This window comes from Brassica napus, chromosome C6 (genome assembly GCF_020379485.1).
Source record: "Brassica napus cultivar Da-Ae chromosome C6, Da-Ae, whole genome shotgun sequence".
Classification (NCBI taxonomy): Eukaryota; Viridiplantae; Streptophyta; class Magnoliopsida; order Brassicales; family Brassicaceae; genus Brassica; species Brassica napus.
Window position 1 is genome coordinate 5,199,013 of NC_063449.1, and position 65,514 is coordinate 5,264,526.

The following is a 65,514-nucleotide window of genomic DNA, read 5'->3' on the forward strand; positions in this document are numbered from 1 at the left end:
AAAAAAAAAAAAAAAACAGAGTAGATGCACCCTATGGTCACTTCTACTCGACCGAGTAAATGCGCCACTCACGGCCACTTTTACTCGGGAAAAACGAACTACGAATGGCTTGATCCTCAACCGAGGTACGTAGGCAGCCTTAAACAGGTTCAGCTGTAACAAAAACAAAGTCAAAATCTTGTTCTTTGTCTCAACTTCCACTGAGAGGATGCCTGTCATCGAACCCAACGGCTCCCGTGTCTCCAGCAGGAGACACGCGGACACTATCGTTCCATTTCCCGGCTATGTCCTGATCAGACATTTAGCCTGAGAACCCAACAGTCGCTGGTCACCTATGCCTAAGGAGCATTGACCGACTAAACGGAGTGAATCTTCAACCTTTCCTCGACTAAACGCGTAATGGACTAGCTACCCAATTACTCGACTGTCAATAGTGAAACGGACAAAAGAACCTTCCACTTTTAGACCCAGCCCCTTGTTCTCGATACAGAACGACGCGTCTAAACGTCGTCTCAATCGAAACGCAACAAGAGCTGAATAAACCTCCCGCGGATCATTTCCTTGTCTATTTGCAAAGACCAAAGTTGCAAGTACAGACGAGAAACACAATTCGCAAAATCAAAAGATCGCTTATATATATATATATATAAATATGTCTAAACATACAACAACAGGGCCTATCGAGACCACAACGGACAAAGACATAAGTCATACATCAAAGAACAGAGTCTTGGTCGCCACGATCCTCGGCAACGGCGACAGTCTGGTCCTCCGCCCGAGTAGGAATGGAAACGGTAGAGTCAATAACGGGACGTGAAGAAACGTCTATATCCCCAGCTTCATAGGTCGTCTCCTCCTCAGCGGGACGCGGCAGCGACGCTTCCTCTATCCCATCGTTCTCTCCTTCTCCGAGACGAGCACAGGATCCTCGACATCCACCTTCTCGGTCTCTCTCTCTTCCTCTGGGCGCTCGTCAAAACCGCTTCCCATCGGGGACTTGACAGGCTTGGTAGGGACAGACGTGACATCAACAAGTGGCTCCTCTGACGGCTCCCCAATAACTTCAAGCGAGGTCACCAGCTGAGAAGCCGTCTCTGGCCCGATCGAATTCACGTTCGATCCATAGGGATCGAATGATGTTCTGAACATGTCCTCGACAAAACGGGAAGAGAGGACCAACGGAGAAAGAGTAAGGTCGCTATCTGACAGCGGCTCTACTCGGAGTTTCATAACCTCCGCCTCATAAAGTTTCTCCTGCTCGGCGAAGACATCGATCATTTCTTGGGGAATCTCCGTTCCACTCGCCTTTATGACCTCGAGGCACCTCTTCGTTCCCAAAGCTTGACCATACAGGTTCTTCGCCTTCTCATAAGTCTCTAGACGAGTAAAATGGTCGCGCACGCGATCAAAACGGCGACTTGCCTTCTCAGCCATGACAGCCTCGACTCTTTCCCTCTCTCGAGTAACCTCCAAACGCCGGGAGTCCCTCAAGCGCTGCCCCTCTCTGACAATTTTGTCCACCGCAGCATCTCTCTCTTCGATTATCTCTGCCTTCTCCTTCTCCAGACTCGCAGCCGTTTGCTCCAGGTGACTGTTTTCTCGAACGAGCTCTTTCCTCGCCGCGCTAGAAGACTTAAGCTTGCCCTCCAGTTCTTCGAATTTTACTCGAAGAATCTCTTTCTCCTCTACGGCCTTCTCGTTGGCCTTCTTATGCTCCGCCCTTACTCTCTCGATCACCTTCAACCGCGTCTGGGCAAGCTTCTCTGAAGATCCCAACTGGATCATCGTCTGTTTCAGAGCGCTGTCGTATTTCTCAACGAGAAAGTTCATACTCCCATCACTCTGCAAAACGACAAACATGAGCCACGTAAGACGAGTAAAACCCGATGGATCGAATGATGAGGTAAAGCATGAAGGATAGCGCAGTTACCCGAGCTCTCGAAGAAGCAGCGTCTATGTATTCGTTCCTGAAGTACAGGTCGTCCAGCTGTGGCATCTCCTTCGTCCCGCCACAAATCTGGCGCGTCAGCTCCGCGCACCTAAGAGGGTTAAGGATTAGGGGGGTCGTCTCATTGTAGGAAAACTCGACCCGATCAGGGAACTCTATCTTCTTCCCCCTCACAGTAGAACCCTCCGAACGAGACCTTGCTCTTGCGGATGGATCGGGAATGGGTCTATCATCCGCAACAGGATCACCGCCCCGCGCTGAGACCTCTCTCTCCGCGGAAGGGGTCTCAAGGGAAACGTCTCCTCCCGCGACAACTTCGACGAGGCCCACCTCCGCATCGGAAGGACGCGGCTCAGTCTCAACGGACTTCTTCTTCTTTTTCTTTCTGGGACGATCTTCAGGCGCAACCTCGGAACGGTCAGCCTCGACAGAACCCGCTTCGAAAGGCCTCTTCCTCCCTCTCTCTCTCTTCCTCTCCTCCAAACCTTCGGAGGTTTCGTCAAGAGAAGCCATCTCTTCAAGAGGAAGCTCTTCGGCTGCTTTCCTCCTGGCTTTCTTGCTCCTCTTCCTCTTTTTAGGACTTGAAGCAGGAGGCTCCGCCTCAACGTCTTTGTCGACTAAACCAAGGGTCCCTTCCAAGGAAGCTCGACCTGCGTTAGAACTAGTCGCCCCTTGCATATCCGTAGTAGTCGCTTTCTTCTTAAGACTTGAAGCAGGAGGCTCCGCCCCAACGTCTTTGTCAACTGAACCCAGGTCTTTGTCGACCCAACCAAGGGTCCCTTCCGAGGAAGCCCGACCTGCGTCGGAACTAGTCGCCCCTCGCATATCGGTAGTAGTCGATTTCTTTGAAAGCAGTTGCAGCTTCCCCCTCAGCAAAGCACTCAAATCCGGTACTCCGTCCATCTTCCTAGCTTCGTCTAAAATTTTATGCTGCTTCCGAGTGAAAAGAGACAGACGCGACTTGCGGGGTCCGAGTACGACAGGGAGCTTCGATTCCCAATCAGCTGTAAATAAAAAGAGGAGAAGAGAGACTAAGTGTTGCTACAACTTCTCGGAGAAAGACCGATGAACTCACCTCTAGCAATCCGAGCTTCTTGATGTCTTATCCACTCTCTACTAAGGTCAGGCTAACGGAGATGACTGTGAGCCGCAATCGCCTGGGAACTCTCGAAGAAGTTCTCCGGGTACGCGATCGTATTCGGGTCACGAACTGCAATAACAAAAAAAACACACGCCGTTAGGATACTCGAATAGAGCGTGGCGACAACAAACACTATCTACCAAGTGCTTTGTTCCACAGAACGCGGTAGTCGTCCCCAGGAGGCTCTGCGAAGGCGTGCTCGTCAGATTTAACGTAAAAGTACGAGCGTTGCCAGTCCTTCGTCTTGTTCGGGTGTCCTGACAATACATTGTAGACCGAGCGCATCTTCACCGAGAATATCCCATGTGGCTCCGCCTTCGTGAAAGTCAACTCTTCGAATACTCTCACACTCATCGAAACGTCTATCTCCGCCGCCATCACCATTAGCATTACCGCGGTGCGCAATGACCCGTTGAGCAACTGACAAATGGCAATGTCCCGACGAAATGCGTACGACGTGATCAGTCGGGGAATTGGAAACCAGAGTTTTGTATGGTCCCCAAAATACGACTCATAGACGCACTGATAGCCAATCGGAGGTGACCAAGGACGCTGTCCCCTAGAAGGAATGATGTATGTGACGCCGGCACCTCCACTTCGCCTCAATAAGTCCTTCACCGTCTTGTGGGAGGAGCAAGAATCGAAGACATTCTCCCATGACTGAGCCTGCGGGTCACGAAGCAATTCGGACGGGAGAGGTCCGATTTCTTCGAAGATCCCACCAGGATGATAGATCGTCGGCCGGCAGTCTATCCGATCGAATGGAATCTTCCGACTAGATCGTCCCGACAACCCTGAGGCTTGGCTAGATGCTTCAGAGCCGCTACCACCCCCTTCACTGTTCCCGACTTCAATGCGACCTGCCCTTTCTTCACGAATCATCTTATGAGCGTCAGCGACCAAAAGGCGTTGAGATAGGGTCATGTTGTCTGAATCCCGAAGAGCGTCGCGATGAATCAAGTCGAAATTATCCAGCGGGCTGTCGGCCACCTGCTCGTCTCTGGTTGGACTCGGAGAATCCGCGACCCCTTTTCCTTTTTCTTCTCGCGACAAACGACTTCTCAGGAACATGATTCGGATTTAGGGGACGACTACAGACGCCAGACGATACCGACGGAGTCTATGCGGAGAAAGACGTACCTAGAGAGAGAAAGTAAAAGTAGAGAGAAGGGAGAGAAAGCGGAATACCTGAGTTTGCAGAGATGAATGACGAAAGTGAAGGAAAGAAGCCTATTTATAGCAAAAACGAGGCGCATTCTTCGAAGCGCCATCATTAGGTCTACAAAGGCCTAAATGGGCCTCAAAGGCCGCCTAAATGCCCAGAAACCTACTCGCGACGGTCCAGTTTCTCGCTCAAACCGGTTTTCAATTCAGAAAATCGGACTGAAGTTAATCTCCGGTTCTGGTCTAAACCGACTCAACAGAGTTAATCATCCGAAGACCGCCCGGGCTCTAAACCAGAGAACTTTACCTCCCGAGTAAAAATACAATGCTTCATGAAAAGACGCAGCTCGGAGCGACTAGACGCGACAGGCGACTAAAATCACACGCTGGCAAAACAAGTTTTCACTGGCATTAGTTCCCGCCCGGGCTCTAAAACCAGAGAATTCTACCTCCCGAGTAAAACACAACGCATCATGAAAAGACGCAGCTCGGTGCGACTAGATATAATAGGCGACTAAAATCACACACTGGCAAAGCAAGTTGTCGCTGGCATTACGTCCTGTTATATGAACGAACCTGACCCACAAATTCACTGAGACCGACAAGCCGCTCACAAGTGAACTGGGGGGGACTTATTGTAGGAGATGGATTACATCCCTCCACAAGGCCCATCAAATAACAGGCCGCATCCCGACAATTTCGACTGAGTTTAGTCGGCTTAGCGGCTAAAGACGTCGGCTCGACTCTAGAGTACTTTAAGCCAGTCGGCTAAGATGATCAGTTGTACTCGGCTTGGACGAAATAACACCAAGGCCCGCATACTCGGCCTTTGGTGACAGGGCCCAAAGGATAAGTGCGATTAGGGCATCACGAACAGAGGCACTATAAGAGGGGAGGAGGAGGCAACGAGCCAGAGGACTTTTGGACAACCTACACACTCAGCGGCTAGATCTAGGGTTTCTAAACGATCATTCTGATCTTGTTGCTTAGACCTCAAACCTTGTCTCCTTATTTCCCATCAATCTTGTAACCCTTTGTCGGATTCTAATAAAAACGTCTTTAGTCACCCATCTTGAAGTTCATCATTCCGATCAACTGAATCCCGTACGAACAGTCCTCACTGGCTCCCCCCTTTAATCTCTGCAGAAGATGTATCACTGCATACATGATCTGGAAAAGGTACACCACCGGATTCCACCTATTCGGAGTGTGAACGGTTTGTCTTCGTGTACTATTGTTTGGCTAAATAGCTACTGGTTATTTTCTTATCATGTCAAAAAAAAAAGAGAAGTGTGCAGCTTTAATGTTTACTAGACCTTGATCCCGCGCGGATGTTGGATTTAACTTGAGTTTAACATAAATTTATAAATCATTGGTTTTATAAAATGCTTATATATATTTTTATGTTTTGTCAATTACATTGAAAGTAAAATATATTACTTTATAATATAGATGTTTGATAATATTTTTTATCTATACATATTATTATATTTATAATTTTATAATTTGATGCAACTTGATGTAATTGTAATATTCATATTTGGGAAGTTATGATTTCAAATTAATTAAGCTTGATTGTAAGAAAGATAACTAGTGATGTACCAATTAACTTAACCAATTTCTCATCTTGTGATGTACCAATTAACTTAACCAATTTCGTAGAGATTCATAGAATAACTAGTAGGCAACCCGCCCTACGGGCGGTTAAGCAAATGAACAAAAAAATATAAATATATCTTAAGTTATGATTATTTTTTTAAAAATAAACTTAGCCTATTCTCGATTTAAAATAAAATAAATTGTACTATCTTTTCAAATAAAATTAAATTTTAATATTTTTAAAATATTCATTCATTTTTAAAATAAAAATTTAAAAATTTCTTAAAATGCATAAATTATAATATGTTCAATAATAGTAATTTGTAGAATTTTCAACGTACAGTAGAACCTCTATAAATTAATACTCTAGAAATTAATAATCTCTATAAATTAATAAATTTTGTCGGTCCCAACTTGGACCGGTTCAAAATATGACACAAATCGATAAAATAATAAGATAATAATTTTTTAGAAAATTTTATGTAAATATATGGTCCCATTAAAATTATAAATTAATAATTTATATGTATAAATATTTTATATAAGTAAGAACATATTATTATATTGTTTGTTTTATATTCACAATGGAATTATCTTTATATTTTCTTAACACTTAATATATTTTTGATGAGGTTTAGTAATATTATATTTAAAATCACATTTAAGTTCTATGCGATATATATTATATACACCAAATAATATCAGAAAATTAATATAAATGTCAAATTTCAAAAAAATAACAATTAATGTGTATACAAAAAAATCAAATATTTTTCTTATCTTGGAATAAATATATCTTAAAATAATAAATCTAAATATGGAAACTTTTATAAATTAATATCTCTATAAATTAATATAATTTCAAAGTCCCAACATTATTAATTTATAGAGATTCTACTGTATATGTAGATGATATGTCATACCAAAAAAGAAATATAATGAAAATTTGATTTGAATGGAAACAACGGTTAATATATTTGAGTAAAACAATAAGAAGGTGAGGTGTGAACAAAATGATTACAATAGAGATAATTTTATTTTATTCATATAGATATTCTAGCATGTAAAATAATTCAGTTTCACAAAATAATTATAATGTACTATAATATATTCAAATGTGTATTGTGCAAAAAAATGTGGATTTAAACATTTGTCAAAAGATACCAAAAAGTATATTTACATGTGTCGATGTTAAGTTTCTTAATTGTTATTTATTTGATATAAAATAAAACTATATGTCAAAGAAATTGGAATACTTGTATCCTTAATTGAATAATAACCCCTTATATTGTCCTTCGGAGATTTGGATTATGCTGATTTTCTTAAAAGTTATACATTGTCATGTACTCCATAAATTTTTTGTTTGTTGGGGTTTTTAAAAAGAAACGGATCAACTTTGCAAATACAGTGAAACCTTTATAAATTAATAATGTTGGGAGTATACCAAAACTATGTATTTTTTATTAATTTATAGAGATATTAATTTATCGATATACTAATTGAATCAAAAACTCAATTTGAGACTATAAAATTATATTATTTATAGAGATTTTTAGTGTATATTAATTTATAGAGTATTAATTTAAAGAGGTTATACTGTATGTATTGATTTGAAGTTTCATTTAGAAATTGAACATATGCGTCGTATTGTTGCTGAATTGAGTGGTGTTACTAAAAAAGTTCCTATGAAAGATCAACACATGACTTTTTTACTGTATTATTAAAAAATTGACGCATAATAGTAAAAAACTTTTTTATGGTTGCAGCAAGTTCATAAATGAAACATTTTATGTGAGGTTGCTTACAAATTCATCTAGGAAAAGAAAATGATAAAACACACTAAAAGCAAATTAGAAACTCTTCGTATGAAGTTGCTTTAGTGAAAATCTCCAACTGGAACAGCTTCTTCCTGTTCGTTGTAAGCGTTTCTGTTTTGTCCATTCCATGATATTTTCAGTAACTTTGCTAATTGCTACCACACCGTCAGCCTAACAGAAACAAACTGATCTGTGATTGTTACCTGTCGGCCATAGTAAATTAGTAATCAGAGCTATGCTCTGGCCAAGAACACTGCTAATAGTTCTGATGACATCAATATTCTAGAACTGCAACATGATGTAATCCAACCCCTTTTCTGAAAGCAAACATGGGAAGCATATACATACAAAACTACCTCAATGATTTAATGGCTGAAATCTTCTGCGGACTCTTTGCTTTTAATGAGGATAACCTTTTGGCGGTGGAGGCAACCAATCCTCATCCCTCGCCATTTTAATCACTTGGACATCTTAATCTTTCTTAACAACCTAATATATAAGAAATTCTTTCATGTTTCAATAATATAAAATAAAGGTGTGGCTTTTAATCTCATATAAAAAGATTCAAGTGCCAAGGTTCAGATTCCAGACTATGAAGTGTGAAGAACATAATTGAATTGTTTCTTCAATTACAATGGACCAAAACCAAGGATGAACATGAACAAAACTAAGAACAAAATCAACTCTTCCAAAGCCATAAGCTAAGTGAGCACGCAAATCATAGAGATCAAATCTTACTGTTTGGGGAGTTTTTGATTCTTCTTAACCGGAACCTCCGAGATTTTCACCCAGAACAGCTTCTTAATCTGCAGACAAACTTAACGGTGGAGTCACAACACCCGGATTTCAAATCGGGGAGAAGAAGAGAGGAGTTTTCCATTCTAATCTCTGAAAGTTTAAGAGTGATGATTGGGAGGAACGAATTATGAATTTCACAGAAAGAAACATATTTATAGTTGTCGATTTGCATTGAATGAGACATCATGGAAGGAGTGGGGGAATCGGTGTTAATGGGAGCCTTAATAACATATGACTGAATGCAGTAGAGTTTCATAACGGTCCAGGCGATTCGACCCAAACGGCGGCTACCACCATAGATTGGCCAGAAATACTCATCCCCGTAACTCAGCTGGAGCTTCTTTGTCGGTTTCAAACAACAATTGCTTCTTAAACCCTCGCCTTGGAATCCTTTAACTGGCAACCCTGGAATCGCATTTCCGTCAAAGCGTAGGAGATGAAGACATGAGTTGTGGGCTCATCATATGTATTGGTAACCCACACGACCAGTTTCTGTGAGCTCAAATAATCTTTATAAAGCCCACCTAAAGAGTCAATCAATGAAATATAAAGATTTCTTGTGAACAGCCGGACACGTGTCAACTCGAAGTTATTGGACTTTGTGACATGGATGCTGATGTGGCTTCACCAGGATACAGAGAACTTATCTTTATATATAAAGATGAAAGATGAAAGTGGATAACACGTTTTATAGATTATTAATGAAGTCCATCTTTAATGAACCCATCTTGTGATGTACCCAATTAACCGATTTTGAAGCTATCATCTCGTGATTTAATAACGGTTTAATTTAAAAAATAACATTGAAGAGATAAATCTTGATTTGGTTAGATGATGTTTGGACATGCTATTTTTTTAAGGTTATCCATGTTGCCAAACAATTTTTTTTTAATTGTTATCCTTGTTACCAAACAGTACCAAAAGTTACTTCAGTTTTAATAATATAGATTCATTCAGAAATTAATAATTACAAGACAAAGTGACATTATTTAATTTACTTACCGGAGTTATTAGCATCCAAGTTATTAAGATCAAAGCTCATCCAAACAAGAATTTCCACCTTCGACCACAAGAGAATTTTTACCATTAAAGTCACGTCCAGACTGTACCGGTGGAATGAACAATCTCACCGATGAAAATATAAAGCCTTTCCCCGCCAGAAGATACCGATCTATCTTCTCTTCAGTCGCAACCACCAGAAACTCTGACCAGTGCCACAAACTATGGAAGTTGAACTGGTCGAAGTTCTGGTCGGAGTTTGTGGTGGTTGCACTGGAGAGAACGGAGAATGGTACACTCCGGCGGTGAAAGGACTTGATAGTTTCACCGGTCAGATTGTGCATTCAATTCAGTACAAGTCTGGAAACTCTGGTATGAGCTTTTTATACAAGAAAATATGGCATATTCTGACGGAATTCTCGAGGAAATAGATAGTAGAATTCCTTAAGTAAATTAATTAATGTTGCTTTTGTCTGACTTAATTCTCGAGGGAATAGATAGTAGAACTCCTTAAGTAACTTAATTAATGTTGCTTTTGTCTTTTAATTATTAATTTACGAATGCTTGAACGTTAAAGCTACTCACTTCTCTTGCATGTAAAATTGTGGTTTAAATTGTTTTTTCTCTCAGTGTGAAATAATTACTAATATGCCTCTTACCAATAATTGATATTTATCTATTCACGGTTAAAAAATCGTTTGGATTATTGAGTTTTGATCTATATAGACAAATATTATCATATGATAATGCTAATCACTACCCCCTCTGTTTTATTTTAGTTGGTTTTTAAGGTTTTTGCACAAATATTAAGAAAATACAAGTTGTTATATAATTTATCTTGGTTACATAAAAGTAACGTTTTATTAAAATATTTCAACCAATAAAAAAAAATATAGTTTTTTGCACTCGATCACACATTTCAAATGATATTTAATTTTATCTAGAATATATATTGAGAACATCACTTATTATGAAACAAAATAAAAATACTTAAATACCAATTAAAGTAATACATAGGGAGTATGATATTTGGCTAGCTTAGTACAATATGAGTTTTATCAATTTCTTTGGTTCCTTCAACTTTAACAAAGAAAAAAATCTATTAATGTCTCAATTTTTTTAATCATTGCTTTACCAATAAACTTTTTAATATTCTTAATTTTTTGTTTCTTTATCATATGTCGTTTTATTCAATCCATTCTCTAAATTGTTTCATAAATGCTTAACCAATCCATTGCTTATGTATTCTTGACGCAGTGGTGATGTTGATGGCTAAGGCAATGTTATTTATATATGGAGATCCCTTCAAGTATGGACTCATCCGACCAAAACAAGGTTTTTTCACTACCAAATTATTTACCAAGGAAATCATCGATGTGGGAACTGTCCAAAAGATTTGCGAGGACAATATTCAGGTACCTTCGATTGTCCGTCAACTTTTTAACACATTGTCCATCTAATTTCATATTCATATTTATTAATTTGATTGCTTATGTAATGACTAGTGTTAAATATATTCAGTAAAAAATAGTGTATATACTCCATCCATTGTTTTTTAAATGACGTTTTAGAATTTATATATTGTTTTTGTTTTACTTGTCGTTTACAGAAATCTAAGCAAAAAATAATAAAGAATGACTTCTTTTACCCTTTGACTTAGATCTACCGTAATGATGAAATAGAGCAAAATAATAAATACGCAAGGTCAGAACAGGTTTTGTGTTTGTCTCCTAAATATGTCTGAAAACTTCTAAAGCGTCATTTAAAGTAGAACAGAGGGAGAGGGAGTATATATAAGTGAAAAAAAGAAAAATATTTTAATAAAACAAAATAATTAAATGAAATATATGAAAATGTAATGTAAATTTATTTTTAAGTTTAAAAAACAAATCTGACAACTAAAAAAGTGAAAAATTTGTTTCTAAAAATAGAAAAAAAAATAATTTAGTATATCATTAACAAAATATAATAAAAATTATTTTTTATATGTTTTATTTCTTCATTTTCCATAGATCAAAGCTGCACAAAAACTTGATTTAGTTTTAACTAACTATTGATGCACTATAAGTTATCAATGATGGCATATAAAGCATCAATGGCAAGACTTTGACATTTGAAAATGGTATGACACAGATTTCGTTGCGATTTTGTTTGCGATTGGTTAAGAAATCTCCGACTGCGCGCAATTGGTTGAAGTATCCCGAAAACCCACTACACAAAACAAATTAAAACCGCTTTAACATAACCGACTTAATATATATAATAATGGTTATGTACGTTGTGTGAAACTATAAATACAGGACTATGAGTATGTGATGAAGGATGCTGGATTCCCCAAAAAACAAATGCCAAAGTATTGGAAAGGAGAGAAGAATATTTACTGTGCTGGATTTTCCTGGAAAGGGATCGCCGGAGCTGCCCAAGATGTTATGTCCATCACCGAAGACATCAAATCTATATTGACAACCAAATATTAAAGTCTTTTTGAAATAAAGTAGGAACCATTGTCTCAGTTTTGGTTGAGTATGGTGTTTCATCTCAGTGTTCATGTCTTTAAGTGTCTTTTGTCTGTGGATGAGTCAGTATAATGGTCGCATATATTCATATATTGTAGATGCAGAATATATGCCGTTCATCCTACTAAAAACTATGTTTGATTCAGATATGTAAATTACTGTTCTTATCATAGTTGTTCTTATGTTAATGTCGACCAAGATAAATCCCGAACCAAACCACTACTGCCAATGTGCAATAGTGCAATGTATAATTTAATCTAGAGATAGTTCTAAACTTTTAAAAATATAAAAAAGAAACAAGATATGTTTTATAAATTTGTTTTTTGTACTTTATAACAAAAACTAATTATCTATCTAATGTTCTTAGAAAATATGGATCTAATCAAGACGAACATAACAACATATTGCAAGACTCATCACCTAAGGATCTTCACCAAATCTTATACAGCAAAAGCAACCACCAAATGGATCGGATTACATCATACACTTACAGAGAGTTGAACCATTTGGTTGTTCATTGAATTTTCCTTCTTCTTATTATACAAACAAAATAGTATTATTTTGATATATTGACCCGACTATAAAAATGCCGACCAGTAAATGAAACAAAATATTTAGTTCACTACATTAGGATAGCTAATATCTTATTGGACAATCAATTAATTAATTAATAAAAATTACAAAATATATTTGAGGTATTTTCTTTGAAACATATCTGGAGCTACTATTCTACTAGAAAAACAAGCACCAATGGTCGAGCATATAAATCTTCATAACTTCCATGAAAGGGGATCCTAGCCTTGGTGGCATTCTGTTTCAGCTGATAGAAAGCACCAGCCCTGAAAGTATCGGCACACTCTCGAGCTTGTCTGTACCCTTTCTTCTAATGATAATAAACATACTTCATACAAGTTGTGGTTTTACGAGCACCTAAACATTAATAGTCAGTAGTAAAATCACGCATACAATATTATATCTCAATCAACCACGAATCACAATTTTACAAAAACCTCACCTTGTAACCCAACAAATATATCTACACTAGGTTTAGCTTTTTGGGTGGAAATGCAGGCTTTCCTAGATCTAATATCCTACATTGTTCCCTCAAGATAGCCTGAAAGAGAAACAACAATACGAGCAATGCAATAAATAATCAATCCAATTTAATCAAATTCAAAAATAATAAATGCTTAACATCAAAAAAATTATATACTTATTTTTTTGGTTACCATATGTCGTTATATTTAATTCATTCTCTGAATTTGTGTAAGGCATGTATTGACGAAAGAGAGGTTACTTGGAGATGTTGATAGCTAAGGTAGGGTTATTTATGTACGGGAATTCCTCCAAGTATTGTTTGTTCGCCACCAAATTCTTTACTCGGAGAACTCCAGTCATCAACGTTGAAATTGTCCAAATATATTTTTTCTTTGTTCAATACATGCCCGTGCACAAATTCAGAGAATGAATAAATATAATGACATATGGTAACGAAAAAAAAGAATATTAAGAAGTTAGATGTTAAGCGTTCTTTTCTGAGAAATAATATATTTGTTTTCTTTGTTAAAGTTGGTGAAACCAAGGACATTAATAAGATTCATATATTGAACTAAACTATACAAAGATCGTAGGATTTAGCATATTATCATATGATACTATGGTCAATGGAGCTCAAAACTCAATAATCCAAACGATTTTTTAACAATGAATAGATAAAATGTCAATTATTGTTGAGAGGCATATCAGTAATTATTTCACACTGAAAAAAATAAAATCTAAACTACAATTAGACATGAAAGAGAAGTGTACAGCTTTAACGTTCATTCATTCAAAAATTATTAAATAAAAGACAAAACAGACATTAATTAACTTACATACTGAAGTTCTAATCAGAACTACCGTATTAGCATCCAAGTTATTAAGATCAAAGTTAATCTCCAATCCATAATTTTTACCATTCTCTAAATTGTTTCATAAATGCTTAACCAATCCATTGCTTATGTATTCTTGACGCAGTGGAAAATAATGCGTGATTCAGATTGACGAAGCTTCTGATTTCCGGAGGAAAATAATGCGTGATTCAGACGATCTCAATTGGAGATGGAAGCCTGATGGTTGCGACCTTCCATGGCATGTTGCTTCTCCAGTTTTATCTCCTCCATTGTCACGCCTGATTCAAGTTATTGTCAATTCTGATTCAAATTATTGTCAATCATTTGATCAGCATTTCACTTTCTAAGTAATATAGCTGTGTTATTGTGTTGGCTGTGATCATTGGTCACATTTTTTTATCCTCTGATTGTGTTGGCTGTGATCATTAGTTATATCCATCGGAGACTTTGGAGTAATCAAAATAAAAGCATTGTTCTTCAGGCTGTTGAAAGGGTTCCAAAATAAAAGCAATGTGGATGCTTGACGTCACTACTCCTTCAATGGAGTCACAAGTGAGTGTAGACTTTGCTCAGCTATTCACCAAATCCTCTCTTTATCGGTATGTCAAAGAAAAACATTACTATTAGTATTAGACAAGAGTGTTACTTTCAAACATCGATGTCTGCTTCAGGAGTAACCAAGATTTCATCAAAAAGCTCAGTATTCCACCACCAGGATTGAAATATCTCTACTTCCGAACTAAGTACTCGCAGCCGTTTTTGACTCAAACCAAAGCTTGCTTCTTGAAACAGTATTGGTCTAACTGGAGACATCCTCAGTACAATGCCATCCGGTTTCTCATGACAATATTAGCGTCATGTTGGGTTTGGTTTTCTGCCAAACATGAACGGAAATGTAAGCTTGCTTCCATATTCATTTTATTAAACTATCATCTTAAACCGTGATTGATTCATCCCAAAACCACAACAGATAGAAGGAGCAAGACATGAATAATTCCTTTGGAGCCATGTACGCTGCGATACTGTTTCTCGGTGCCACAAACGGTGCAACAGTTCAACCGCTATCGCCATTGAGCGTACTTTTTTCTACCGTGAAAAAGTTGCTGGAATGTACTTAGCCATCCCTTATGCAATCTCTCAGGTTAACCATTCTGAATAATCTTCTTATTTCATATTTTAAATACAAAAAATGTTTAGACCATAATGAGAACATGTCCTTGAAATGGCGCAGGTGGCCGTGGAAATTATGTACAACACGGTACAACGGAAGTTTACGCGCTGATCATTTACTCAATGATTGGATACGACTGGACTGTGGCTAAGTTCTTATGGTTCTACTACTCAATGCTAACAAGCTTCAAATTTCACGCTATACGGTATGATGATTGTGGCCTTGACACCAAACTATCAGATCAATGGGATCTGCATGTCCTTCTTCCTTAGTCTCTGGAATCTCTTCTCCGGTTTACTCAGACCAAGACCGGTAACATTCTTCATCAACTTACATAATCAATAATTAAAAAGTGTATTTAATCTAACTTATAAGCTTAGGTACGTCGCAAAAAACGATATGGTTGAGATGGTACTACTGGGCATACACCAGTGGCTTGGACGTTGTATTGTATCATCACATCTCAAGTAGGAGATAAAGATTCGATAGTGCAGATCGCTGGTGTTGGAGACATGAGCCTTAAAACTTTGCTGAAATATGGGTTCGGGTTTGAACATGACTTCTTACCAGTTGTAGCTGCTGTCCACATAGGTTAGATACTACTACTCTTTGTCTTTGACTATGTCTTTGCTTATGATATCAAGTTCCTCAACTTTCAAAAGAACGTGAAGGAGTAGTACCTTTGTAGCATAGTGTTTGGAAGTTGTTGGATTCCTGTAATTTTTCTTTCGCTATATATATTGTTTTTATTTGGTTAGAAACAACAACAATAATAACAGTTTATGTTATCAAATCATTCTTTTGATATAAAATAGAATTCTCTTTAAAAAATATGTACATATACGATTGGTATATATATGTAAAGTTATACATTCTCAGACGACAAAAGCACAACACATCAATTCAGGTAACATCTTTATTCATCTATTTATTAATTAATGTTTCTTCTTATTTTTACACCAAATCTTTTAAAACACGTTAAATACAGTATATATTATTAATACATAAATTATAAAAACAAAACAAAAACAATATAAGAAAAGAGGGAAATCTATTTACGATTTTGATTTTTAAGTTTCATCATTCTCAAGCAACTTAAAATGAAATGACTGAATCTAATTGAAGTATTCCCCTTTTTGATAACTAAATTCAAATTTATAGAAATTGAATATATGATAGTAGAACACAAAAAAATAATAATAATCAAAACAAAAAAAATTAATATATAAAAGAAAAATAAAAATAAAAAAATTTGAATTTAGTGAAATACATAATAATAAACTAGAATTTCTTACTACCTTTTGTTTTCGACCTTATCTTTATAATTTCATAATATAAGCTTTATACTTTATAATTTCAGACCAAACTTCAGCGCGGAGTTCTGGATATGAAAACAATGTTCAAGTGATTTAAGATTATAGGCTTATGTAAAAAAAATGTTCAAGTTTAAATCCCTTTTTCTGTTTCATTTCTTAAAAATTCCATAACCAGTACTTAATCTACCTTGCTTTGTCTACTCGCCATCTAATTTATTTCATATCATTATACATCTTTACTTTGTGTTTTGTTTGTCAATCTTCACTTTGTATATGCTCAGTTATATATTTTAATGACTGGTTACTCCATATTCTTATGTATATAATCGTAAACAATAAAGTTTCATCATATATAACTTGAATTATTAGTATTCATTTATCAGTCACTATGATTTATTTCTCTATAATTTTTAATACTTTTGATTGATCACTGGTGTGGTTTGAGAAATAGCCGCTTTAAACCGATCATCAATTCAAACAAAAATCATGTTCACCAAACTTATGTTTTCTTGATTCTGCAAAGATTTGATCATAACCATCTTCTTAACTACTGTATGCGCAACAATATAGCTTAAAATTTGATTTTTTTTTTTTGTTCAGACCAAGATTGCATAAATATAGTTAGATCAATGAATCTATTTTATCACTAAACTAAAAAGAACTGATTTTATATTGGTTTGTAAGATTATAGTTCAATTATTTTAAAGCTAATAAAAATAAAAATCAGTTGTAAATTAATTTTTTTAAATAAAAACTTGAATGAACAAGATAAAATACTATTTTGCTCATATCTAAAGTTTAATTAACTTTCTTACATATAATTTCCAGTTATCAAAATGCAAAAATATGAGTATAAATAATTTTAGTTCATTCATCATGAATAAATAAACATCACATTTTCATTTATCTACCATCATATATTTGTATAACCAATATCACTGTATATTTAAGATATATTTAAATACAAAATCAAACATAAAAATATAATTTAAAATTATATAAAATCAGCCTGGATCGTGTTATTAGATTGACGAAGCTTCTGATTTCCAGAGGAAAATAATGCGTGATTCAGACGATCTCAATTGGAGATGGAAGCCTGATGGTTGCGACCTTCCATGGTGTGTTGCTTCTCCAGTTTTATCTCCTCCATTGTCAGGCCTGATTCAATTTATTGACAATTCTGATTCAAATGATTGTCAATCATTTGATCAGCATTTCACTTTCTAAGTAATATAGCTGTGTTATTGTGTTGGCTGTGATCATTGGTCACATTTTTTTATCCTCTGATTGTGTTGGCTGTGATCATTAGTTATATCCATCGGAGACTTTGGAGTAATCAAAATAAAAGCATTGTTCTTCAGGCTCTTGAAAGGGTTCCAAAATAAAAGCAATGTGGATGCTTGACGTCACTACTCCTTCAATGGAGTCACAAGTTAGTGTAGACTTTGCTCAGCTATTCACCAACTCCTCTCTTTATCGGTATGTCAAAGAAAAACATTACTATTAGTATTAGACCAGAGTGTTACTTTCAAACATCGATGTCTGCTTCAGGAGTAACCAAGAATTCATCAAAAAGCTCAGTATTCCACCACCAGGATTGAAATATCTCTACTTCCGAACTAAGTACTCGCAGCCGTTTTTGACTCAAACCAAAGCTTGCTTCTTGAAACAGTATTGGTCTAACTGGAGACATCCTCAGTACAATGCCATCTGGTTTCTCATGACAATATTAGCGTCATGTTGGGTTTGGTTTTCTGCCAAACATGAACGTAAATGTAAGCTTGCTTCCATATTCATTTTATTAAACTATCATCTTAAACCGTGATTGATTCATCCCAAAACCACAACAGATAGAAGGAGCAAGACATGAATAATTCCTTTGGAGCCATGTACGCTGCGATGCTGTTTCTCGGTGCCACAAACGCTGCAACAGTTCAACCGCTATCGCCATTGAGCGTACTTTTTTCTACCGTGAAAAAGTTGCTGGAATGTACTTAGCCATCCCTTATGCAATCTCTCAGGTTAACCATTCTGAATAATCTTCTTATTTCATGTTTTAAAGACAAACAATGTTTAGACCATAATGAGAACATGTCCTTGAAATGGCGCAGGTGGCCGTGGAAATTATGTACAACACGGTACAACGGGAGTTTACGCGCTGATCATTTACTCAATGATTGGATACGACTGGACTGTGGCTAAGTTCTTATGGTTCTACTACTCAATGCTAACAAGCTTCACATTTCACGCTATATGGTATGATGATTGTGGCCTTGACACCAAACTATCAGATCAATGGGATCTGCATGTCCTTCTTCCTTAGTCTCTGGAATCTCTTTTCCGGTTTACTCAGACCAAGACCGGTAACATTCTTCATCCACTTACATAATCAATAATTAAAAAGTGTATTTAATCTAACTTATAAGCTTAGGTACGTCGCAAAAAACGATATGGTTGAGATGGTACTACTGGGCATACACCAGTGGCTTGGACGTTGTATTGTATCATCACATCTCAAGTAGGAGATAAAGATTCGATAGTGCAGATCGCTGGTGTTGGAGATATGAGCCTTAAAACTTTGCTGAAATATGGGTTCGGGTTTGAACATGACTTCTTACCAGTTGTAGCTGCTGTCCACATAGGTTAGATACTACTACTCTTTGTCTTTGACTATGTCTTTGCTTATGATATCAAGTTCCTCAACTTTCAAAAGAACGTGAAGGAGTAGTACCTTTGTAGCATAGTGTTTGGAAGTTGTTGGATTCCTGTAATTTTTCTTTCGCTATATATATTGTTTTTATTTGGTTAGAAATAACAACAATAATAACAGTTTATGTTATCAAATCATACTTTTGATATAAAATAGAATTCTCTTTAAAAAATACGTACATGTACGATTGGTATCTATATGTAAAGTTATACATTCTCAGACGACAAAAGCACAACACATCAATTCAGGTAACATCTTTTCTCATCTATTTATTAATTTATGTTTCTTCTTATTTTTACACCAAATCTTTTAAAACACGTTAAATACAGTATATCTTATTAATACATAAATTATAAAAATAAAACAAAAACAATATAAGAAAAGAGGGAAATCTATTTACGATTTTGATTTTTAAGTTTCATCATTCTCAAGCAACTTAAAATGAAATGACTGAATCTAATTGAAGTATTCCCCTTTTTGATAACTAAATTCAAATTTATAGAAATTGAAAATTTGATAGTAGAACACAAAAAAAAAAAAATAATCAAAACAAAAAAATTTAATATATAAAAGAAAAATAAAAAGAAAACAATTTGAATTTAGTGAAATACATAATAATAAACTAGAATTTCTTACTACCTTTTGTTTTCGGCCTTATCTTTATAATTTCATAATATAAGCTTTATACTTTATAATTTCAGACCAAACTTCAGCGCGGAGTTCTGGATATGAGAACAATGTTCAAATGATTTAAGATTATAGGCTTATGTAAAAAAAATGTTCAAGTTTAAATCCCTTTTTCTGTTTCAGTTCTTAAAAATTCCATAACCAGTACTTAATCTATCTTGCTTTGTCTACTCGCCATCTAATTTATTTCATATCATTATACATCTTTACTTTGTGTTTTGTTTGTCAATCTTCACTTTGTATATGCTCAGTTATATATTTTAATGACTGGTTACTCCATATTCTTATGTATATAATCGTAAACAATAAAGTTTCATCATATATAACTTGAATTATTAGTATTCATTTATTAGTCACTATGATTTATTTCTCTATAATTTTTAATACTTTTGATTGATCACTGGTGTGGCTTGAGAAATAGCCGCTTTAAACCGATCATCAATTCAAACAAAAATCATGTTCACCAAACTTATGTTTTCTTGATTCTGCAAAGATTTGATCATAACCATCTTGTTAACTACTGTATGCGCAACAATATAGCTTAAAATTTGATTTTTTTTTTTGTTCAGACCAAGATTGCATAAATATAGTTAGATCAATGAATCTATTTTATCACTAAACTAAAAAGAACTGATTTTATATTGGTTTGTAAGATTATAGTTCAATTATTTTAAAGCTAATAAAAATAAAAATCAGTTGTAAATTATTATTTTTAAATAAAAACATGAATGAACAAGATAAAATACTATTTTACTCTTATCTAAAGTTTAATTAACTTTCTTACATATAATTTCCAGTTATCAAAATGCAAAAATATGAGTATAAATAATTTTAGTTCGTTCATCATGAATAAATAAACATCACATTTTCATTTATCTACCATCATATATTTGTATAACCAATATCACTGTATATTTAAGATATATTTAAATACAAAATCAAACATAAAAATATAATTTAAAATTATATAAAATCCCGGGCGTTGCCCGGGCCAACCCCTAGTATATATATATGATCGATAAATCGATGATCTTTTCGATTTTTGAGTTTCCTGGAGTATTTAAAATGTTTGGGTGGTAACTGGACTAAGTAACAATTAAAGGGACATATTAGTACAATATCTAAATATATTAAAAATAAATCCTCAAGCAACCTAAAGTATTAATGTCGCCATTGTGGGAGTGGAAACAACAACTTTTTGCTGAAACCACATCTGCTGATACTTCAGCGGTCGTTGTTCCTCTGTCCACGCTTAAGGCAGTCGTCTATGGAGAAGTCGCCATAACCACTCAATCTTGTCATTTCTCTGAGCTATCTATATGTTGCTATCGTTACAACTTACAAGCAGGACCGGCTCAACAGTGTCATGGACCCTGGAGCAAAAAAAAATATATTTCAAACTATTATTTTTTTTAAAAAAATCTGATAGATAAATGTTTTTTTTCAAAATACCAGAAGTATTTTTAAAAATAAATCTATGGAAATAAAAAAATACTTTCATATAAAAAAAATTGAGCCCCTTTTCTTACTTTTAATATAAAAATACATGTATTTTTAAAAAAATCGGACATTTATCTATTAAGAAATAGGGGGACAACGGATTGGACTCGGGGCGGTCGCACCGCTCGCCCCCCTATTTAAGCCGGCCTTGCTTACAAGTTATATGTATGTTGGAATGTTTGGTTATTACGTATCTTTAAAAAAGTGGAGCCATTTTTGTCGACATGTCACCAATCGAAAGATAACTCTAGTTAACACTTTTCATTTCTCATACTTAAGACTTGCCATAGATATGACAAGTGACAACCCAAGCTAGCTTGGTTGTTTGAAAACTTTCGTCAGTCCTGTATAATTAGACATAATTGATTAATACAAACTAGGTAGCTTTGTGGGTTGATGAAAGGTTTAACATGGACCGATAAAGAAAACCTCTGCACTTACCAAAAAAAAAAAAAAAAAAATCAAACTGAAGACCCTAACAGGAAGGGATGCTATCTCTTACAGGTGATACAGTCAAGGAGAGTTTAAAGTGTCGACCCCCGTGATCATGGTTTGAGAGGTTCTCAAGTAAAGATTGATGATTGTTAAGGCTTTCGTTATTGGCGAAAGATTAAATGAAAAGAAAAAATCAATTATTTGATACATGATATTTTTTTTATGCTATAATACTCTAAAGTTTAACCAAAGGAGTAATGATCTTTATGAATTGTGAGAGCATATATGTCTTTGATAAACACACAACTCTTTAAAAGTGGAACTTGAATGAATAATCAGTGATAAAAGGTATATTATATATAGGAATAAGAACTTGATTTCCAAAGATTTACACAACTACAAAAACTAAATGACTAATACACAATTGATTAATAAGATGAATTAATCAGAAGCGATGCTTTGATCAGTAAGAGTTCCAATGTGGTGTCTGTGAGGATCTAAACGAGGTTGAAGTGTCTTCACCAATGTGCTAAGTCATGCACATAGATTGTTGTTGCACCCAAAGTTAAAGCCTTGTGTGTTGAGATTGTTGCTGCACCCAAAGTTGAACCCTTGTGCGTTCAGATTGTTGCCGTACCCAAAGTTATAATCTTGTGCCCCATGTGAAGCCGTAACGAGACTGTTGCTACACGGAGTCAACCCTTGGTCAAAGCTTGAAGAAACAGAGTTGGGAAGTTGAGTAACCGTAGCGGTTTCATGGTTAAACAGAAACATTGAGAATTGACTCCGATCATTGGAGGAACCGGCACGTGTTGACGCATCACCACTCATGAGAAGATTCGTTAATGATGATCCTATTTGTTGTTGATATCAGAAACAAGATTGTCAATTACCGGCGGACAAAATTTCATCAATGGATCCTCGTCTATTAGTGAAAAAGAGAAGTCATTGTGGAGGAAGAAGCCAGAAGAAGGCGCCGGAAAGTTGTGATTTTGTTCAGACATAGCAGCAAGACAACGGCTCTGATCTGGCTCGGTCTGATGATCCTGGGAGTAAAGAAGGTCACGAGCCCTGTCTTGTAATATAAGAAACTGATCTTGTAACGAACCCTTGAAGTCTCCAACTTTCTTAGTGAACTTTTTACGTTCCTCTGCGTCGGTAAGAGCTCTCCTCTTTTCGTCAACGAGTTTCTTGTTATAGAACTGTGAAAGATTTGTGTTTTTCTTGATTTTTTCTCTGTCGCTTAATCTGTTATACCTCTTGAGAATGTCTTTGACTTGGCACTGATCTTCAGGGTACGTGTTGACGAGATTTCCTTCGCGATCGCAATGTATCACACAAATTTAGAAAGCTCTAACAACAACAAGAATGATTTTGGCCCTGTTTTTCAGCATCTTTCATCTCCATCCAGATTATTCATCAGTATGATCTATCCAGATGATTCATTCAGATTTTTGTGACTGTTTGTTTGTCCATCCACATAGTTCATCTAAATGAATCATCTAAATGGATCATCTAAATGAATCATCTAAATGGATCAACTAAATGGATCATTTAAATGAATCATCTAAATGAATCTTATGTTTGTTTTTTTTATTTTCATTTTCATTTTCATCTAAATGGATCATCTAAATGGATCATCTAAATGAATCATCTAAATGAATCATCTAAATGGATCTTATGTTTGTTTTTTTATTTTCATTTTCATCCAAATAAGTTTAGTAAACAAATTACCAATATACCCTTGTGTTGATTTAATTATATGTTAAAATTTTACTACAATAATAACTTCTAATAAACAAAAAAAATTGATAAACATTTATTTGAAAAAATAATTTTTGGTATTGGCGAGAAAACGCGTTTTAACGCTTTTGGCGGAAAAATACATTTTTTGCGCATTTTTGCGGTTTTGGCGGAAAAACGAGATTTTTTTGTTTAAGCGGGGAAATAAGTTTTGGATTTTGGCGGAAAAACACATTTTACGGTTTTGGCGAGAAAACGAGATTTTTCAGTTTTGGTGGGAAAATAAGATTTTTCGGTTTTGGCGGAAAAATACAATTTTTGGTTTTTGCGAGAAAACACGTTTTGTGGTTTTGGTGGGAAAACGTGTTTTTGCGGTTTTGGCGGGAAAACAAAAATTTTTCTGTTTTGACAGGAAAACGACAATTTTCGGTTTTGGCGAGAAAACACGTTCTTGTAGTTTTGGCATGAAAACACGTTTTTCAGGTTTCACGGAAAATGCGTTTTGGCGGAAAAATACGTTTTTGCGGTATTCGCGGGAAAATGTGTTATGGCGGAAAAACACGTTTTTGCGGTTTTCGTGGGAAAATGTGTTTTGGCGGGAAAACACGTTTTGCGGTTTTCACGAGAAAACACGTTATGCAGTTTTGGCGGGAAATGCATTTTGGTGAGAAAACACATTTTTTGGTTTTGGCGGGAAAACACGTTTTGTGGTTTTGGCGGGAAAATATGTCTTTGTGTTTTGGCGGAAAAATGCGTTTTGAGGTTTTGGCGTGAAAACGCGTTATGTGATTTTGGCATGGAAACACGTTTTGCGATTTTTTACGGGAAAACATGTTTTTGCAATTTTGGTTGGAAACACGTTTTTGCAATTTTTTCTGGAAATGCGTTTTTTAGGGTTTTGGCGTAAAAAATTCGTTATTAGGTTTTCGCGGGAAAATGCGTTTTTGTGGTTTTGCCAGTTTTCGTATGTGACAAAATGATATTATGTTTAGGTTTGTAATTTGTGAATTACATCAGAGGCATAATAGACATTATATCATATTGAATGAACCATCTCCATCCAAATGGTACAAATTAATTATAAAATTAAGCTTAAATTTTCGAAAGTCATCCGGATGATCCATCTAGATGAATTGCACTTTTAGTGCCTATACGAATAAAACTCTCATCTCCATCTAGATGGTTTATCCGGATGGAGAAATAAACAGCCCTTCTTGAAACGGGTTTGGTTTCTGACAGAGAGCTTGTTGTTGTTCTTCATCTTTGTCGAAGAAAGTGAATCCATGTCAAAAACAAAATCTTCGAGGGTTTTACTGAGAGAAGAGAATTGTGAGTGATTATTAGTAACGTGACCAGAAGGTTTAGGGCTGTGTATATTTATAGATTTTGATTATTGTTGTTGATTTCCTTTTTTAACTACTAATCACGAAAAAATTATGTTGTGTCTTTCTAATTTCATTAAAAGACACTTCTTACCTGCCACATATTTTCTTGTTGTTGAATGATTTTATCACCCCTTAAACTAATCAAACTTTAACTAGTTAAAACAAACCAAGCAAAACATGTGCTATTTCTCCAAAAGTAAAGGTGAAAACCCTAATCCCTCCTAGTTTCCAAATCTCAATTTCTCTAGCTCATTCTGACTCCGCTAACCTAGATTTCAAAAAAAAAAAAAAACTGTTCGTCACTCTCGTTCTCTAAACCCACGGCAGAGCTTCTCTTAAATTAATCGATTTGGGATTCCTCATTTGAGTATGACCATCGGGGTCACTATTCTCCAGCTCGTCACCGGTTCCGTCGCATTTAACACCACCACCACGGGTCTCTTCCTTGTCATTTTTCTTTTGTTTTCCTCATATTTTAGCTCTGTTTTGTTCTAATTTATTCCAGATCAAGTATACTTCTTCTCTTGACCTACGCAGAGAGAACCTTTGAAACTCGCGTTGAATATGGTAAGAAGTGAATCTAAGTTTTCAACATCTGAATCTAAATCTTGGTTCTTTATTGGTTTTTAGTGGGTTTAGATAATCTGGGTACTTTTGCATTGTTTCTCACTTTTTGATAAAGGATAAGTTTAATCCTTACGTGTTGTAGTACTTAAGATGTCAATTCAATCTCTAGTGATTCTAAGCACTAAGAATGCAAGCCATTTATCTCAATCTAAGTGCAATCAAATGATGTTTGTTTGTAACAAGTAACAGTGCGAAATAACTTAAGTTTTAATTCAAATATAACAAAGAAGAACCAATGGGTATTTAGGCAATTGATTTCAAGGTGATAGTTCTAAATCAAGGCGTCTAACTTCAAATAATCTTAACTTTCTATAGGTCTAGATTTCATTCAATTTAGATTAATCCACTCCCGTGGTAGAAACCCTTATGCAATTATGAACTAAACATCAACTTCCGTTCGTTTTGTCCACTCAAACATACATTAAGTTCTAGTCTACTAACCATCTAGCAATCCTAACAACAATTCCTTGGTTATTCAAGCTAGAGCTTTACTAGGTCCATTCAAGCATTATGCAAACACTTTCGATGCCCTACAAACACTTAGAATCTAGATTAAAATGGCCAAAATTAATCTAGCATTAAGAATACTTAGTAAGCATAGAAATCTAAGCATTTAACCATTATAACACCTTAACTCTTCCCTAATCACCCATTAATCTACCTAACCCATTGATCCTAAGGGTGATTACTCACTAATCATCTTGTTTACACTTAATCCCATGATGGATAGAAGCATAATCAAGATGATATGATATATGAAAACAAGAAACAGAAATTAGATGAAGATAATGGCTAAAGGAAAACAAGACTTTATAACCTAAACTTCAAGAACACTCCAAGAACAAATGTTTTCTCTCAAACTCTCAAAATACAAAATATGAAACTATAAAACTTTCACTCTCGACCTGCCGAACATGAAGTGGCACTTCTCCCAATTCAGCACAAGGTTGGTATCTGCCTATCATCCCCAAACAAATGGCCAAGTTGAGATTTCCAACAAGGAGATCAAGTCCATTTTGGAGAAGACTGTGGGGACAACAAGGAAGGATTGGTCTACAAAGCTTGATGATGCACTTTGGGCCTATAGGACTGCTTACAAGACACCCTTGGGAACCACTCCCTTCAATCTTGTCTATGGGAAAGCTTGCCTTCTGCCAGTTGAGCTTGAGTACAAGGCATTATGGGCTGTTAAGATGCTGAACTTTGACATCAAGTGTGCCAAAGAGAAAATACTTTTCCAACTCCATGAGCTTGAGGAGATTCGACTTGATGCTTTTGAGAACTCAAGGATTTACAAAGAAAAGACCAAGGCATTCCATGACAAGAAGATCCTGAAGAGGGAGTTCAACATTGGAGATCAAGTGTTGCTCTTCAACTCTCGATTGAAGTTGTTCCCTGGAAAACTTAAGTCAAGATGGTCCGGCCCTTTCAAGATCAAAGAAGTGAGGCCATATGGAGCAATTGTGCTTTGGAACAAGACCGGTGGGGACTTTACAGTGAATGGGCAAAGAGTCAAGCTGTACATGGCGGCCACACCTGAGAAGGAAGGAACCTCGGTTCCACTTTCCGATCCCAAACCAGCCTAAACCAAAAAGGGGTAGTCAAGCTGGAGACTTAAAACAAGCTCACTTGGGAGGAAGTCCCACATCTATCCCTATATATATTACTGTTTTACTTGTGTGGTTTTTCTTTTGTGTGTTTGATAAGTGTGTTTAAAATTTTCAGGTGATTCTCCACTTAATCAAAGAAGAAAGATGGCCATCCAGCAAAGCTACAAGTGTTAAAATTATTCAACTCCATCTAGCAACTCCAAGCTAAGTGTCTCTACAACCATTGTAAATATATAGTTTTCATGTTTGTTTCTTCTAGACCTCTTCTTTCACCTTGCTCTCACACAAGAGACTGTGTGAAGTAAGTGTGGGGGGAGAGTCTACTTATCTCACATTTTTTCTGTTTTGTTTACTTGTCATAAGCATTGCATATCCATTTGCATAGAAAATCCATAAAATTATGCAAAATTCCAAAAATTACAAAAAATAAACATTTAGTTATATCATTTGCATCTTTAGGTTTGAGTCTAGATCATATAGAATACATAGGTAAAATCCCTACAAAGGGCTCATGCAATGAACTCATTGTTGATACCCTTTTGAATCATAATAAGTAGCTTGAGCTTCTTCTGAATTTCTTGTAGACTTCGAGCCTTGAAAACTCCTTTTAAGACTCATTGAATCTTACTCTTTGAAACCAACTCCGATCTTAATTGACTTAAATGAACTTAATGCTTCTTGCTTATGGTCTCTTGAGTACTAAATCATGGCTTTACACACACTTGAGCTTGTCTAAACCGTTATACCAATCTTTTTGACAACTCAAGTGGTAGTCCATACCCTAAACCCTTCCCTTCTTTCAAACCATCATTAATTGTTGAGTGAGGTCTTTTTGTGAAAGCTTGTCATGTGCAAAATCTTGAGAGTATTAGGAGCGACATTGATTTGTTCTCATCTCTTGCTAGCATTAGGACCTCTTTTGGGCTAGCATCTAGGATGGTGGTTGGAATGATGTGCTTTAATTATTTTGATCTTGGGGATTGAATTGGGAAAAAAAATGTAAAGGAAATGAATCAAATAGTGTGTCTAAAACAACTAGGAACAAAAAAAAAAAATAGGAAGATAGCTCAGATTGTGTCAATAAAAACCCCAAAAAGAAAAGAAGAAAAAAAAAAGAGAATGGGGATAAAAAAATTTTGAGCTAAGATACATAGTTGTTAAGACAAAGAAAAGAAAATAAAAGAGTGTTCATTGGGTAAGAGATAAAAATGGGTGTATATTTGGGATTTGAGATGAAGAAAAGAAAGGGTAGAACTTAAAAATTGTCTAGGAAAAGGGTACAATGATGAGAACCGATTTATGTATGCATTAATTGCTCCTTTTCTTAGATAAATTTTGCATAATGATCAAGCTCTTATTCTTGAGTGTAAGTCACCATAGCAAAATGTATTTGGACCCTTCTCATTCTTCACATTAAGCCATTTTTCTCACCAAACCAAATGATTTGGACCAATTGGCAATTTGCGAGAATTCACTTATGATATTTCTTATTGAATGTGAGAGTTGGTTGATTTGAGGATTCATGATAATGAGTTAAAAGATCAAAGGAATTGATAGGCCTAGAGAAGTTAGAGCTAATAAAAATATCTTGCTCTTGCTATTTGGTATGATTTTGTAAGGATATCACAACGATGGCATTGAAGAGTTTCTTAAGGTCATGAATTTCCATTTGTGTATTGAAACATCACTTCCCATGTTCTTGAAAGTTTACTTAAGGACAAGTAAAGGACTAGTGTGGGGGAGTTGATGTGTTGTGATTTTGCATAGTTTTAGCTTTGTTATTTCATATATATTCATGCATTAACCTTACATTTATTTGCATTTAGAGTCTATTGCATGTACATTTGCATCTTGTAGGTGTTGGATGAATTGTTTGGAGTTTTGGAGGTGATTAGAGGACAAAAGGAGCTTTCGAGGAGTCTTGAACCGAACGTGTGAAAGACAAGCATGGATGAAGGTCTTAAAGATATCTTTTGAAACTTGTCTTTTGCGAAGACATGGTAAATTGAGTTAGCTTTTCAATGGAGGTGGTTTCAAGTCGTTTGGAGCTGTATTGAGGGATTTATGACCAAAATACTACACACATATCAGTATGACATTCCTAGCGGCCACCCTAGCAACATCAACAATAGCCTTCGAATTTTAAGCCTTCAGATTCAGTTTTATTCACTTAAAACCTATAAAACTCATTACTATTCACTATTCTTCTTTTTTTTGGTATTCTAAAGGTGTGTGCAACTTTAATGAGTGAGTTTTATCATGAGTTTGCTGGCTCTTTTGGCCTAACTTTCTCTACCTTTTCTGAAGAGGCAAGACTACTTTGGCCATATGAAGAGGCAAAAGGTGTTCTATAATGGAAGAAAGTGGAGAATAACTTTTATGAGTGTGTTTTATGCTTTATGCTTTCACATGATGGATGTGTTGTCATCCTCCTTTACTTAGGCTATAAAAGAGACTGCAAGGGGAAGGAGGAAGACACAATACACAGAGTACAATACAACAAAGAGTAGAGAGTGAAAGTTTTATAGTTTCATATTTTGTATTTTGAGAGTTTGAGAGAAAACATTTGTTCTTGGAGTGTTCTTGAAGTTTATGTTATAAAGTCTTGTTTTCCTTTAGCCATTATCTTCATCTAATTTCTGTTTCTTGTTTTCATATATCATATCATCTTGATTATGCTTCTATCCATCATGGGATTAAGTGTAAACAAGATGATTAGTGAGTAATCACCCTTAGGATCAATGGGTTAGGTAGATTAATGGATGATTAGGGAAGAGTTAAGGTGTTCTAATGGTTAAATGCTTAGATTTCTATGCTTACTAAGTATTCTTAATGCTAGATTAATTTTGGCCATTTTAATCTAGATTCTAAGTGTTTGTAGGGCATCGAAAGTGTTTGCATAATGCTTGAATGGACCTAGTAAAGCTCTAGCTTGAATAACCAAGGAATTGTTGTTAGGATTGCTAGATGGTTAGTAGACTAGAACTTAATGTATGTTTGAGTGAACAAAACGAACGGAAGTTGATGTTTAGTTCATAATTGCATAACGGTTTCTACCACGGGAGTGGATTAATCTAAATTGAATGAAATCTAGACCTATAGAAAGTTAAGATTATTTGAAGTTAGACGCCTTGATTTAGAACTATCACCTTGAAATCAATTGCCTAAATACCCATTGGTTCTTCTTTGTTATATTTGAATTAAAACTTAAGTTATTTCGCACTGTTACTTGTTACAAACAAACATCATTTGATTGCACTTAGATTGAGATAAATGGCTTGCATTCTAAGTGCTTAGAATCACTAGAGATTGGATTGACATCTTAAGTACTACAACACTTAAGGATTAAACTTAAGCTTTACCAAGTTTTGGCGCCGTTGCCATTCTCTAGATTGATTTTGACATTAGGATTTGGTCATTACTTGAGACTAAGTCTTATTTTTCATTTTTAAGTTACTAATTATCTATCTTCATCTCTATTTGGATGACAGGTGCATGAACTTGAGAAGCAAAGAATCAACAAATCTTGCACCAAGAGTGGACAACATCAAAGCCTTAGAAAGAGAGTTGGGAAGACAGAGAAGAGAAAGAGAAAAGCAAGCCCACTTACATAGATTGGGGCTTGAGATGGAGAGAAACCCGAATCAACCGGAAGGTGTCTATGGAGTTGATGATCATAGACAAAATGTCCAAGGAGTTCCTCCTGGAGCTGCTCAAGAGGAACATGGCCAAGGAGCTGCAAACCTTAGGCCTCAAAATCAACAACGCCGGGGAAGATCCATTGGCACTTATGACCAGCCCAATATCCATGGGAAGAGATTGGGTATTAGAGCAGCTGCTGTGGGCAACAACAACTTTGAGATCAAGTCAAGCTTGATCAACATAATTGAGTCCAACAAATTCCATGGTCTAGCCTTGGAGGATCCACTAGATCACTTGGACAAATTTGACAAATATTGTGGAACCACAAAGACTAATGGAGTTTCCGAAGATGCTTTCAAACTAAGATTGTTTCCATTTTCATTGGGAGACAAAGCTCACACATGGGAGAAGAGCATTCCAAGCGATTCCATCACTACATGGGAGGAGTGCAAGCGAGCTTTCCTCAACAAGTTCTTCTCAACTTCAAGAACTGCAAAGATTAGAAATGAAATCTCTGGATTTCAACAAAAGAACCTGGAAGGATTTGGAGAAGCTTGGGAAAGATTCAACGGGTACTTATCAAAATGCCCTCACCATGGTTTCACAAATGAGAATTTGCTCAGCACATTCTATAGAGGACTCCTACCCAACCACAGAAGCAGGCTTGATACGGCTAGCAATGGATCCTACTTGGGGAGAACTGAAGAAGATGCAATGGAGCTGGTAGAGAATATGGCAAAGAGTGATTCGGTGTACAATGATGATTTTGATAGGCATAACCGTGGTGGAGGCAGTGATGACCATTTCACTAGGAAAGACATCAAATCCCTACAAGACAAAATTGATCTTCTCTTCAACGAAAGAACTACCCATTCACAAATTAATTATGTTGGTGAACAAGCCCGAGGAGAACCAGGATTTATCAATGAAGTTGAAGGTTTGGAAGGACAACAAGACGTGTCTTACATCAATGCTAATGGTACTTGGTTCAAGAAAGAACCAACCTACCAATACCAACAAAGAGAACAAGGAAGCTACCAATACCAACCTAAAGATCAAGCTCCATACCAATACCAACAAAGGGGCCAAGGAAACTTCCAAAACAAACCTCAATACCAAGGCAACTACCAGCAAAAACCAGTTTACAATAATCAACAAGGAGGTTATCAAGGCAATACAAACTTCCCACCGGGCTTTACCAACAAAGGGAATCAGTCTACACAAGCCCAAGCTGGATCTTCTACTTCTGCTCCACAAGAAAGTAGTACTGAGACTATGTTGAGACACATCTTGGAATCTCAAACTAGAAGTGAGAAGCACATTGGGTATGAGCTGAAGAATATCCAGAACAGGATTGATGGAAACTACAATGATCTCAACAGCAAGTTCAAGGGTTTGGAAAATCAGTTTGCCTCCATGAGTTCAAGTCAAAATCGCCAACAAGGTTCACTTCCTGGAAAGGCTGAGCAAAACCCCAAAGAAACAATGAAAGCAATCACACTTAGGAGTGGTAGAGAGTTGCCTCCTAGAGTTCTCATTAAGGATAATGAGAAGCAAGGTGGGGAGGTTGTCATCAATGTAGATGATGATGTGGCCATTATTGATGAAAAGATTAATGAAGAGATCTTGGAGAAGATAGTTGATGCCAAGGGAAAGAGAAAGATTGGAGAAGAGAAGAAAGTTGTGAGCAAGAATGAAGCTGCCACTTCATCAAAGGAAGCTTCAGTCACTCCTCCTCCATATGAGCCCAAGCTTCCTTTTCCTGGAAGATTCAAGAGACAGCTTTTGGAGAAGTACAAAGCATTGTTTGAGAAGCAGATGAGAGAGGTTCATGTTACTATGCCTATTATTGATGCTTTCATGTTGGTTCCTCAGTACAGTAAATTCTTGAAAGATGTTGTGGCACAGAAGAAGAAAGAAATGGAAGGGATGGTGGTGCTTACTCATGAGTGCAGTGCCATCATTCTGAGATTGACAGTCCCAAGGAAGCTACAAGACCCAGGCAGCTTCACTTTGCCATGTGCTATTGGACCTTTGACATTTGAGAGGTGTCTATGTGATCTAGGAGCAAGTGTTAGCCTCATGCCTTTGTCTATTGCCAAGAAGCTTGGGTTTACTCAGTACAAGAAGTGTAGGATCTCTCTAGTGCTGGCTGACCGCTCTGTAAAGCTCCCCATTGGCATCTTGGAAGATCTCCCTGTGATGATTGGGAACTATGAGATCCCTACTGATTTTGTGGTGCTAGAGATGGATGAAGAGCCTAGAGATCCTTTGATCTTTGGAAGACCTTTCCTTGCAACTGCTGGAGCTATGGTGAATGTAAGACGTGGCAAGATTGATCTCCATCTTGGGAAAGGAAACACTCTTCACTTTGACATCAAGGAGGTAATGAAGAAACCCACCATTGAAGGGCAGATGTTCTACATCGATGAGATGGAAGCCCTTGCTGATGAGTACCTAGAAGAGTTGGCACTGGATGACTCCCTACAACATGCTCTCACCATAAACAAAGAAGCTCGGCTCATTAAAGATGGAGTGAGCTTGGAGTATGAGAAGCTGCTCAATTCCCGTGAAGAGTTAGTCGATGAAGGCAGGTTCCTGGAACTGCCACAAACAGATCAACATGTCGCCACGGTCGCTGTCCAAGCCGAATCTCAAGAGGATGATTGGAGTGAACTCAAGGCTCCCAAGGTCGACCTCAAGCCACTCCCCAAGGGGCTCAGGTATGCTTTTCTTGGATCCAATAACACATATCATGTCATAGTGAGTAGTGAACTCGATGAAATTGAATTGCATGCACTCTTGAAAGAACTTAGAAAATACAGAAAGGCAATAGGGTACTCATTGGATGATATTAAAGGGATATCACCCTCATTGTGCACACATAGGATACATCTTGAAAATGAATCAATGAGTTCTATAGAGCATCAAAGAAGGTTGAACCCCAACCTGAAAGAAGTTATTAAGAAAGAGATTATCAAACTTTTAGATGCTGATGTTATATATCCTATCTCAGATAGTAATTGGGTATCACCTGTGCATGTAGTCCCAAAGAAAGGTGGTATTACTGTGGTTAGAAATGAAAATGATGAATTGATACCCACTAGAACTGTAATAGGGCATAGGATGTGTATTGATTATAGAAAACTTAACTCAGCCTCTAGGAAGGATCACTTTTCATTGCCATTCATTGACCAAATGATTGAGAGGCTTGCAAAACATCCATATTATTGCTTTCTTGATGGGTATTCAGGGTTCTTCCAAATCCCAATACATCCCAATGATCAAGAGAAGACAACTTTCACATGCCCCTATGGTACCTTCGCCTATCGAAGGATGTCATTTGGGTTATGTAATGCTCCAGCAACCTTTCAAAGGTGCATGATGTCTATCTTCTCAGATCTCATTGAGGATGTAGTGGAGGTATTCATGGATGATTTCTCTGTCTACGGATCCTCTTTTTCTGCTTGTTTGTCAAATTTGTGCAGGGTCATACAGAGATGTGAAGATACCAACCTTGTGCTGAATTGGGAGAAGTGCCACTTCATGGTTAAAGAAGGGATTGTGCTTGGGCACAAGATTTCAGAGAGAGGCATTGAAGTGGACCAAGCCAAGATTGAGGTGATGGCGAGGTTGGCTCCACCAAAAACAGTGAAAGACATTAGAAGCTTCCTTGGCCATGCTGGTTTCTACAGAAGGTTCATCAAAGACTTCTCCAAAATAGCTAGACCATTGACCAAGCTGTTGTGCAAAGAGATCATCTTCAACTTTGATGAAAAATGCCTAGAAGCCTTTAAGAAGCTGAAGGAGGAGCTCACCAGTGCCCCAATAGTTCAACCACCAGATTGGAGTCTACCCTTCGAAATCATGTGCGACGCCAGTGACTATGCTGTGGGGGCAGTCTTGGGGCAAAAGAAGGACAAGAAGACACATGTGATCTACTATGCTAGTAGAACACTTGATGATGCCCAAATGAAGTATGACACAACTGAGAAGGAGCTGTTGGCAATTGTCTATGCCTTCGAGAAGTTCAGGAGCTACCTGGTAGGGTCTAAGGTCATTGTCTACACTGACCATGCTGCACTGCGACATCTACTAGCCAAGAAGGATGCCAAGCCAAGGCTGCTCAGATGGATATTAATACTACAAGAGTTTGATCTCAAAATCAAGGACAAGCCATGAGTGGAGAATGGTGTAGCTGATCACCTTTCAAGATTAAGAGTGGAGTGTGGGATTCCTATTGATGAGGGACTCCATGAAGAGCAGATTATGGCTACAGAAGCAATGGTCACAGCTTGTGAGACTGGAAGGAAGATTGAAGAAATGAAGGCAATTGATGAAACAGGCCCATGGTATGCTGATCTAGTGAACTACTTGGCATGTGGAAGGGAACCATTGAATCTGACAGGCTATGCAAGGAAGAAGTTCTTCAAGGATGTGAAGAGATACTACTGGGACGAGCCTTACCTCTACACTCTTTGCAAAGATCAAATCTATAGAAGAGTAGTAGCTCAAGAGGAGGTGGAAGGAATCCTCACACACTGCCATGGACCAGCCTATGGAGGTCACTTTGCCACCTTCAAGACTGTCTCCAAGGTGCTACAAGCAGGATTTTGGTGGCCCCATATGTTCAAAGACACACAAGAGTTTGTGTCAAGGTGTGACCCAAGCCAAAGGAGAGGGAACATCACCAAGAGAAATGAGATGCCTCAAAATCCTATCTTGGAGGTGGAAGTGTTTGATGTGTGGGGCATTGACTTCATGGGACCATTCTCATCTTCCTATGGTAATGAATACATTCTTGTTGCTGTGGATTATGTCTCCAAATGGGTGGAAGCTATAGCCAGCCCAACCAATGATGCTAAGGTTGTCCTCAAGATGTTCAAGAGCATTATCTTCCCAAGGTTTGGAGTCCCAAGAGTTGTGATCAGTGATGGAGGCACCCACTTCATCAACAAACTTTTTGAGAACCTTCTTAAGAAGAATGGTGTCAAGCACAAGGTGGCAACTGCTTATCATCCCCAAACAAGTGGCCAAGTTGAGATTTCCAACAGGGAGATAAAGTCCATTTTGGAGAAGACTGTGGGGACAACAAGGAAGGATTGGTCTACAAAGCTTGATGATGCACTTTGGGCCTATAGGACTGCTTTCAAGACACCCTTGGGAACCACTCCCTTCAATCTTGTCTATGGGAAAGCTTGCCATCTGCCAGTGGAGCTTGAGTACAAGGCACTATGGGCTGTTAAAATGCTGAACTTTGACATCAAGAGTGCCAAAGAGAAAAGAATTTTCTAACTCCATGAGCTTGATGAGATTCGACTTGATGCTTTTGAGAACTCAAGGATTTACAAAGAAAAGACCAAGGCATTCCATGACAAGAAGATCCTGAAGAGGGAGTTCAACATTGGAGATCAAGTGTTGCTCTTCAACTCTCGATTGAAGTTGTTCCCTGGAAAACTTAAGTCAAGATGGTCCGGCCCTTTCAAGATCAAAGAAGTGAGGCCATATGGAGCAATTGTGCTTTAGAACAAGACCGGTGGGGACTTTACAGTGAATGGGCAAAGAGTCAAGCTGTACATGGCGGCCACACCTGAGAAGGAAGGAACCTCGGTTCCACTTTCCGATCCCAAACCAGCCTAAACCAAAAAGGGTAGTCAAGCTAGAGACTTAAAACAAGCTCACTTGGGAGGAAGTCCCACATCTATCCCTATATATATTACTGTTTTACTTGTGTGGTTTTTCTTTTGTGTGTTTGATAAGTGTGTTTAAAATTTTCATGTGATTCTCCACTTAATCAAAGAAGAAAGATGGCCATCCAGCAAAGCTACAAGTGTTAAAATTATTCAACTCCATCTAGCAACTCCAAGCTAAGTGTCTCTACAACCATTGTAAATATATAGTTTTCATGTTTGTTTCTTCTAGACCTCTTCTTTCACCTTGCTCTCACACAAGAGACTGTGTGAAGTAAGTGTGGGGGGGAGAGTCTACTTATCTCACATGTTTTCTGTTTTGTTTACTTGTCATAAGCATTGCATATCCATTTGCATAGAAAATCCATAAAAATTTGCAAAACTCCAAAAATTACAAAAAAAAACATTTAGTTATATCATTTGCATCTTTAGGTTTGAGTCTAGATCATATATAATGCATAGGTAAAATCCCTACAACTCATGCAATGAACTCATTGTTGATACCCTTTTGAATCATAATAAGTAGCTTGAGCTTATTCTGAATTTCTTGTAGACTTCGAGCCTTGAAAACTCCTCTTAAGACTCATTGAATCTTACTCTTTGAAACCAACTCCGATCTTAATTGACTTAAATGAACTTAATGCTTCTTGCTTATGGTCTCTTGAGTACTAAATCATGGCTTTACACACACTTGAGCTTGTATAAACCATTTTACCAATCTTTTTGACAACTCAAGTGGTAGTCCATACCCTAAACCCTTCCCTTCTTTCAAACCATCATTAATTGTTGAGTGAGGTCTTTTTGTGAAAGCTTGTCATGTGCAAAATCTTGAGAGTATTAGGAGCGACATTGATTTGTTCTCATCTCTTGCTAGCATTAGGACCTCTTTTGGGCTAGCATCTAGGATGGTGGTTGGAATGATGTGCTTTAATTATTTTGATCTTGGGGATTGAATTGGGAAAGATTATGTAAAGGAAATGAATCAAAAAGTGTGTCTAAAACAACTAGGAACAAAAAAAAAAGGAAGATAGCTCAGATTGTGTCAATAAAAACCCCAAAAAGAAAAGAAGAAAAAAAAAATAAGAGAATGGGGATAACAAATTTTTGAGCTAAGATACATAGTTGTTAAGACAAAGAAAAGAAAATAAAAGAGTGTTCATTGGGTAAGAGATGAAAATGGGTGTATATTTGGGATTTGAGATGAAGAAAAGAAAGGGTAGAACTTAAAAATTGTCTAGGAAAAGGGTACAATGATGAGAACCGATTTATGTATGCATTAATTGCTCCTTTTCTTAGATAAATTTTGCATAATGATCAAGCTCCTATTCTTGAGTGTAAGTCACCATTGCAAAATGTATTTGGACCCTTCTCATTCTTCACATTAAGCCATTTTTTCTCACCAAACCAAATGATTTAGACCAATTGGCAATTTGCGAGAATTCACTTATGATATTTCTTATTGAATGTGAGAGTTGGTTGATTTGAAGATTCATGATAATGAGTTAAAAGAGCAAAGGAATTGATAGGCCTAGAGAAGTTAGAGCTAATAAAAACATCTTGCTCTTGCTATTTGGTATGATTTTGTAAGGATATCACAACAATGGCATTGAAGAGTTTCTTAAGGTCATGAATTTCCATTTGTGTATTGAAACATCACTTCCTATGTTCTTGAAAGTTTACTTAAGGACAAGTAAAGGACTAGTGTGGGGGAGTTGATGTGTTGTGATTTTGCATAGTTTTAGCTTTGTTATTTCATATATATTCATGCATTAACCTTACATTTATTTGCATTTAGAGTCTATTGCATGTACATTTGCATCTTGTAGGTGTTGGATGAATTGTTTGGAGTTTTGGAGGTGATTAGAGCACAAAAGGAGCTCTCGAGGAGTCTTGAACCGAACGTGTGAAAGACAAGCATGGATGAAGGTCTTAAAGATATCTTTTGAAACTTGTCTTTTGGGAAGACATGGTAAATTGAGTTAGCTTTACAATGGAGGTGGTTTCAAGTCGTTTGGAGCTGTATTGAGGGATTTATGATCAAAATACTACACACATATCAGTATGACATTCCTAGTGGCCACCCTAGCAGCATCAACAATAGCCTTCGAATTTTAAGCCTTTAGACTCATTTTTATTCACTTAAAACCTATAAAACTCATTACTATTCATTATTCTTCTTATTTTTGGTATTCTAAAGGTGTGTGCAACATGGAGAAAGTGGAGAAAACTTTAATGAGTGAGTTTTATCTCTTTAAAGCTTGCAACATGGGGGATGGGTTGTCTATCATGAGTTTGGTGGCTCTTTTGGCCTAACTTTCTCTACCTTTTCCGAAGAGGCAAGACTACTTTGGCCATATGAAGGGGCAAAAGGTGTTCTATAATGGAAGAAAGTGGAGAATAACTTTTATGAGTGTGTTTTATGCTTTATGCTTTCACATGATGGATGTGTTGTCATCCTCCTTTACTTAGGCTATAAAAGAGACTGCAAGGGGAAGGAGGAAGACAACACATCCATCATGTGAAAGCATAAAGCATAAAACACACTCATAAAAGTTATTCTCCACTTTCTTCCATTATAGAACACCTTTTGCCCCTTCATATGGCCAAAGTAGTCTTGCCTCTTCAAAAAAGGTAGAGAAAGTTAGGCCAAAAGAGCCACCAAACTCATGATAGACAACCCATCCCCCATGTTGCAAGCTTTAAAGAGATAAAACTCACTCATTAAAGTTTTCTTCACTTTCTCCATGTTGCACACACCTTTAGAATACCAAAAATAAGAAGAATAATGAATAGTAATGAGTTTTATAGGTTTTAAGTGAATAAAAATAGTCTAAAGGCTTAAAATTCGAAGGCTATTGTTGATGTTGCTAGGGTGGCCGCCAGGAATGTCATACTGATATGTGTGTAGCATTTTGATCATAAATCCCTCAATACAGCTCCAAACGACTCGAAACCACCTCCATTGTAAAGCTAACTCAATTTACCATGTCTTCCCAAAAGACAAGTTTCAAAAGATATCTTTAAGCCTTCATCCATCCTTGTCTTTCACACGTTCGGTTCAAGACTCCTCGAAAGCTCCTTTTGTGCTCTAATCACCTCCAAAACTCCAAAAAATTCATCCAACACCTACAAGATGCAAATGTACATGCAATAGACTCTAAATGCAAATAAATGTAAGGTTAATGCATGAATATATATGAAATAACAAAGCTAAAACTATGCAAAATCACAACACATCACTTTTGCTATACCAAAGTGTGTTCCTTTAGATTTACAAGTAACAAGAACAATGAGTTGATCTTGATTGTGTTTTTTGGATCTATATTTTAAAGGATTTAAGCTATAGTTTATGTATGAAATTTAATTTTCAGGGACTTCAAATCAGAACTAACCAGCTTAAAATCAAAAATGTGTCTCAGATCCCAGCCTCCATGGAGGAAGAAGATTACCCTGGATTACGCCACTCAATACTACATGTCTCCCGACCTCAACCCCAGCTCTCCTGTCCACATCACCCATAACAGCAGCCTCCACATCCACTTCCCCAACCCCCTTGCTTTTTGCTGGTAACAACATCCACATGTGTCCCTTGTCCACAACACCACCATCCACTCCTCGCAAGTTCAAGACAACCACATCCACACACCCCATCTGTCCACAATACCCAAGCAATACACACATAGTGATCTTGCCCCTCACATGTCTGGACATCCACAAAACCATAATCTGTCATTCTCACCATGCACCTCAGCTATCCTGATGATTAACAGTCTCTTTTACATCATGCTCTCTTTGGTAATGTATGTACTAAAGCTCTCTTTTGTAGCCTCAACCGAATTTTGCTAGATGCAAACACTCATAGACATGCTAGTGTATAATTATTAACTTTTCTTTGTCATCTGTTTAGCTCTGTGTCCACATCTACGCAAAACACTTTTTCATGGATCGATTCGAGATCTTGCAGTGGTTGAATCTGAATTCTATTTAGCTGATTGAGGTTTGTATATTTCTTAATGGAATCTGTAATCCTGTATTTTCATGTTGCATCAGAGGCTGTGAATTGTCTTTATTTTTATGACATTGCATTAGCACCAGGACCATTGCTTTACTTGATTCATATCTCTTTTGTTTCTGTAGGGAGAGCTTGCTACTTTCAAGTCCATGACTTGGTTTGCCAAACCCCAGGTCTGCTCCTTTTGCCCTTTAACAAAAACAATGGTTAGCAGCTTTTCAAACTTGATAACAACGAAACTGAACAGACACAGAACTCCAACAAACAGTTTGCACCCATTTATGTTTTTTTCCTTGTGTGTGTGTGATGGTAAGTTATCAGTGCTTTGACTTGTGCTAGGAGAGGGTGGTTGAATGATTACATCTTTACTTCTCAGCCCCGTCTTCTTGGTCAAAGCAACAGGGTACGGTTTGCTTCTTACTCTAGAGATCGTGATCATGGGACTGGCAGTTCTATTCAGGATCAACAGTGTAAAACAGCAGACAACAACGGTGGTGTTACAGAAAATTGCGATCAAGACATGAATGGTTGATGTAAGAGAAAAGGCTGATGGAGTAGGAAACTCAACTGATTTAGACATTTATACCACAGCACAAACCAAAGACAAAAAACTGATGGTAGTAAGATGAAATCTTCCTGAAAACAACAAACTGAAGGATTCAACTCCAGGTAAATTGCTTAAGAGTACCATTGCAGATACAAATTTCTTAGATTACAAACACTGTTTGTTATCCAAACTAATGAACAAAGCTCAAAGCTCATCAGTAGAATTCTGTAGCATTGTGCTTAGAGATCTTTCGTTGTGGAGATACAGGTAAGGTCAAACAAACAGATGGAGTTTGATCCAGTTAAGCAGCATAGGCATTTTTGTCCCTGGATCTGGTCGACGAGTAGAAAAGGCCCTGGATGGAGGCAGACTCTATCTGCATTACAACGCCATAAGGGATCTTGTCAGACTCCACTATCACCCTCTTCCGTTCTCAAGGTAACACATTATTTTCCATTTTTTCTTAGGCACAGTAATTCGTTTTTTTCTAGTGTTAGGATGGATAGATATAACTTACCTCCGACCATTCTCATTTTTTCTCGACATGAGATCATATAAAACCCCCCTTTTGTAGCAAAAAATAGCAGGATCAGATAATACTCCACGATTCCATTATGCATGACTTCTCGTTGATTTGATCTTTTTGGATTCGTTCCGAGCATGAGATAACTGATCAAATTGTAAAGAACAAGAACTATATACATTTCTATACCTGCAAGTTATTGTTATTTCATCAGTTGCAACGTCTTTGATGGTTCTTTATGTGATGTTTTTGTTGTCAGGTAGATGATCCTTTAATATCTGTTCGGAACTTTATGCATGACTTCTCGCTGAGGCACAGAAGATTTTGTTACTGAAAAGACTTGAGTGCAATGTAAAACTTGAAAAACTGTTAACATTCATGTTGTTCTGAGTTATTTGTTGATTTCTCAAAAATTAAAACCTATGTTGTCTAACCCATTTGAAATTCCTGGAGCTTAAAATCATGTGTAGATACACTCATAACTTCATTCGTAACATTGCTCTTGTAAGTCTAGTATCAATTTTGGGTTGCAATGATCCCTGAGAAAGTTCAGGTGCATAACATAAAAAAAGAAACAGTTTCGGATCACCTTTTAGTTCGGTTTAATATTATGGTGTTGGTTCGGTTGTTACACTAATCACCCTAGTTTAGTGTTCTTCAATAACTCGAGTGAACATAGTTGATTGGGAGACTCCTTTCAAGGTACAATAGATATAAGTTATCATATCTTCGGTGACAAAAAAAAAAAATTTATTATTTGGTTTTGAGAAATTCCTTATAATACCTAAAAAAAAAAGTTTTTGTCACAAATATAAACCTTAAAAATAAAAATGACCAAAATAGATTTAAATGTTTTATCAAAAAAAGTAAATATACACTTATACCCCTAAGATTAATTAATCTAGACATTAGAGTTTAGAGTTAAAGGGTGGAGTTTAGAGTCAAGGGGCACGGTTTAGGGTTTAAAATTGAGCAGTAGGGTTTTGGGGATGGATTTCAAATTTTAAAAAATAAAAAATAAAAAAAGTTTTAAAAATTTCAAAATAAAAAATGTTAGTTTAAGTCATTTTAGTTTTTGAAGTCTATTTATGCGATAAAACTTAAAAAAATATATTCGAGAGAATTGCCTTTGGTTTTTCCAAAAGATTATTTTTCCTACTAGATTACAGAACTTTGAAACTCAAGTGTGCGGATATTTCCTGAATTAGGATGGAAAAGACAAGCGCAAGTAGATCCCTGATATACAACCATTTCCTTCCGTCATGTCCCACTATCTTCATTTTAATTATTTTTATATCAAAACTTTTCTAAAACAATAATAATTTATGAATACTTTTCAAATTAAGTAATTATGTGGACCATCCCCGGATTCATGGCTCAAGTTTATGGACTATGCAAACCTGATGCTAACACATTTGTGTTTCTTAAACTTTTAATGTATTAAATAGGTGTTTAAATTCTTGTTTATATCTGTTTGCAGCTGCTTTAATACCCTACCAGGGATCTACTTGTGCTTGTCTTTTCCACCCTAATTCAGTTGTGAACTTGTGATCCTACTTTAGTAGATGCGGGTTTAGCACCATAAACACGACCATAAAAATAAAATCTTTGTAAGCTTTTAATGTATCTAACTGTAAATCATATTTCCTTTGTTTCATAAAGAATATCACTTAGATATTTTTTACACATATCAAAAAAAATAATTGAGATGTATTTATGTTTTCATTAATTACAACTAGTTAATCAATGGTCTTTAAAATAAATAAATTTATTTATAAAATCAATGCATTTTGCAATTAATATTTGACTGGAATTGATTATAAATTATATTGGAATTGTAGAATGACACTTCTTATATAACAAGAAAAAAATGTTAAAGTGACAATTATTCAGAAACAAAAACAGAGAGAGTATTTTTATTTTCGATCAATGATAACGTGAAAGTTTAAAATTATAAGAACTTACAAAATCAACAATATGTGAAATGCTAAGTCAAAAAAAAAATGTGAAATGAAATGGCAAATTTAGTTTTAATTACTTAAACATGGTTCCTGGTTTTAAGAACTAGTATTTAATGGGATGTTCTATGTGCATATAGTCGTATGAAAGATAAATATATGCATAATTAAATTGTAAAATTAGTTTCTATTTACTTAATTGTGAAATGACCGAACACGATTCCTGGTTTCCAACCCATGCTCAATGTGGTATAAGACTAGAACAAAGTTATTGTCCCCAAGAATGTAAAGCTGCAGCACGTTCACTCTACCCTGATTACAAAAACACGGTCCATGCTTTCATACTCAAACAGACATTTGACCCACTTTAATTTATTAACTTATTATCTACATTATTCACATATTGAGACGCAAAGGAAAGAGAGAGAGTGACTCAAAAGATTACGATACAAAACCGAACCCAAGTCAATTATCTTTCTTTCAGACCAAAGACGAAGAGAGAGACAGAGAGAGAATCGTAATGGGAGAAGTACAGAGGATCGTGGTGGTTGTAGAGGATAAAGAAGCGGCCAGGACAGCGTTACAGTGGGCACTTCATAACCTCTTCCGTCACGGTGACGTCATAGTCCTCCTCCACGTATTTTCTCCTCCTCCCCGCAAGAAGAAATCCACGGCGGCGCGTCTCCTCCGCCGCCACGGATACCATCTCGCCCTTTCTTTCCGTGAAATCTGCGACGATTTCTTCAACGTGAGTGAATGAAACAGTCTGATCTCAAGATTTTCTTTATTCTTGATGAGAATTTTAATTAGCTCTCTTCGTGGTTAACAGACAAATACGGAGATAATCGTGAGAGAAGGAGACGAAGATGGAACAACGATCGCTGAAGTCGTGAAAGAAACTGGTGCGTCAACGCTTCTCGTTGGTCTCCATCAGCAGAGCTTTCTTTACAGGTACTATTATGATCATTTCGAAAGTTACGGGTCATTTCTAAAGATTTTAGAATCCCCACAAGTTATGATTTAGTTTAATGTGATGTGTAGATGGGCAGTGAGTGGGATTGATGTAGCTAGAAATTTTAATTGCAAAGTAATGGCTATAAAGCAGCCTTCACCGGAAGAGTCGCCGCTGCCGGGAAAAGCTAAGGGATGCAAGACCTCACAGACGACGGTGACGTTAGATAGTTTAACTAATTTTGACTTTTCTCAAATAGACATTTCTGGATTACAGTAAGATTCCTAACCTCTTTTGTTTTCAAATTAAATTATATTGTTTTTAAATATTAACTAAAACTATGTGATTTGATAAATAAATAATCTTAAGACACATACCAGTTTGATATCTACAGAACATTGAATGATGACATGTAGCTTTGTCTGAAACAGGGTTCCTGAGATTCCGACACCTAAAGTACCGTACAGATTATGCCCGAGTCCTCGTGCGATACTATGGAGAACAAGACCACGGAGATCTAAAGACCGTTACGCTGCCGTTTCATAGTCTACCATTTTTGTTCCAAATAAAATGCAAAATACAAAGCTTTACTCTCAGTTCTTGTGCAACACACATTCTAACTCCATACAAAAAAATCATTCGAATCATGCGAAATTAACACGCATAGGCATAATGTAAATAATGTTCATTTATGTTAAGAACTCGTTTTCCTCTCCATAAGCTGTATTTGAATCTGTAGGCTAAGAATATCCAAACAACATTACCTTTCCTCTCCATAAGCTGTATTTGAATCTGGTGGCAAGCTCTTTTGTGGTCGGCGGCCAATAGCTCACTGCTTCGGTTTGAGGAGCATCAGTGCTGCTGAAGAACTCCTTGAGGACATTTGTCCTGTATTTAACGTATCGGAAAGCTCCTGCGAAAAGGCACGATCCTAGACAGGTGCTCTTTGTCGATCAAGAATGTCCAGAGGAGCTCGCCTGAGGTCTTCCATTCGTCGTCGATAGACATACGGTGATCCGCCATGGGAGCAAGCTAGAAGAACAAAAAAATAAGATAAGGTTAATTAAAGTGAAACGAGGCAATGATTTGTATTAGCTAACAAACTCGAGCTTAAAAGGCATTCTTATTTTCGCTGGAATCGGTGAAAATAGGTTGAGCAAGATGACGATGAAGCCGAATGAAGAAGATAACTCTATAAATAATCTGGGACGTCCAAAATAAAAGGTAGCATAATGATCAAACAGCTGTTATTAATGACAAAGATCTGTGTTGTCCACATCCGGTTCCTACAAGCGGCTGTCGAAATATAAGGAAAATCAATGGCTGATAACAAAAGTCTGCCACTTTCGAGGTTCAGTTAGTCAACCTTGTGGCTGGAGTTGAATTGAAAATGTTAAAGACTCAAATGCTATTTAAACAAAAGTGTTCTGGTAGAAGAAAATGTCCTAGAGTAGAGTGAAATAAAAAAAAATCATGAAATGTTCTATAATGTAAATCTTTCTAAATTCAAAATGTATTTCTAATTTAATAGAAAAAAGGTGTACTTTTCTTTTAATAAAAAAAATCATAGCACACGAAAATAATCAATAACACATTATATATATTTCTTACTATAATTGATTTATTTTCTCCTTTATTTCTTTAATTTCATTTGCTACCATATAATTTTTACAGTATCATAATTGATAGATACACATATACATAAAATATAATATTCCCACATACTTTCGGACTTTTTTATAGTTTATATATATATTTAGTCATTCTATACTTATGATAAATAAATATTTTACGTATAGAATTTGTATTTTATATGTTTGATACCTATTCAGCTCTCGGCTTGGTTCTAATCTGGTATGGATATTTTGAATATTGAAACCGTTCAGATATTTAGAAATTTTGATTCGCTTCCAGTTTTAGTTATTTCGGTTCAGTTTGGTCGGTGTTTTATTTACGCCAACAATACCTATCCACCTCTACTCTCTCTTAATCCCTATGAGTAACCCATCCACCTTTACTCCTCTTCATATCTGCAGTTGATCCTTCTAGAACTAATTCTATTTTGACTGAATTGCTCTCTTATTTCCCATATGCTGGGTTTATCTCCCTTGAATTTATTTTTTAATCTTTGTGTAGTTATGTTTTAATTCTTTTTCTTTCGGTTAATTTTTTTAATTATTTTCCTTTTATTAATGGGGTTGGCTTGTAATATTGCACTAGATTTTAATCCGCGCTTTAAAAGCGTGGGATAACTTTTTCGTTTTTCTGTTTAATAAGATGTCAAATATAATTAACATATGAACTTTGAAATTTGATCTTTAACGTCTATAATTAAGTGTATTTATTTTTACGTCTCATATTAAGTTAGTTATCTCGCATTTTTACATGTACTACTTTAAAATAGTGGGTTTAGTAAGTTTTAAGATAGATGTCATTATATGCTGGCCAGGGGTGGGCATATCGGTTTAGTTTCGGGTTCGGTTTGGTTTAGTTAATTTGGGTTTTATAAAACTCAACCCAATTAAAACCAAAGTAGCTTTGGTTTAGGTTCGATTTGGGTTTAGTTTGGTTCGGTTTAGTTCGGTTTGGTTTAGATTTAGTTTGGTTTTCCTTAAAAATCTATGAAACAAAAAACCATTTAAAGCTCGATGACAAAACTCTTAACCACGTCAAAGGAAGAAATACATAATAAGCAAAAAGCAGACTATTTGTAATCTAATTAGCGTAACAAAGACTTGTAAGCATTCCAAAACCTATTAACTAAAAGACTATTAGCATCTACCTTTTTGTTTTTATTGATCCTATAATAACTTTGTTACATAATTTAGAGAATGAAAATTGGAGAAGATGAGCGAAACGACATGGCTACGATTTAGATGCTTATAGGTTTTAGGTTTTGTTTTCAGTACAATCTTTAGGTATTAGGATTATTTGAATCATATTTGGATTTTTTTTTAATATATGGAAGTTAAGAAAAAATGGAAAACAAAACTTTAACTCTATATATATATATATATATATATATATATATTTATAGATAAAAATATATTAGATTATTGGTTTGGTTCGGTTTGAACCCAAACCAAACCAAACCATTCGGGTTGAGTAAAACATGAACCAATTGGGTTATGTAAAGAGCACGGTTTGGTTTGGATCGGTTTAACTTCGGTTGGTTTGGTTTGGATCGGTTCGGTTTGAGTTTTTTGCCCACCCCTAATGCTGGCTAAATAAGCGAAGAAAAATATGCTTTTTAGATTGTCATGGTAAGAAGAGACGGTGAAGATGTATATCACTGTTTTGAAATTTGACCGAATCCGTGGTCGAATTGGTAAACCCGGTAACTTGATATGTAATTCGGTTTATATTTTAAAAAAATATTATTTAAAAATTCGATAAAATCCTTACAAAACCGTTTAAACCTAAAACCCGCCAACTGGTTGAATTACTGGTTAAACCAGTAAGTAACTTTGACTTATTTTTTCTTAGATCTTTTAGTTACGTTATGATAATATATTTTGTATTGTAATTCAGAAGTTTGATTTTCAGTTTTTACTATTTTCTTCCTCGTATGTTGTTGATTCCGTATAACTTTTGGCGTTTTTTTTTTGTTATAGACAATCTATTACAACTTGATGTTTTACGTTTAGTTTATTTGGATTAAAATTATTTTGTTATTCACGTTAGACCCTTAAATAGTTTTGGATTTTAAATCTTGATTTTTCTTTTATTATATGTCATAATTTCTAATTTGTTACAAAAATTATTATTTAAATTTCTTTTTGATATTTTCCTATGTGAAATGAAATATTTTTTAACTTATGAGAATAGTTTAGCATATTTTGATAGGTGAACATGTTAAAGATTCTTGTGTCAATTTAACCTCTTACAGTAAATCGTGTTTATAGTGTTAAAATGGTTTAAGAGTATAAGAATATATATGTATTTTATTAGGCATATCTTTTTGGCTGGTAGAAGTATAATTTAAGATATTTTTTCTTCCCAATAAATTATCCCTTTAAGATTGTTAGGATAATATATTTTTAATTGTTTAAATGGTAAAAAACCATGAGAATATCGCAAGATATTACTGGCCGCATATATTGTTGGGAAATTGTTTTAAAACGTTGCATAGAGAAATAATGAAATAATTAATACTACTAACAATAAATGATAGTGGCGTATTTTGTAAATATTTGTAAAAGAGAAGGGGACCTCACAAAAAAAACCTTATACTTTAATAGTATAGATGTAATCTAATCAAATGTTTATTTGTGTTAAATGATGTGTATATTTGTAAAATAGTTATATTGTTTAAGTTTCAGAATATAGTTCGGATGAGCATAAAAGTGTATCGGTGATATTACTCGGTTATAGATTATAGTGAAAATGTTCCTTTTTACCATATGTCTATCTTGACCATTGTTTCAGAGATCTCTGGTTCGAGTGATAACTGGTACAAATAAATATTATATGATGTGATTTTTAGTCTAGAAATATTACGGGTTTCGGTCTCCAACGTCCTAGTATTAAAAAGAAGATAATATTAGATTCTTGGAAACTAATATTGTCAAGAGGTCACTTTTTCTTCAAAGATTAAATATCTTTTGTAGCACAACGCCATTAAAATTCTACATGTATATGTTAACCCAAAAATTGGTTAACAACCAAATATATTTATTGTTTTCTGGGTAAAGCCAAACAATATGATTTAAAAATAAACTAGGTGACTGGTCCGCACCCAGGACAAACATGAAAATATATTGTGATATGGGTTGAGTTGGATTTTGATGGAAACATACCTTCAATAGTGAAATCATTGATTTCCATGTATTGCAAGTGCAAAGAAGTCGATACTTACATATACCATACATCTTCAATGTGGGAGAAAGTGGAACAAGTGAAAGTGGGACAACGTGCAATTTGTTAAAGTATTCAAAATATGGAAAAATTAATAGTGTTCAGTTTTAGAAGGAAAAAAATTTATATTATCACTAAGTGAAATTGTGTTGTATAAATTCTGTAATTGTATATTTTAGGTGAAATATTAAATTTATGTTTTTATATATTTTTAAAAAACAGTGGCATATTAAAAGAAAAAAAATAAAAAATGAAATATAATCCATAAGTAATATAAAATAAGAAGTACAATCCTCGATAAAAAAAATTTCCATCGAAACCTGCAAAAAATTATTTAATTTTGTTAGCAATCGTACGATATCAAATAGCCTAATAGATTTCTAAATTTTATTGAGACGAAAATTATATTAAATTGACATACCGTTATCGAAATAGTCGTAAAACTGGTTTGAATGATATTACAACCCGTCTTTCGTAAGAGATTGTTCTATCTGTTAATAGAAGAAAAAAAACAAATGTAAGAATTTAATAATTCAAAATTTCTATCGAATAAAAATAGACTAAAATTGCGTACCGTTCACTATGAAATATTCTGAAAAACTTGTTTGTAGACAACATTCTTTGTTTTTGTCTATGGCTTCCCTTGTTTATCCGTTATTAGGATTTTTAATCCAGATCTCGACTTTACTCTCGAAAGTGCAACGTATAACTGGCCATGAGAGAACATTGGTCTAGGTAGAAACAAACCAACATTTTCCAGCGTTTGACCTTGACTTTTATTGATAGTCATCGCAAAAGCCAACGTAACTGGAAACTGTCTTCGACGACAACGCGGTCCTCGATCTATATAGGTGTTCAAAAAATAATTTATAAACTGATTAAGTTACTGATAACATGCATAGTTTTCAAAATCAAGTATACTATTAACATATTAAGTTGTCTCTTATTACCTGGTCAGCCGATGAACCGGATAACACAACGCAGGGAATCCCTAATAATTCTTCTGCAAGGTTGTCAAGCAGAAGGAACTTTGTGTGGCCAGTATTGTCAAGGACTACCAATTGTAAATTGTACCTATATCGAACAGAATGAGTTGCTCATATATTTCGAAATCACTGGTTTCTCGAGTCTAAAGCACATATAGAAATTACGGTTCCAATGTTTATACTTACCTTGGCAGAAGTTCTGGCCGATAGGTTTTACACTTGGCGCAGTAGTACTTTTTCTTGACTTGGGACTTTTGAATTCCATAAACCATCTGATCGCTTGGCACAGACAATACTTTTTGACAACAGATTTTGCAACTCATATAGTACCATCCCATATCATAATCAATGGCAGCAATTGTACAGATAACAATACACCTCTCTAGCTGTGTATCCAAAAAGCAGAGTGTTATAAAAGAATCGAAAAACAACCTCAAGATATAACATCTCCTTTACCTGTTCTGTCTCCAACACTTCAATAATTGATTTCTGAATGATAGGCTTGAAAAATCTACTTTTCAAATATTTCCGGAATCAGACAAACAGGTTTCGACGGCACCAATGCTATATGCGGGTCTCTTTTGTTCAGCCTGGAAATATTTGAAAAGTATTTGAAATTATGATCCCAAAAGCGTCGGTATAACATATATTTTGTAATATATTTTTGTTAAATAATTTTAAACCACTTACAATTTTGAAAAAGCTTCAACCTCTACCATTTCAGGATTGAGGGAAACGTCAGTAACACCGTATGCAGTAGATACACTATCTGTTGATCACATAATCAAAATAGTTAAGTAAACCGCAGACATTTGGCAGACGCAATTTGATACAAAAATACAGGGTGGTTACCTTTGAACACACTGAGCTTGCCAAATCGCAGAACACATATAATAGACTTCTCCTGGATGAGGTTTTAAGTAGCATCATGTACAAAGATAGCATATTTACCCCACAGATGAACCGTGAGGCGATCAGAACTGCAATAAAAGAAAAGAAAAAAACACCTCATATTTTTTTGGCAAATGTGATACTATGAATAAGCGCTGATTCATTTTTAAGAAAAGAAAAACCTACAACTGATTCTGGAGCTCCAGTGTTATCTTTTCCGTGTCTTTTCAACAATCTCCAAAATGCTGACCCCGACTATTTGACCTATGACGTCTAGAAAAGATAATCGAGGGAAAATATCAGTCCAAAATGGTACGGATAGATATTTAGAAACAGAATAAGCGCTTAACGGAGAATCTCATCCAAAACATGTTTTAATATACTCACCAACCAAATACTCAGTAGCAACCAAACCATCCAAGATATCACGGAAAGCAACTGGTTGGAAACCAGTGAGTGGGCGTGGGAAGAAATCACACACACAAACACGGGTATTACGGCCAAACTCAATCATGTATGCATGTTTGCTGGTTCGATATGCACCTCCCGATTGGACAACTGAAAAAGTTTCAAAAAATTTCCAATACCCTTCTTTGAGTCTTGGCTCATATGGTGCTACCAAAGAACTACTAATAGAAGCATGAATCTTATCTCCCTGCAAGTTAAAATTTCATATTAGGGAGAAATCTATAGGTCGGTGGTAATTAATACTTTGGTATACTAAAGTCTATGAAAGTGTATATCTTACAAAGGAATCGCATAGCACCAACTCAATAGTATATCGATCAGCTGCGATATACTTTTTCCAAAGACGGATAATCTGAACATTAATATGAGATATTTCTTTGTAAGGTTCGAGCTCTGAAACTGTGCTGAAAGTAGACATCTCTTTAGGTTGAAGTATGTGTTGTAAGTACATTAAGGCTCCAATGGCACTTAGGTAAGGCACTTCCGGCCCGAGCATCTCCTCGTCCGGCTTCTTTGGTCCGAATGGGTCCTTCTCTAGGTCTAAGGACCTCACGACCATAGGACTTGACAAGGAATGAGCCTTGTCCATATTGAACTGCTTGAGTATTTTTTCTGTATATGTCTTTTGATGCACAAGGATTCCATTGTCTACATACTCAAATTACAGTCCCAAACAGAACTTAGTTTTTCCAAAGTCTTTCATTTCAAATTCTTTCTTTAGACATTCGACTGTTTGGGAAATCTCTCTAGAGGTTCCTATTATATTCAGGTCGTCCACATAAACCGACATGATCACGAAGCCCTTGTTGTCGAATCTCTTTATAAAAATACATGGACTTATTGGATCGTTCTTATAACCCTCTTTCATTAGGTACTCTGATAATCTGTTGTACCACATTCGATCTGATTGTTTCAAACCATATAAGGCTTTATTCAGCTTAATACAATGCTGTTCTCGAGAACCTTTCTTATCTCTTTCTTATCTTTGAGCTCAATACCCTCTGGAACTCTCATATGAATTTCATTATCCAGTGGACCGTACAGGTACGCAGTTACTACATCCATTAGGCGCAGATCAAGTTTCTCTTTCACGGCCAGACTGATCAAATATCGTAATGTTGTTGCGTCCACCACAGGGGAATAAGTTTCCTCATAATCTATTCCTGGTCTCTGTGAGAATCCTTGTGCTACAAGCCGTGCTTTGTATCTCACTAGTTCTCCTTTCTCATTTCTCTTTTTCACAAAGACCCATTTGTATCCCACTGGTTTGACATCTCTAGGTGTCACGGTTATAGGGCCAAAAACGCCTCTTTTCTTTAATGATTCTAACTCCACGTTTATAGCTTATTTCCATTTGATCCAATCTGATCTTTGCATGCATTCATATATGGACGTGGGTTCTTGATCCTCATCTTTTTCCATGATCTCAAGTGCTACTTTATAAGCAAATATATCATCGACGTCGATATCATTTCTGTTCCATTTCGTTCCAGACATTATATAGTTTATAGAAATCTCTTGATTGTCCGGCCCTTGTGTCCCATGAAGTTCGGCGTCCCGAACCCCATCATTTGGAACGGTCGGATCATTTGGTGTGGCCGGCTCACTTGGCTCGACCGTTCTGGTCGGCTCGGCCGGTCCATCAATGTTCTGGACGGTTTCCTTGATGCTCTCGGATCCAACACCTTTCTTGGACTTCCGAGACTGTTTATCTTTGGAACCAATAGGTCTACCACGTTTGAGACATTGTTTAGACTCTGTAGCCACTTGACCTTGTCCCTTCTGGACGTCTATTCTTATTGGTGCATTACAAGCCGGTATGTATGACTTTGTCACTCTATTTGGGTCAGCAAATGAATCTGGCAACTGATTAGCTAGCTTTTGAAGATGTATAATCTTTTGGACTTCCATATCACATTCTTTAGTCCGAGGATCTTGCCAAGATATTGATGGTCGAGACCATTCGATTTCATTGCTCAACCGGCCGTTATCTCCTCCCCCTAAGGTCGGATATGTGGACTCATCAAACTGTGAGTCTGCGTATCTGGCCTTAAACAAATCACCGGTTGTTGGCTCAAGATACTTTATAATGGTTGGGGAGTCATATCCAACGTATATTCCCATCCTTCTCTGTGGTCCCATTTTCGTTCTCTGTGGTGGAGCAATTGGAACGTAGACGACACATCCAAATGTTTTGATGTGGGACACGTCTGGCTCATGACCCGTGATTAGCTGGGATGGTGAATATCTATGCTCACTAGATGGCCTGATGCGAATCAGTTCTGCTGCATGTAATACTGCATGTCCCCACGCTGATACCGGGAGTTGAGACCGCATTAGTAATGGCCGGGCTATCAGCTGGATACGTTTAATGAAGGATTCGGCCAAGCCGTTCTGTGTATGTACATGTGCCACGGAGTGTTCTACACTTACCCCCATGGACATACAATACTCATTAAACGCCTGGGACGTAAACTCACCAGCATTGTCTAGACGTATAGTCTTTAAAGGGAAGTCTGGAAAGTGTGCCCTCAGTCTTATTATCTGTGCAAGCAGGCGTGCAAATGCCAGGTTTCGTGTGGATAGTAGACAAACATGTGACCATCTGGTTGATGCATCAATCAGAACCATTAAGTATCTGAACGTCCCACTAGGTGGGTATATTGGTCCACATATGTCTCCCTGAATCATTTCCAGAAAGTTTATGATCTCTTTATTAACTTTGGCTGGTGATGGCCTAGTTATGAGTTTTCCTTGTGCACATGCTGCACATGTGAGATTGTTTGGGACAACTCCTTTGAATTTTTGCCCTTGTGAATTCAACATCAACTTTCGCATCATGTTATTACCGGGATGGCCAAGCCGGTTATGCCATAGAGTGAAAATTTCGCAGGCATTAGCCTCGATCATACTGATCTTTGCATAGTATAGACCAGTAGACATTGCAGGTATGGTTTCTAGGATCTTTCTGTTGCCTTTGGTGATCGAAATTACATTAAAGAATTCTTCATTTCCTTCTCCCCATGTTTCAAGATGGAAACCATTTAACCTTATGTCTTTGAAACTCAATAAGCTTCTTTTAGAGCTTGGGGAATACAAGGCATTTTTGATCTCTAGATGAGTGCCATTAGGCATCAATACATATGCTTGGCCGTGACCTTCACACCTGCAATGGTGTGTACGTTTGCACTTTGCATTGTGAGATTTACGAAATATCTTCTGTCTCTAAGTATTGTGTGACTTGTGCCACTATCTACCACGAGTATGCTCATATCATCTTTCATTTCTATAAGTAATAAGATTTCTAATTTCAGAGACTTTTATAAAACTTTTCATTTATTAAAGTTTCAGTACACCAACAATAAAATTAAAAACACCAAAGCAATCATAAAGCAATAAAACAAGTCGTATCGAAAATTTTAGTCTTTGAGACAATCAGAAGTCTCAAAATCCATTAGGTCATCTTTAGCAGTGTCGGAATCATCATCAGCCTCATATCCGGAATCGTGAACCATGTGAGCCTCCGGGTTCGTGTTCTTAAGACTTTCTTGGTAGAGCTCACACAAGTGCTTAGGGGTTCTACAATTCTTGGCCCAATGGTTGCCCATCCCACATCTGTGACAAACGGATTTGGTCGAGTAAGACGGTTTGGATATACCGCCTCGACCTCGGCCATAACCGCCTCGGCCACGGCCGGGATTGGAACCACGACCACGGTTATTGTGGTTTCCTTTCCGGCCATCCAAATATCTATCTCGGCTGTTCGAGTAATTGTCACGATCACGGTTCCTATATCCACCTCGGCCTTTGCCGTGTGATCTCTTATCATTCTGGATGTAATTGCACTCGTTGGGATCTTTCTTTTCAACCTCATTGGCCTCTGGTAATGCTGCTGTTCCAACATGTCTAGCTTCACTGTTCTTCATCAGGAGCTCATTGTTTGCCTCGGCCAGTAGCAGACACGAGATTAGATCAGTGTATGTGGCGAAGCCTTTCATTCGGTACTGCTGCTGCAGTATTATGTTTGATGAATGAAATGTAGAGAATGTTTTCTCAAGTAACTCGTCTTCGGTTACTACTTCACCACAAAGTCTCAGCATCGAGACCGTCTTAAATAAGACTGAATTGTACTCATCCACTGACTTATAATCCATGAATCTTAGATTCTTCCAGTCATTTCTAGCTTTTGGGAGTAACACCATTTTCTGGTGATCATATCTATGCTGTAAAGCATCCCAAAGCTCTAGTGGATTTTCCATCGTAATGTACTGATCTTTTAGACCTTCAATGAGATGATGGCGTATAATACTTATAGTCTTATACCGATTCTTATCGGTCTCATTGTTGCCCTTGATGATTGTATCACCAAGTCCCTTTGACCTTAAACTGATCTTTGTATCTAGAGCCCACTGCAAGTAGTTATCTCCGGAGAGATTAAGGGCTGCATAGTCTCTGTTTGAGATTTTCGACATCTGAATCACATCATCATTTATAATTTAGGTTCACAATGTGATCATTTGGCCGCATGGTATATTGACAAGCTCGGCCACAAACTTGTCTTACACATTTATGAGAAACAATCAATCTAATCGACCATGGATCGAACAATCATAATTTATGATTCTATGTATGACATAGAGATTAAGGCCACACGGCCATATGCTTTATCAATGTAATCAGATTCGAATTCGTATGTTCTATATGCTGGTCGATCTTATTAAGACAGTATGAATGCAATCCATATTCAGATTCATATGTATGCAAGTAATCTAAAACAATCCTAGGGTTTCCGATTTAAACATTAGTAGGATTCGATTTCAAAATTAAGGTTTGAAGGCCTTTAAGATTTAAATTCTAGATCAGATTATTTCAATCAATCTAACAATCCTAAACCTCAGATTTTATCAATTCAATCAATCAATCAAAATAAAATTGGATTCAAGTTTAGGTTTAGGGTTTTTCGATTCCAAAATTAGGGTTTCTTAAATTCTGATCAGGAACAATCAATAAAACAATCAACAAGTTCTAAGGAATCGATTTCTATGTCTAGTTATAAGATTTGTAGATTTTAATTATGTAATTTCTAGGGTTTCATCAAGAACAAAGTTTCCATAATAATGGATTAGGGTTTTGATCTTTCTAGGTTCTCAGATTAAGTTATACCTTTGCTTTGTAGAGGTTTAGAACCGGACCACCAAAGAAAAGGAGCGAGAACGGACGGAGCTTCAAGACGGGATGAACGGACGCTTGCAGGCTCCAATCGGGTCGCGGGAACGGGACGGACACGAGCTGTCAGCTTGTCTCGGGTGCGAGGTCTCTCTGACGCGGGTCGTGTGCTGATCGGGTTTTGTCTGGGCTGGAACGTGAGCTGGGGACGTCGAATCCGAACGGACAGGGTACGTCTGTGAGGTGAGATGGATCGTCTGAGTTTAAAACAAACGAAGAACGTCCTTAGGGTTTTAGAGTCGCCGGTTTTAGGCTTTTAGGTTTCGATTTTGTCTCAGGGTTCTAGAGGCTATCGTGCTGATAACGTGTTGTAAAAGAATGGGGAAACTGTATGTATTATTTCTGAATATAAGTTCCCTTTATATAGGGGATACAAAGAACAGATAAATGGAAAGAGTACAAAACCTAATCCAAGAGGAAATAGGAAAACTACTAAAGATAACAAGAAAAGGAAAACATCCTAATCCTAAGTCGGCCAAGGCTTGACGACTTAATACTAAGTCGTCCAAGCCCAGTCGACCTAATACTAAGTCGGCCAAGTAGCCGACTCTCTCTCTATCTCTTGGTCGCGGCCGCGGCTGGGCCTGGTCGTGGCTGATGGGCCTTCTCTTCTGGTTTTGGTTAATAGCAATCCATTTCATGATTTATAACATAAATTCATTACTTAGCTGGATGTAGACCACTGGACTAAAGACTTCCACATTGGTGGAATTATTTTGATTAATTCTCTTAATTCTTCTGCAACCAAGAGAGTCGATTTCACTTGGATAGAGAGACACAATAAACACGACTAAACACTGAGAGCTTGAGAAGAGAATTTTGTGTGAAAGAAACAGAGAAAACAAAAGGAGAAACGTTGAAACAAACAAAGAGAGAAAACATGCAAGTGATGAGACAAGTAAAGAGTATACATACTAACTTATCGAGTATACCCGATTTAACTAGGAAGCTACGTCTAGCCGAGAATATGTCTCAGAATCTACTAAAATCAGTGATTACAGTAAGAAGTTACAAGTAATCTGCATAATATCCTTCACTAGTATTTAGACTGATCATTTATTTCTCTTTGAGCTAGAGAAAAACAAGTCTATGCAAATTATTGGGCCCAGCTGGATTTGAACCAGCGCAGACATATTGCCAACGAATTTACATTATGTCCCCATAAATCACTCAATTTATTTATGATTCTTTTTCACCACTTTTTTTTTACAACCGAGTACTTTCCCCGTTACCATAACACACCTTTATATATTTCAAGTGCATTAGGTTTACTCGTTGTAAATCTTAAAATCTACACTACGTATTTGATAGTGTTTGAGATATAAAACTAGGGAAGATAGAACTTCGTGGGTGACAATATCCTCAGAACACAACGATAGAATTAGGTTCGATTCGTCGAAAATGGAATTTGTTCTTCATGTCAAACAACATCGAGATCTCGGAAGAGAAAAAGGATCGTGATTGAATTCGGGATCGAGCTGCCTACGTACCCGTCAAGGGATCAAGTCTGAACGTAGTTCAGTTATTGTCATCTCGAGTGAGATATCGGTTTTATCGGTCGTTTGCGAACGGATGATGAATCTATAAGAACTCAGATCAGTTACATATGATCTCGTTAGATCAGACAGCGTATGAAGAGCTCTCGTCTTCTCGTTGAGGTTTCGTGAGATAAGAAGGATTTTAGTCTGATCAAATACATGGCTGTAATTGATCCGTAAAGCAAGCAACAATACGTTGTTGATCCCGTCTCCTTGTCCTGTTGTTGGTTCGATTTATGTTGGAGAAGTGGGATGATAATCAAGAAAGCACGTGTCTTCTTCCTTGTATTTTTAGTGTCAATGTTCATGATTCTGTTTATTTCTTTTGTGGAAAGTAAAGTGCTCCAGCCCCCTTTGCAAAAGCCATCTCGTTCCTCTTTTATAAGAGGGTGTTGACTCTTCTAAGTTTGGTGAGTTTGTTACACGTGTTCCTCACATTTAGCTTTGACTCATTTCTCCATTATTCAAGTTACGAGCTACTTTCCGAGATATGGGGGATCTTTTAGACTTAGTCTTTGATCCAAGCCAAAGATCTCATTTTGACTCGTGCGGGGTCTATCGGCCGATATTACGTCTCTCTGGGCTGGTTTAAACCCAACTCGAGTTAATGCTAACCGGTCTTCTAATTCTTTTAGCGGGATGGATTTAGTACGAAATCCAGTATCAACATTTGTCCCCCAGTCCTTCAAGTGAGGTGACGAGGTTGGAGGACGGAGAAGCTAATGCCAACATGATTCCAAGTCGTTTTTCCTCTAGACAGCTCACGAAGTCATTTGCCTTTTGGTATCAGGATCATACAAGAGAAATTGCATCGATCTTGTCTTGTTTGTCGTGACCGAAATATACACTTTATCCAAGCCACCGGATGCATTGTATCAAATCGTTTAAAGTTTGTTTGATCATTTAGTGATCAGTGTCGTTTATGTTTGCGGGTTGAAACAAGAGTTTGAGGTCGCTTGTTTTAAATGTCGCGCCAAAGACGAGGTTTGGATCGAGCTCGGGGTTTCACAAATATGGGTCGAGTTTGTCAATAGAGTTGCTGATTTTGAGAAGTATGAAGAATTCCCTAGATCTCTCGTGGTATAATGGATGAGTATTTTAATGGAGTTTGTTTTTTGTTTATTAGCTTTCGACGTGAATCTTGTAGTTTATTTTACGTTGATTCTGATTTATGTAGATATTTTGGTGTTTGTGTAAAGGTGTTGGAGATATAAATAGCCCCAACGAATCATTAAGTCAATGAAAAATGATTGGCTACACGTAGGGAGCGAACGTTTATTTTGGTTCGGCTATAGGAGCAATTTATATCGCTCGTCCTCGAGATGTTTTGCGAGATGGAAACTGATCAGGAATCTAACTCGCGGGCCAGTGGTGGCCTAAGGACGCTGGTTTATCAATGTCGTTTTTGATACGAAAGATGGTTCTGGTCGATGAGAGCTTGGGTCGTTTGAGACCGCATGGTAAAAATCGGTAAGAGTTTAAAGTTGAAGATGAGATTTCGAACCTCTTGAGGCTGAAAATTAAATCTCTATAGTGGTTTGAGCTACTGATAGTCCAAGAAGAGTGTACAAATATTTGTGGTTGTATAAGTTTATTTATAGAGTTTTGATGCGAAATAATAAATCAGTATGACTTTGATGACTTAAAAGGATGCGATAGTAATGCGATAATCTATTTTATCTGATGCAATATATTGATATGCGTAAATATATTGTAAATAATTGTTTACCGACATTGGCGTGTTCCGACCTTAGTGATTGTGTGCTAGCGGAAAAGAAACGGTGTTGGATGTTTGATCATGTGTTCTTCATGTAGCCGATGATAGGAAGAGGTGTTCAGGATGTGAATTACTGACTTGATATGTGCACAACTCGTAGTATGCAATCGCGGACCATGTCGCGCTTACTGCTTCTTGCGGCTTTTTTTTTTAAATATCATTTAGACGACATGTGATTTTAGAATATTTCTGCATGGTTTGTTTAGATTCATCGTTTTCCTTAACATGAAATGATTTCGTGGTCGGGACCTTTTAGCGATGTTTTGGATTTTGTTTGTGATTTTCCACAATTCGGTGTAGATAAGATCTATTCACTATTTTTTTAGGGATATACTGACCCTTCAAGTAGTTCGAGATCGTTTGAAGTGAGGCGTTCTATGGCTCTTTTCATAATGAAGTGGATGGATTTTTCTCTTAAGGAGTGTGGAACACATGGCTTGAGATTTCTTCGCGCCTCTCCGGTATTTTTTGTCTCGATCTGCTCGATATCATGCTCAGTATATTTCTGGAGGTACGATAAGAGCTTGTTCAAAAGCTTACTATCGATCTGAGAGTGTAATGTTTCATTGGCTCCTTGACATCAGCTCTTTGGGAGTTGTATTGGTCGATCTTCTTGAAGAGTCGAGCTCGGCCACTGAGCTGCTAAGGTTCCTTGGACATATGGCTCGTTGTTTTCGTGGAGCAAGATGCACTTTCGGCTCCTCGAGCTTCTAAACTACGTCGGAGATCAAACTCGATGCCCTTTATTGGAGAAGGGAGACTTATCGATCCTTTGTGTTTCACGAGCTTCGTTAGAGGTCGAGTTTTCCTATCTTTTAATTCAGATGCAAGGTCTGAATTTGCTTAAATGATGGCGGATATGATTTTCATACAGATCGTATCCGCGTCATTAGTGTTTCGGGGAGCTCGATAGCTCGAGGGATTTTTGCGCGTTGTCGTCGGTCGGTCAAATTGATTGGAGCGCGAACTGGCAGGCTTTCGTGTTCGAGCTAGCCGGTCCAATCTTTGTCCAGTGTATTGAGACTCAGGCTGAAGTGGTTTGATTTGGATCGAGGTGCTGTCCAGATGCTTCTTCGGTCTAGAAATGTACGGATCATGAAATGGAAAATTTGGGAGCACCTAGAGATTCTCTGTGGCTCGATCAAGTTTGTGTCATAGGCTGTGATCCATGATTTCAGATTGGTTTCTTGGGAGTTTGAGTGCTTTGGCTTGATGCGCTGTGGGATCTCTTTCGTTTTTAGACAACTTATTAAAGTTCGCTGCGTGAGTTCTTAGTTCTGGGATCTGTTGATGGGAGTAGCAAGCACACATCACGGCTCCTACTTCTCTTTAAGAGTCTGTACTGTCAGAAAGGGAGATACTAGTCTTGTTGTATTTAGATCGGGCAACAGGATTGTGTCCACTTGGTCTATCGAATATGATGGTTAGATCATTTTTCTTCTACGTCTAGATAATGGGATGGCAACGGCCTGCGACTCTGATTTCGTCATTGTGGATCGGGTCTACCGAGGTTGGTCTGATGTTTGACCAATCTTATTAGATCGGTATAGCGTCCGATCTTCCTTGAGAGAGTCATCAGTCTTGTCATCTCGAATGGGATGTAAACTTTATCAGTTCGTCCCTTACTATCTTAGATGGTAAGTCTTTTGCACCCTCTAGAATGGGAGGTCGTTTTAAACGTGATCAACGAACTTTAAGAACTTATGGCGGTTGAATTCTCTTCTTCGACTTATGCTAATCTGTGTTTCGAAGGGAGCATCTTCGTTCCTCTTATAAAATAATAGCGGGAACAGGGCGTCGTACTCTCCTTGGGCTATGATCGGATTACATCGCTGGCGCTCACATAGGACAATTCGTCGAGGTGACAGGAATGCAAGTAGGATCTCTCTTTGATCTTTGGTCTTCGTAGTGGGACCTTTGTTTTAATTCACGACTTCTTTTTGTTGGAAAAGTCTCTCGACTTTCTTCTTTCTTCTTGGACAAACCAATGGTTTGAAAGATTGCCTCCTCTTTTTGAAAAATAATGATAAGCGATATAGTGATTCTGCTCCTTCTGAGCTCGCCCTCCACCTTGTTGAGAAGTCCTCATTGCTTTACGAGATCTCATGGGGCCGTTTCCGCCTTAACTTGCCTCAACTCGGGTTGATAATAACCGTTTTTTTGATCCTTTGGCGGGATGTTGTTCCCCCAGTTCTTCAAGTGAGGTGACGAGGTTGTAGAACGGAGAATCCTTTGACATGACCCAGAGCCGCCTTTTCTTTAATGAGAAGTTTTCCTCATTGGTCCGGAACAAGACATCAGCTTCATCGGTTTCAAATGAGACGTCGGTTTTGGTTAAAAAGTTTGACATCGTGGTTGAAGAACTTGTACCCGTATTTATCTGTCGTAGTTATAATACGATCTCGTCTCTTACTATAACAAATATGAAGATTTCCTTATGTCGTATGAAGATCGTTACGAAATGGTGTATCATCAACTCGAGATCTCGTTGGGCTATGTTCGTGGAGGGAGAGAACTGCTTCCGTCGAACACATGACTGTATTTAATTCTCTTTAGCTAACGAGCTTTTCCTGGTCATCTGTTTGTAACGCACATCCACTTCTTGTTTGGTTTTCGTGCAGAAAATATCAATTATTGCGTATCTTTCTTCTTTAAACAATTAGAATTGTTTAAAAGTCAGGTTGGTGTAGTCACGCAGTGATAGGAATATGGTGATCTTTTTATTGGTTTCTCTTGAGTGGTGGGAACTCTTCTTTGCTGGAAGGTGAGAGAGGGATGCTTGTAGTCGTGGTTGTCCAACTTGTGAGCTTTCGTTCATGGAGGTCGAGTGGGTGGCAACCCTAGTTCAAATCCTATGATTCAGTTTATAGTCATCTCGAGCGAGGCATCGATTTCGTTGTCTTGAGTCAGAAGCTTTCTTCATCGATTTCGAGCAAGATATCAGCTTCATCGGTCTCGAGCAAGACATCGAGTTCGCGTAAATATAATCATATGAAAACGAGTTATATCCTTATTCGTGAGTATGAGAAGGTTCATTTTTGTAATTTTCTTATCTTCAGCGAAAAGAAAAACGTATTTTTGTGATGAATAGTAAAGAAATACATCTCCTTTTCTTCTCGTTGAATAATCAAGTGGTGGAGGAAGCATTTAACCATTATGAAAACATAATGGTTCAGTTACGTGGAAATGAAGTAATCAACAAAGTCATTGCTCTTTTTGAGTGAGGGGGATTCTCTTTAACTCACAAGCTCTTCAGCCTTGGGATGTCGTTGCGGAGGCGTGCTCCATTTGAGAACTTGATATAAAGCTTCTCTTTGATCAAATCACGCAGTGGAAGCTCTGTTCTTGTTCTCATATTTGTCTTCGTTGTAACTTCTCTCATCCAACTTATTGTAGTGGTGATCCCACCTTATTGTGACAGAAATATGACGGTTTTTGAACTTGTTCTTTCTTTTCTTATGAGACCTTGTGCTCTTGTCTGATAAAAAGGTGGAAGAAGATTCTTATTATCTTGAATTCATGATAATATTATCGTTCTGTTTATAGTTTTCTCCATTCTTGGTTTTGTCGAGCTGCTTTGTCGAATGAAGGATTATATTATGGCCAAATATGTTACCGTATCTGACTCGTGAAGCGATGGCGAACATGTTACTGGTCTTTAAGACTCGGGCTCTTCTTCTTTGAAAAGTATGTGTCTTTTTTTCATTATCGTAATCAAAATATGATTCGTCTCTTGTTGTAATATGGACACGTCTTTACTATGTGCAACATACATAGGATCGAGTGTCTTCCCTTCTCAAATAATCTGAATCGTTTTGTCGTCATGGTGGTGCTTTGTAATCGATGATAACAATAGAAATATAATGGCTTTTCAATTGTTCCTCTGGCTCCTTGAGAGCTCTCGTTCGTGGAAGTGAAACTAGTAATCTCGAGTTCGAGCTCTCTTTCATTCAACGTCGGGAATGTTTTTTTAGGTGATCTGTAAATAGTCAAGTGCTTATATCTGATGAACTTTAAATGACCATTTAGAGTTCTGTATCGTGAGTTGAAACTCATGTTTTTTCTTATTATAATGAACATATCCGATGTTTCTGTAGGAGAAGTTTCGTTGTCCATCAGTATATAGACATCTTTGATCTTGGTATAAACGGTCATGTTGCTTAGGCTTAGCCAATATGGGAGACTGCGAGACGGATCGGAAAACAGAACAAGATAACTTGATCACCAAACAAGTTAAGGTTTCACCATGGATCAAGCAAACGGTGGGTGTCGTAATGTCAAAACAGCTTCACAGGTGATGAAGGAAGAAGCTTGAGATGCAAGCAAGAGTGAGATGGTGATCCATTCAACTTGATCTGATCTCTTAGGCAGTGATTTTCACGACTGAGACCGCGTTCCCATGGTTCTCCGGTGACTCGCGGCTCATGCTGGTGGAGATCGGTATCGGTGGTGGTAAGGCACGGCTCCGGCTTTGTGTGTCTTTCTTCCCACTCTGCTTGCTCACGCTCTTCATAGTACTGCTCCGGTACATGACAATGGCAAGACAACGTCATTTGGCTCTCAAGCACATGGCTCAGCGAGCTTTTTCCTTCTCGTTCTTTCAATCATGTGGTCAAAAAGACTATGTCTCTATTATCTTTATGATTGAAACGTGTTTGACTTTGCTGCTGGCTCGCTTCGTCCTTATTTTGCTTTCGGTAGAAGATTGGGAAAATAGAAAAAGGTGCTTCTTGTTTCTTGTTCCTGATAAGCCTCGAATCGGTTTTCAGAAACGACACGAAGATGGGATATGGGTTGAGATCGATGGTGGCAAGTCGTCTACTTTTTCCAGTGCAGAACGGTTTGCTCGATGATCTCGGTGGAGTTTTGGCTTCGATCTTCGTGTCGGGTTTGGAGAGATCAGTATTATCATTTCATGGTTCAGTAGTAACAATGGTATCGGAGGTCGGATCCATTCTCGTGCTTTCGAATCTTAGGATCGGGTTCCAAGTAAGGATGTCTTTTTTCTATCTTCCCCATAGTCGGCGCCAAAATGTAGATCCTAAAATCTACACTAAGTATTTGATAGTGTTTGAGATATAAAACTAGGGAAGAAAGAACTTCGTGGGCGACAATATCCTCAGAACAAAATGATAGAATTAGGTTCGATTCGTCGAAAATGGAATTTGTTCTTCGTGTCAAACAACATCGAGACCTCGGAAGAGAAAAAGGATCGTGACTGAACTCGGGATCGAGCTGCCTACGTACCCGTCAAGGGATCAAGTCTGGACGTAGATTGGTTATTGTCATCTCGAGTGAGATGTCGGTTTTATCGGTCTTGTATCGTTTGCGAACGGATGATGAATCTATAAGAACTCGGATCGGTTACATATGATCTCGTTAGATCAGA

General features: G+C 36.9%; 2 protein-coding genes, 3 long non-coding RNA genes and 1 other non-coding gene across 8 annotated transcripts; 3 read left to right on the forward strand and 3 right to left on the reverse strand.

Moving 5' to 3' along the window:
* Positions 1–7,553: 7,553 nt before the first annotated feature.
* On the reverse strand, positions 7,554–8,971 carry LOC106387087. The gene is made up of 3 exons (XR_007325149.1): positions 8,408–8,971; positions 8,026–8,158; positions 7,554–7,872 (listed from the first exon to the last, which is right to left on the reverse strand). It is a non-coding gene; the product is annotated as an uncharacterized LOC106387087 (long non-coding RNA).
* A 14,989-nt stretch (positions 8,972–23,960) lies between these two features.
* LOC125588998 lies at positions 23,961–36,343 on the forward strand. Its single transcript, XM_048761070.1, has 2 exons — positions 23,961–25,388; positions 27,174–36,343. The coding sequence occupies exon 2, from the start codon at positions 30,554–30,556 to the stop codon at positions 34,880–34,882; it is 4,329 nt and encodes a 1,442-aa protein (XP_048617027.1). The 5' UTR covers positions 23,961–25,388; positions 27,174–30,553; the 3' UTR covers positions 34,883–36,343.
* Positions 31,196–31,302, reverse strand: LOC125589380. Its single transcript, XR_007325572.1, has one exon. It is a non-coding gene; the product is annotated as a small nucleolar RNA R71 (small nucleolar RNA).
* A 15-nt stretch (positions 36,344–36,358) lies between the features above and the next one.
* Positions 36,359–41,980, forward strand: LOC106404632. Of its 3 annotated transcripts, none has more exons than XR_007325203.1 (6): positions 36,359–38,449; positions 38,588–40,190; positions 40,298–40,387; positions 40,528–41,071; positions 41,211–41,387; positions 41,732–41,980. It is a non-coding gene; the product is annotated as an uncharacterized LOC106404632 (long non-coding RNA). The 3 variants fall into 3 exon arrangements; XR_007325201.1 differs by lacking the exon at positions 36,359–38,449 and having other exon boundaries at positions 39,975–40,190; positions 40,528–40,575; positions 40,742–41,071; XR_007325202.1 differs by lacking the exon at positions 36,359–38,449 and having other exon boundaries at positions 39,975–40,190; positions 41,217–41,387.
* Positions 41,981–43,733: 1,753 nt separating this feature from the next.
* Positions 43,734–45,097, forward strand: LOC106402711. Its single transcript, XM_013843499.3, has 4 exons — positions 43,734–44,178; positions 44,260–44,381; positions 44,472–44,657; positions 44,814–45,097. Exons 1-4 carry the CDS (start codon positions 43,951–43,953, stop codon positions 44,926–44,928), a joined length of 651 nt encoding a protein of 216 aa, XP_013698953.2. The 5' UTR covers positions 43,734–43,950; the 3' UTR covers positions 44,929–45,097.
* A 4,967-nt stretch (positions 45,098–50,064) lies between these two features.
* On the reverse strand, positions 50,065–51,020 carry LOC125589261. Its single transcript, XR_007325436.1, has 4 exons — positions 50,916–51,020; positions 50,412–50,815; positions 50,190–50,313; positions 50,065–50,082 (listed from the first exon to the last, which is right to left on the reverse strand). It is a non-coding gene; the product is annotated as an uncharacterized LOC125589261 (long non-coding RNA).
* Positions 51,021–65,514: the final 14,494 nt, after the last annotated feature.

Excerpts from the sequence above, each read along its gene's own strand:
- LOC125588998 (XM_048761070.1), top strand. The coding sequence starts at position 30,554 with ATGAACTTGAGAAGCAAAGAATCAACAAATCTTGCACCAAGAGTGGAC.
- LOC106402711 (XM_013843499.3), top strand. The coding sequence starts at position 43,951 with ATGGGAGAAGTACAGAGGATCGTGGTGGTTGTAGAGGATAAAGAAGCG. Across the intron at positions 44,382-44,471 it reads CAGCAGAGCTTTCTTTACAG|ATGGGCAGTGAGTGGGATTG; the intron begins GTACTATTATGA and ends TGTGATGTGTAG. Across the intron at positions 44,658-44,813 it reads ATAGACATTTCTGGATTACA|GGTTCCTGAGATTCCGACAC; the intron begins GTAAGATTCCTA and ends TGTCTGAAACAG.